This window comes from Ammospiza nelsoni, chromosome 1 (assembly GCF_027579445.1).
Source record: "Ammospiza nelsoni isolate bAmmNel1 chromosome 1, bAmmNel1.pri, whole genome shotgun sequence".
NCBI lineage: Eukaryota > Metazoa > Chordata > Aves > Passeriformes > Passerellidae > Ammospiza > Ammospiza nelsoni.
Genome location: NC_080633.1, coordinates 134830400 through 134902098, shown reverse-complemented (window position 1 = coordinate 134902098; position 71699 = coordinate 134830400). Strand labels below are relative to the sequence as shown.

The 71699-nt window shown below is 40.0% G+C and overlaps 2 protein-coding genes across 10 annotated transcripts; both read left to right on the top strand.

Moving 5' to 3' along the window:
• The first annotated feature begins 19664 nt into the window (after positions 1–19664).
• On the top strand, positions 19665–40763 carry RIPK2 (receptor interacting serine/threonine kinase 2). Of its 5 annotated transcripts, none has more exons than XM_059475819.1 (11): positions 19665–19889; positions 23511–23664; positions 24837–24992; positions 27265–27422; positions 30420–30469; positions 30784–30945; positions 32337–32422; positions 32623–32712; positions 33541–33646; positions 37531–37710; positions 38835–40763. In XM_059475819.1, exons 1-11 carry the CDS (start codon positions 19696–19698, stop codon positions 39158–39160), a joined length of 1662 nt encoding a protein of 553 aa, XP_059331802.1. In that variant the 5' UTR covers positions 19665–19695; the 3' UTR covers positions 39161–40763. The 5 variants fall into 5 exon arrangements, with proteins under 5 accessions (XP_059331802.1, XP_059331811.1, XP_059331836.1 ...); XM_059475828.1 differs by having other exon boundaries at positions 38498–39077; XM_059475853.1 differs by lacking the exon at positions 19665–19889 and adding an exon at positions 20006–20021.
• A 2699-nt stretch (positions 40764–43462) lies between these two features.
• LOC132072561 (Y+L amino acid transporter 2-like) lies at positions 43463–62391 on the top strand. Of its 5 annotated transcripts, none has more exons than XM_059470981.1 (12): positions 43463–43935; positions 44075–44123; positions 44634–44779; positions 50304–50821; positions 52079–52204; positions 54828–54972; positions 55840–55963; positions 56680–56783; positions 57057–57153; positions 58147–58296; positions 60529–60712; positions 61396–62391. In XM_059470981.1, exons 4-12 carry the CDS (start codon positions 50320–50322, stop codon positions 61485–61487), a joined length of 1524 nt encoding a protein of 507 aa, XP_059326964.1. In that variant the 5' UTR covers positions 43463–43935; positions 44075–44123; positions 44634–44779; positions 50304–50319; the 3' UTR covers positions 61488–62391. The 5 variants fall into 5 exon arrangements, with proteins under 5 accessions (XP_059326964.1, XP_059326973.1, XP_059326948.1 ...); XM_059470990.1 differs by having other exon boundaries at positions 44018–44123; XM_059470965.1 differs by lacking the exons at positions 44075–44123; positions 44634–44779.
• Positions 62392–71699: the final 9308 nt, after the last annotated feature.

Sequence of the window (71699 nt, the reverse complement as noted above, 5' to 3'; positions counted from 1 at the left end):
CTCCTAAAAATACTTCTGAATTTATCATACAATTAGCATAGACATGATTCCCAAAAGAACCATTTTATAGGGTACTTTTGAGGGCCTAGTGCCAGGGCATTAATGTTTTTGGTGCTATAAAATCACTGGAAGACAGTCTCTGTTACAGATAGAGACATTTCCTTTGCAGTGAAGAAAAGTCTAACTGATTTTCATGATCAAACCTTTCATGGTTTCTTGTAAAATCTGCGACATAATAAAATTATATATTAAGGGACGTTCCCCCACGTTGTAATTTTTTATCAAAAATAGTAAACTTTCATCTATTTCTACTAACAATGTCTTTAAAAACAGATCAGACATGGTTTTCAAAACAATTTATTCATAATTTAAACTCACAATAGCGCTAACCTGTAATATTCAAGGAATTCTGCTGCTTTATTGACATACAGGATAAAGAAAAAAATTGAGATCTCATTTAAAAATTGGCTCCAAAGGGGTATTCTGATGTTCGCCTGGAGGAGTATGGCATAATTTAAATGTGATTTTTATGTGCAGAGCTAGAGTTTCAAAGCAAGGAATATAACTCCTCACTAAATCATCATGAGTGCTTCACTTGTAAAAAGCTGCTTGCCTGAGCATTCTGTCAGTAGCTTAGTTATGTCCTTCTGCCTGACAGATGTGGAATGGTGTGTAACAATACTGGTGCAGCACAAGCTTACTCAGCACTTTGCTGATGGCAAAGTGCATTAATGGTAGAGTTGTCACAAAGTATCCTGAGACAGACTGGAAACCATAGCTCAGATTAGTGCCAGATCCATCCATCCTACATCCTTACATTGTTAAATGGAAGCAGCATTTCAGGCAACCATTGAAATGTCTCACAAGATTTAACTGGAGAAATGAGTTATTTTTTCATACTTCAGAGAAAAGGAAAGTTTAAATCTCAAACAATATTTTTTTTATTCATCAATCAAGGACATTTGCAATCATAATTGCTAATCATCTGCTTCCAGAACAGCAGGGAACAACACAATCCCCTTTTTTATAGAGTTGCTGCCACATCAAAGCCACTGCTGTGTTTCATTGGAAATACAATACAGGGCCCTGGAAAATGTGTCTTTGGAAGCCAGGCTACAGATCTTCCAGATACTGCTAAGACATTAAGAATCAACAGTACTAGCAGGTTGTCAGTGGGCTATTTTAAAATTTAGCAAGCCCTTCTACATTAATAATTAGGAAGAGAATCCAGTCTCCAAAAATTCACTTTACCAAAAGCAAGAGCAGCAGTTTACATTGGCTGTGAAAACAACAGTTATAGTTCAATGCAGGTTGAATTATTTCACAAACTAAATATCCCTCACATTAATTGTTTGAATTGACATTGCTTAACAACAGATTGAATTTACCTCTGTACAGGTATCAGGAAAATGCAGAAATTACACTTTGAAAGCACGTGTCCTAGGCATCTATTTTAGATTGAGATAACTGGATTCAGAGGTGGTGATTTCTCTAATGAGACCATAAAAGGAATCTAACTTGTTTAGATGAAGACATATCTATATTTGTTTAGGTTAATCACAAATCAGACTCTACAAGAAAAGAAAAAGAAAGTCAGTGGATACTTACAAGAATGGGACTTTGCTGAAAAGCAAAATTCTTAAAACTTCTTTATGTGCCCCTTGCTTAGACTTATTCAGTACATTGAATGAGAAGCATATAGGAGTCAAAACCACAAACAAAAACAAACACAAAAATCAAAAACAAACAAACAAAAAATCCAAAACAAACCCAAAAGCCCACCACACACACAGCCTTTATGGTTGATCTTATACTGGGAAAAGCCTCAGATAAAAATTAAAATCGAATCTGATAATTTATTTTACAAACTGCTGCTTCTGCTCCTGTTCTCACAGAAAGTATTGACAGACAAATAAAGAGCTTTAGGGTTTATTAAAACAGGATATAAGTACAGGTTATAACTATAAAGAAAGAGATCTCCCTGCTTTTCAGTGCTGTGACATGCCTACATATCCAAGCCTTTCTATGGGCAAACTGTGCTGGCATTTGCTGTCACAGGCACTTGAACTAGATGATCAACTGAAATATTCTAAAGCTTTAAAGACTTTTTAGAAGGAACACAAGGCTTTCAATGAGTAGTCAAATAACAGACATTTGAGACCCTCAAGGAGTCAACAGAAAGAAAAGCAAAACTCACTTCCTGCTCCTTGGAAAATCAGAACAATGCAGTCCTAAAAACAAATGCATACCTTCTGGGAAGAGCACACAAACACTGAGAAACACAAACACACAGAGACATTGTGAGTGCACCCAGCTAGAATGGCATTACAGAGCAACATTAAGACCTCCTCTGGGCCAAGGGGCTTCATAAATGCTCTGAAACACCTGTCTGGGACAAATCTACAACTCATGTCTCTTGAGTAATGCCCAAGTTCATGCAACATATCCTCTTCCTGCTCCTCCAGCTGTTTTATTGCTTCTGTCAGCTGTCAAGGCTCAGGTGGTGGTGCTGCAGGCAGCACTTCCAATGGATGCCAAGCTTAAATAAATCAGAATATTTTACCCAATTGATGCAATGCAAGCACATGAAAAGTCTAATGCAAGCACATGAAAAATGACTGACAGAAAATTGCCACCAAGCCAAATATTGTATTAGCTGTCAACTTATGGTGGTGAAGTTTTATTTGTAGAATACCCTCACCTGCACTGTTTTATGATGCAGGAGATTCAGCAGCTTCCTTCATTAATTAAGTCCCCCCCAAAAATCTTCTTTCAGCACAGAAAGGCCACAGGATTTTGGAAACTTCTTTGTGATCTTTATTCAACGGTGCTTTTATCAAAATCGTGAAGAGAAACATTTCAGATATAATATAACATTTCAGATATATTCAGATATATTTCAGATATAAGGCTATGCAATTTTTAAAATTTTTAATATTTTTTTCCAAAAGAACAAGTCCCTCAATTAAATTGAATGCTCATGTGGAAAAGACAAGCTATGAAAAGTTATCTTCTTGGCCTTAAAATGCTAGATTTTCATAGTATGGCAAAACAAAATATCTTCTTTAAGAAACACTTCCTAGAGTTTAAACTCTGTGAGAATATAAGATAAACCAATGACAAAGATGAAAAATTCACTACCCCCAAGGCTGTTTATTTCTGTTTTGCTGTCCTTTAACTTGAATCTTTATGTCTGCTACAGAGGCAACAGGAACATCTCAGCAGGGAAGTATTGGCTTTTTTGTAAGGTGTTTGGGGTATTTTTAATTTTATTTTCAATAATTTAAATGAGATGTCTCAAGTTGTGTACTTCCAAATTGCACTTTGTTTTTCCATCTTTACTAACAAAAGGTATGGAGGGAATTTCAAACCTTATTTTTGAAAGCATTTATTAACAGTATTAAAACTTCTGTTACTGATAAAAAATAGAGCAGTGCATTCATATTTTGAACACCTGCTTTAAATGCACACTCTCAGATGTCTAGAAAGTTCAGCATGTTTTCTTAATGAAAATTTTTTAAGGAATGCAATTAAAGATTTATTTCCAAGATATCCTTCAAGATGTGTTTCATCAAACTGCCACAGAACTTTGCACCTTTCCCTTGGTGGTTATCCTTGTTTTGCAAGACTATGTGGCTTCCAAGCTGTTCTGTCACTGATCAAGACAGAAACATAACTAAAAATATCCCCCTCTTCAGGATAGAGCTTCTTTGGCAAAGGCAGCACAAACTCTCTCATACAAGCTTTGGCACCAAGGGGAAGGGAAGGACAGAGCCCTTTAAATATGGATAAATAAGGTCCCCAGGGGCTCAAGCGATGCTAAGAGTGAATAATATGCGTCAACAAGTGTCTAGTCTTCAAGACTTCATGCATTCTCTGTAGAAGCCATAAAAGAAATATCTGACTCAGAGAAATGTATGAAGGTCTGAAATTTCTTCACTCTTTGTAAAGTTCTTCAGGGATTTACAGTCATACCTAAATGGCTCAGTCTTTCTGGCACTTCCTTCCCAGGCTGAAATTCATGAGTACACTGAAAGAGACTTCTCTTTAATCTCTTTCTCGCCCTCTTAAACCCTCTGTACTGACCTGAAGTTAAGAAACCCAGAATTTGACCAAGTTATGCAAAAGCTGATCAGCATTTACTTTGATTTTCCTTTCAAATGCAAATTATATAATATACCAGGAGAGAAATAATATCTGAGTGATTATATGAAAATATTTTTCATATCTTTTAACTCTAATACAATCATTAATAGAAATTTATGGCAAATAGTTACCAAAGATAATAATTTTATCCAGTTGTTCTACCAAAAAGTCATGTGTTCCTCTCTAGCACTACAAAATGTACATGAATACTTAAAACTGCATCAAAGAAACATCTCTATAAAAAATTAAAAGACCGAAAGACTTCTTGGAATGTGCTTGTGTATGAAGGATAGTCGCTAAAAATATACTGACATGTAAAAACTTCTACCCATAGATTTGTAATACAGATGGCACCTTAAATTACCCTGTGTATATTTTAAAGGGATCCTATGAAAAATAAGAAATGTAGATCACAACATTTTTATACTTATGTTCTACAAGTACTTGAGGAACACACAGAAGAAAAATCTGTCCTCGAGTGTGTTTAATAAAGCTGATTATTTAAACATCAGTTTGACAAGATGTGTCACGCTGCTCATCTGAAACGCCACATCACATCCTCGCAAATATCAAAACACAGCTGAAGTCTTTTCAAGTACGGATTTGAATGGCAACAGTGACATCGAGTGGCCATTGTTAAACGCTGCTGTGTATTGGCATGAAACCCCTGCTGCGGTGGCAATGCCAATGTGTGGACAATGTGGGTGGCACACGGTGCTGGACAGCTGGCACTGCTTGCACAGTAGCTACAGATTCATTACAGATTGTCAGTTCCAGTTCACAGTTTGCTCTCTTGGGCAGCAGGCGAGGGAGACCACTCAGTAGTCAGTGACTCAATGAACCACTCATGGTTTTGGTGCTCACTAGATCTTGTTCCTAATATGCTGATTCTTTCTTCACTCCCTTCCCAGTGCCCATTGCCACAGTGAAACGGGATTTATGCTAAAAATTCTCAATCCTTTTTACTTCTCTATTTTTTCATTAGTGTGTTTCATTTCTACGCTTAAAAATGCTGCTCACACATGAAGGCTTAGCTGTGTAGCCTAAGGCTAAGGTGTGTAGCCTTAGGTGTGAGGGCAGACACCTTCCATCAGGGACAAACTTCAGAAATCACTGGAACTCTTCACAGGTTTAAGTGCAAACATGGCCCTCATTCAGAGCACATCTCAATAACATACACTCTGCTCAAACACACTTCCATATCATGCCCTGCATCTGCAGGCTGTGCCTTCTACGGGAAGCTTTCATCATTATCTAGAGCTATAGTGGGGGAACATGCTAAGAGTCCAATGCAAAGACTTTGATCTTCAGATTTCAAGGAGGGAGTGGTCTGCATGACACGTAACAACTTCTGCATATGGTGTGAGATTTTGGAGGAACTGAAGAATAATTCAGAAAAGGAAAACCTTTTTACCATTGTAATAATAGCCCATATGGATAAGCAACCCCCTTCTCAAATTCATATGGTATGCACAAAACACCCTGTTGCATTTGTTTGTTGTTTTCTTGTTCTGATGTTCCCAAGTCATCATTGCCTGATATGCTACATTGGAAATAAATTATTTCTACTGCATTTCTGTAAGAAAACTAATTGAGAGTACTAAAGTAATGGATTTTTACAATGGGGTTTAATCAGATGAAAAACACAGCAGACTTTGGTAAGTAACAGGAGGCTGAAGTATCAAAAGACTTTCTGCAGCTGACAGGATTCCAGCACAGACCCGCAGCAGTGCCCTTCCTGGAGCACCTCAGTGCACTGACACAGATAAACAGCACAGCAGGCAAGGAAGATGTCTCTCAAGCTCCCAAAGAATGTACAAAGATGTAAAATGATGGCTGCTTGGCCCAAAACATAGTCTGTATTTATAAACATTTGGAGGAGCAGAGGAGGCCCATGGAATGGGAGAATAAGTGTCTGTTAAAGGACCCAGGATAATACTTAATGAGAATGTATAAATCTGTACATTGAGTATAAAGATCATTTAAATAATGTAGCATAAGCTATGTTGCTAAGAAGAGATTTCAGTAATGAGATTTAAATACAAAAGGACAAAGTATGTATAATTGTATTAAATTATGTGGGACATAAGCATGATGCAAATGGTATGGAATAAGGCATGGAGACTGTGTTGAGTGTGGCTGGGATGGAGTCAACCTTCCCACAGCAGCTCTCAGTGCTGAGCTTTGTACCTGTAGCTAGGCAGGTGCCAGTGTCATACAGGAGTGTTTTGGCTACTCCTGAGCACTGCTCCACAGCATCAAGGTGTCTCTCCAACACCCCTAAAGGCCAGTAGGCTGGGGGTGGACAAGAGGCTGGGATAGGACAAAGACAGGACAGCTGACTCAAGCTGACCAAGGAGATCTTCCATACCAAATAACATGGTACTCAGCAATAAAACTAAGAGAGAGAAGAAGAAAGAGGGGCATTTGGCATTTAATTATTTATTTTCCAGAGAATAAAATACACATACCAAAGCCCTATTTCCCAGACATTGGCTGGATATCACCTGCTCATGAGATGTAGACAATAGATCTTTTTGTTTCCTTTTGCTTCCTTGTGCATCCTTTCCTTTTTCTTTATTAAACTGCCTTCATCTCAGCGCATGAGTTCTTCATTCTACATTCCTCCCCTGGGCCCTGCTGAGGAGTGACAGAGCAGCTGGATGGGCACCTGGAGAGAATAAAGGTCATCCCATCACTACTTTATACAGCACAAAATCAGCTCCTCCCAGCCAGCCCTTCCCTGTGAGAACATTACACAAAAGAACTTCTGAAAGGTCACAGACCAATTACAGCCCAATTTATTCTTCTAGATGTGTCTCTCTAGGTCTCCTGGCCATTTCCATCAATAAAGCAATTAATCATCTGTATTATTTGTCTAACACCAAATCAGACTGCTGCAAAGTATCCAAAAACTTAGAAGCGGGCATCTGCTCTACAACAGGATAAAAAGAAAATCTCAGTTTGTACTCCAAAATGTACAATGATCATGGTTTTCAAAAGAGTATGAGACACTTAGATATTAGAAAAGGCTGATAATTCTTTTTTAAATGTCAGGCAGACATAGCACATAAAAAGCAGACTTTTAGAAGTGCAATGTATGATATTATACATTCATAAGCACAGAAATTTTTAGTGAGTTTAACATCTTACATAAGCCAACCTAAGGCTATTATCTCCCTCCTGTCAGTCCAAGTTGATGGTCTTACTAAAAAGAATTGGACAGTTGCAAAATAAGTGAATAATCAGGACACTGGCAGATTTTTTAAAAATATCAGATGCATAAAACTCATCTTACCTGTCCTTCAATTATCTTTGATCAATTTAGACACTATTTAAGGAAACAGAATATATCTTTTGGGTTGTTTGTGTTATTTGAAGTAAAAATATTTCTAATACAAGCTTATTATCTTTGAATCCTAAAGAAATAATGAATAAAAACAAATTATCGAGTATTTTCCTACAAGAACTTTAAACCCTTCTAGCCTTACAGAAATAGGTTAGACTAAATTTTCCAATCTCAACTTGTCTCAGAATTTCTCATTTACCTGAAACATAGATGAGATTAACTTCCCATTTTGACACTCACTCAAGGTACAACAGGAAAACAAACCTCTTAATTGTCTTAAAACTACAGTGTTTTGCAATTTGAAAATCTAACTCTTTTTTAGGTAATGAAAATCTTCTATAATCATAACAACTTGATAGATTTTCTAGAATCAATTTCTCATGACAACAGCTCCTGGAAAGTCAGTGCTCCTGGAAAGTCAGTACTCCTGACTAAATCACAGCTGTTTCCTTGCCCATGCTTCTATGCTAGAGATGAAAAGGATTCACATCCTGCATACTTCCTCTTTTATTTTGCATATATGTACAGCACAACTACTACAACAGAAATGCCTTCAGCTTGAAGGTCATGTTCTAAACTAATTTGTGTTTGATACTCTTAAAAGGTACTCTATAAAACTCTTGAAAACTTGGCTTCAATAAATTTACTGAGATATGAATCTATACTAGAATTTTTCATGTACTGAAAATATCTACACAGAAATGCATTTTCAGTGTGCCAAATCATACCCAATTTCTCTTTTTCCTTGAAGACCACAAGGTGGCATGTGAAACATACAGTAGTAGACAACATACTTGAAAAAATACAGTAGAAAAGTGCTATGCAGTTCTACCAGATGACCACAACATGAATACTCAGTTTTAAGAACCAGTCTAAGTCTTTTGTAGGAGTTTGCTTTTTTCAGTCCAAGCTCTTTGCATTGGAAAAGGAACCAGATGTTCAAGCCTCTTATTAACAAGAAGAGATTATTCTTTTTAATGTAAAACTATATCAAGGCATTCTAAGAGACAGTGGGCCTTGTTACCCACAGAATGATCAGAGTGAACTCCAGCAAATTTCTTCCAGGATTTCCATTTAGCCATAAGAACTAGATGACCATCATGCATGCAGCTGTGGTGTGCTAAAGCTTCATTATAGTGAAAAATTAATTAGGAGGTTTTCTTAAGCATAAAACTGTATTTTATAATGGAAAAATATGGAATCTGGTACTGTTTTGCTACACCATGGAAGTTCTGAGCCTGTTCACACTGATGTCTGAGTACAATTAAAAGTTTTTCACTTATCTCACATACTTCTAAATTCAACAGATTCAGGAGATGCCATTGGGATGCCTAAAGGACACCAAAAATCTAACAGTGTTAGGAGTGATTGTTGGGATATCTTCTTCTCATGTGCTTTACCCAAGCTGATAATATTACATTTTTGCCATTGCCAGCAAAAACTGAATCATGTTGATGTGTCCAGTTTTCTGAATTGCACCCCAGAGAAACACCTTCATTCTTCAGATCACTTCAAATTCCTAACCAAATCTTTCTGCTCCAGCCCAAATACAATCTCAGCCCTTCTGGGTTATTTTACCCTGTACAAAGGTGAGCTGTGGTGACCCCAGGCCAGTTCACTCTTTACAGGCATTTCCTATATTGACCAAGTGTCAGTGCATTCATGGAAGACAGCCACAGAAAAGTTCCTTCTGCTCCACTCTTGTAAACACTTGTGAAAGGGTCATGTTAATGACCTATGGGCATTCAGACAAATTGAAACTGTAAGAGTGTTGCACCCTGTGTAAACAGAGCCCTCACTTAATACAGGTTTTGCATATATATTGCTCAAGAAAATATTCCACCTTCATTTCTGTTTTGGTTTTTTGGTCTGGTTTGGTTTGGCTTTTTTTGGCTTTTTTTTTTCTTAGACTATTTTCTAGAATTTACCCCACTGCAAACTGTTACATCTGTGACGAAAATATGCCTTACGTTATTCTCAGATGACACATGCTACTTGTTTATACAAACAGGAAGAAAAGGCCATGTGTTTATGCCTGAAAAAATGATTAACACGTTGATTCATTCTGGCTTACTATAAATTCTTCAAAGCGTCAGCACTGTTGCTAAAAGTCAGAGACTTTCAACATAATACTTATCAGGAAATACCTGCTCCTAAATGAATGATAAATAATTGCACTTACTAAAAAAGTTACTGAGGCTTTGACTATCAGAATTAGAGAATCTAGGCAAAATTTTTCCTTGGAAGGTTTTCAAACCTGGAGCTGGAAATCTGGGCTATTTTTCCTGTTATGAATGCAATGCTCTACGTTACTAAGTATGCTGAGTTCTTACAAGTCTTAACTCCTCATTTCATTTAGAGATAGACTGCACCTTAATTTGATTTCAAAACACATAGATGTTGTCAAATAAACATGCCAATTTTCCCCTTATTTAAGTGCCAACACAAACCACAAAAAAAGTAAATGTAAATGCATAACATTTCTAACTCCCACATTTCCCACCTGGTTCTGTGCATCCACTTGATTATCTAGACCTTGCCTTGCATTCTTGTAGTTAAGTAATGAATGTTGTTCTCCTTTATGACTCTGTCATGAATGACAGCTTGACAGCTATTTGGAAAGAATTGTAGCTAATCCAGCTAGAGGACAGAGCTTCAACACATTATGTATTTCTGGGAACTGAAATTACAGACCTAGCAGATTTGTTACACTCCAGGAGCTGCCTTGAATCATGGAATCATAGAATGGTTTGAGTTGGAAGAGACCCTTAAAGATCATCTAGTTCCAACTCCTATGCCACAGGCAGGGACACCTCCACTAGATCAGCTCACTCAGACTCCATCCAACCTGGACTTGAACACTTTCAAGGACAAAGCATCCACAACTTCTCTGGGCAACCTGTTCCAGTGCCTCACCATCCTCACAGTAAAGAATTTTTTCTGATATCTAATCTAAGCCTACTCTCTTTCCATTTGATTCTATTTCTCCTATAACTACATGCTCTTGTAAAAAGTCCTTCTCCATTTTTCTTGTACAGTCCTTTCAGGTACTGGAAGGCTGCAAACAGCAAAAAGCCTTCTCTTTTCCAGGCTAAACAAACCAAATTCCGTCACCTTTCCTTGTGTGAGAGGTGTTCCATCCCTCTGATCATCTTGCTGGCCTCCCCTGGGCTCACTCCAACAGGTTCATGTCTTTCCTGTGCTGGGGATCCCAGAGCTGGATGCAGCACTCCAGGTGGGTCTCAGCAGAGCAGAGCTAAGGGGCAGAATCCCCTCTCCTGACCTGTTGGCTTTGCATCAATCTGCTGCACTTGCATAATAGTTTAAATTTTGAAAGAGAAAATAAAAGGGAAGAAAAACTTGCTCTAATTCACTGCTGAAAGAAATTTTTTCAGCTTTCTCTCAGCTGAACTAATTTTATGGGAAACACAGCATCATTTTAGGCTGAAAACCAAAATAAAGGTTAAAACCTAGGAGTATGGGGAAGGGGGAAGCTGTAAAATTAGAAGCTGAAATATTAGAGGAAATACCCAACATAAAAAATGCACATAGACTAATCCTGAATGCAGCAGACCACTGAATACCTAATACTACCTGTGCTTGTAAAGTTGGAGGTGTCAGGGAATACTCCTAGGCCTGGCACTCATCTTCCAACAGGAGATAATTCTGTAAGAATTCTATTAGAATAATCTTTTTTGGCTCGTGAGAAATACTGCTCTCCCAGTAATCTCTGTGGTTCAAGAATTAGAGCTAGGAGCTACTTTTAACAGGCATTTCTGATGCAGGTTCTGTTTCAGATGGATGACAGTCATCCCATGATAGTCATCCTTGTTGCTAAAAATGGATTCAGCACCTAGGATGGACCTGGGCTTCACCTGGCCCCAGAGAATCCACATGCTAAGAAAGGTACAGAAGAGTAGCACAGTGCTATTGTGTCTAAGGAGAATAGTTCAAAATCACCCCCTCTTTTCCTTCCTCCTCTGCCAAATGTAGTAGATAGGGTCAGGCATTCGGAAAATCTCACGATGTCATGGAAAGCAGCAGGATTCCTCTCCCCCTAACGCCTAGTGATAAGGGATCACCCAAGAATGTAGACCCCCCTAACATTAGTAACTTTCTACTCCTTATTAACCAATTACAGTAAGGTAAGACCCCCTGACGTAGAGAAAAAACCTCCCCGATTATAAAACCCGACGAGACGGGACAATAAAGGCCTTTGAACCGTCCACCACGTTGGTGTCTGCGTGTCTTCTTGGCCCGAGCGACCCTGGAGAGTTTGGGTCGCCGTGCCGTTTCCTCAGAACCAGGTCGCCTTGCCTTGCATCAGAAGGCAACAACTGGCGCCGAAAACCCCGGGATCGAACCAGCGCCCGGGGAATGGGGATTCGCCTGGAGAGAGGACGGCAGCTGCACAGCTGGTCTAGTGCAGTGGAGGGGACGCCCTCGAATCATGGAAGCAATCGCAAAGGTCGTAAGTGAGGTGCATGCACAATGGGGAATTGAATGTAAGCTTAAAGATATGACTCTCACATTGCCGAGATTGATTAAGCTGGGGGCTATAGAAAGCCCTGTGGATATTTTACACCCTGAGGTGTGGGATAATTGCACGAAAACCCTGGCCGAGGATATCATGTGTTCAGGCTCGGGGAAAGCCCTAAAATCGTGGGGCAGAGTCATCCGGGCTCTGCAAAAAGCTCGACAAGAGCAAGAAACCTGGAAAGCTGTGAGAAGCTGTTTAATAGCTACTCCACAGTTGGGGATGGGAGCTACGACACAGACCACCCTGGAAAGTGATCAGATTGAAGACGGGGATATGCAGGGGCTAGGTGCGTCCCACCTCCCCCGGAGCCCCAGCCCAAAACCCCCGGGAGACCCCCCAACCCCCAGCAGAGCCCGCCAGATCTGAGCCCCCCCTCGGAGCCTCTCGCAAAACCGCGGCTCCTCTACCCGTCCCCCCCCGCCGATTGCCGACCCGACGCAGGAGGCAGAGCAACGGGCGCAGTGTTTTTGGGGGGGGCTGGTGGAGGAGGCGCGGGAAGTGGCGGGACGGTCAGAAATTGCCCAGATCAATAAAATCTCTCCGCCACCGTAGGGGTTTGAAAATGGCGACCAACCGGGTGGTCAGGGCGGAAGAGAAGAGGGGACAAAGGGCAGAAACGCAGTCAGCCTGCCTAACATCGCTTGCACCGGCGAGCGGGGAGGGGGGCGGCCCCCGCGGTGGGGTGCAAGACCAATCAGAGCGCTCTATTCAAATTAAGCCCGTATAAGGCAAGGACCTCCCCCAGCAGGGGGCGGGGAGACCCCAGGGGGAGGGAACGGTCCGCCCCCCGCAGGAGGGGGTGGGGTCGGAGCCCGAGAAAAAGGCAGAGCAGCCCGGAAGGGCTCGGTCATTCGACTTCCGACTCCGACTCAGACTCGAGCCGGGACGAGTCCGAGAGGGAATCGGAGGACCTCAATTCGGATTCTAGCCTTAACAGAGGGAGAGCAGAGGCACATAAGGTCTCTAGTCGCAGCGCTCCCGCATGGGTGAAGGGGTCATCAGAGAAAGACCGAACCCCGCTTACAGACTGGTGAAAAATAAAGATAGCCTGTGCCGAGTACACCCCTTCAGCCAAGCTAGTGTTCCCAGTCCGCGTGGGGGGGGGCAGGCGAAAACCAAAGAAGGACCTATTCTCCAGTGAATCCAAAAGAGGTACAGGCAATTATTAAAGCAATTGCAGACAAAGGAATTAATTCTGCCATGGTTACCACACTTATTGATGGCATTTTTGGGGGGGATGACATGCTTCCCTTTGACATCAAGCAGACGTGCAGAATGATTTTTGATGGGGCAGGAATGATTGTTTTCAAACAAGAGTGGGAGGATCAATGCACAAAGGAGCTAGCCCAGATAACGGGGGCTGACCATCCACTGCATGGGTCCAGCATACAAAGGCTGATGGGCAGAGACCCCACTATGATCACCCCCCAGGCCCAGGCTGAGGGATTAAGGGCCCATGAGGTTATGACAACTACCCGTGCTGCCCGGGAAGCCATCCATGCTACTGCCAAAATAGTAGCCAAACCCTCACCATGGTCAACTATAAAACAGAGTGAAAGTGAGAGCTTCACTCAGTTTGTGGACAGGCTTCAGGCGGCATTAGACTCCTCCTCATTACCCTCAGAGGCGAAGGGTCCCGTGCTGGCAGACTGCCTACGCCAGCAATGCAACTCAGCCACCAAGGACATTTTAAGATCACTGCCACCTGGGTCTAATACAGCAGACATGATCAGACACGTTGCAAAGGAGGAACACCTTGCTCCCATCCAAGCAGCAGTCCACACTGCAGTAACCAGTGTGATGGCATGCCTTAAGTGTGGCCAGGCAGGCCACTAGGCAGTAAACTGCCCCCAAGGCGCCTATCAGCAGCTGCTCCACCACGCCAAGGGGGATTTAGGGGACCGTGCTGGGCATGTGGGAAAAACGGACAGTTTTGCAGCCAGATCACCCTAGCTGGGCCATAGGCAGAACGTGGACAGTAGTCCTTCAAGGGTCAAAAGAGAGGGTGAATGTGCGAATTATTAGGCTCCAACCGTCAGCACCCCGAGCGGTCGGACCCAACAAAGTGATTAAAAGTGTGCCGAAAGGGAGAAACGCGACCCACCCCAAAGCCTTGCCCTCAAGGGTCGCTGATATCCCAACCGGCCATGCGGAAGCCTTTCAGATAGGCCGTCCAGCCGAGTCAGACTCAGACCCAATCCTTCATATGTTAGAAGCTACCTTCCTATCCCTGAACGAATCCAACCCTAACCTAACCGAATCCTGCTGGCTTTGTTACGATGTCGAACCTCCCTTTTACGCAGGAGTCGCTTTAAACACTCCCTTCAGTTACTCCACAGCAGATGCACCCAACCAATGTAGATGGGACACCCCTCGCAAAGGAATCACCTGAGTCAAGTCACAGGCCAGGGCAGATGCTTTGGCAATGCAACCCTAGCTAGGCAGAGAGGCAACGTCTGCACCGAAGTTGTCAAACCCAACAGGAAAAACAATAAGTGGGTAGTCCCATCCACACCTGGGATGTGGGTTTGCCAGCGATCTGGAGTGAGTCCCTGTGTGTTCCTTGCCAAATTCGATGACTCTAACAACTTTTGTGTCCAAGTTCTGATTGTTCCTAGGGTCCTGTACCACGCAGATGAAGAAGTGTACCACCTTTTTGAGGAACCCAGCCGGCTCCACAAAAGAGAAATAGTAACAGGTATAACTATTGCAATGCTGCTGGGCCTAGGAGCAGCCGGAACGGCCACAGGAGTCTCAGCCTTAGCGACACAGCACCAAGGACTGTCACAGGTGCAGGCAACAATTGACGAGGACCTGCAAAGGATCGAGAAATCCATCTCCTTTCTAGAGAAGTCAGTCTCCTCACTCTCAGAAGTAGTCTTGCAGAACAGGCGAGGACTGGACCTCCTGTTCATGCAGCAAGGAGGCCTGTGTGCTGCCTTGAAGGAGGAGTGCTGCTTCTATGCAGACCACATGGGAGTCGTGAGAGACTCCATGGCAGAACTCCGAAGCAGACTGACTCAGAGACAGAAAGACAGGGAAGCCCAACAGGGTTGGTTCGAGTCCTGGTTCAATCGATCACCATGGCTGACCACCCTAATTTCTACCCTAATAGGTCCATTGGCAATGCTACTTTTAGCTATCACCTTCGGACCATGCCTGCTGAACAAGCTGGTCTCATTCGTTCAGACCCGCCTAGAACGGGCCAACATCCTGTTCATAGGCTGGCAACAAATGCTGTGAATTCGACCAGGGAACACTGCCAGTAACAAGATTTTCTACCCAGGTTTACCAAACCCCTTTCTTTGTCAACAACCTCATGCCTCATCTCAGTACCTATGTATATGACTACTTCGTTCATTTGTGAAAAAGGGAGGGGAGATGTAGTAGATAGGGTCAGGCGTTCGGAAAATCTCGCGATGTCACGGAAAGCAGCAGGATTCTTCTCCCCCTAACGCCTAGTGATAAGGGATCACCCAAGAATGTAGACCCCCCTAACATTAGTAACTTTCTACTCCTTATTAACCAATTACAGTAAGGTAAGACCCCCTGATGTAGAGAAAAAACCTCCCCGATTATAAAACCCGACGAGACGGGACAATAAAGGCCTTTGAACCATCCACCACGTTGGTGCCTGCATGTCTTCTTGGCCCAAGAGACCCTGGAGAGTTTGGGTCGCCGTGCCGTTTCCTCAGAACCAGGTCGCCTTGTCTTGCATCAGAAGGCAACAGCCAAACTTTTGCCTCTGCATTTCTTCCACACAGAAAGCTCCACTGGGTCCAGGCAAAGCGAGGGGCTAGGAAGAGGACCACCTTCATAAAGTTGCTCAGGTCCCACAAGCAAGTGGAGAAAATAGGAAGCTCAGTGAAAATAGCAAATAAGCATTGAAATGTTTCAGGTGTGGGGTGGCTTTGTTAAACTGCTAGGGCTGAAAAGAAATGTCATTTACGTTCAAAAGAGCACTAGAGTTTATCCTGGTGTTACACTCATGATGTGTCATCACCACATGGGCACCAACAGTAGCACAACACTGAAATAAAAATCCAGGTGACTCAGAAGCATCAAACTCCAGGCACTCCCTCCCTCCCTCCTTCCCTCAAACTGCCAGAAAAGCTCTCAGCAGCTCTGCTCCTCCATTCAGTCAGCTGGCTAGTGTCAACATGTTGTAATACCTGGATACAAGTACTTTCATGCAGCTCTCTTAATATAAAATTGTGTCAACAGACATCTAAAACCATAAGTAACAACTTCCAAAAGAGCTCAGATGCTCAGGAACAGCCCACCTAGAGTGTGGCACATGCTAACAAAGAAGGGTTGGTTGAGGCTGGCAGGAGAATACACAGAGGATTTCAAGGGCTGTTGGTTTCCATGGCTGTAGCACTCATTACCAATAGATCTGAGTGAGTGTATCATTACATTGCCAGTGTGACAGCAGGCAAAACAGGATCTCAGCCAGAATCTAAGCACCTGATGCATTTCAGAAAAAAATACTTGCTAATTGAAGAGGTTACTGCCCAAGTCTTCATTCCTGCAATGTAGATAGTACAAAATATTCAGGCAAAATATTCCTTTAAAAAGGCTATTATAACCAAATATCCCTTATTTTTTAATGTAAAAGCTTGAAAAAATCCACAAAATAAGAAGCAGGGACAAATGCATTGTGATTACTGAATGAAAACTCATTTTCTAAAACAAGGTCTTTTATGCAGCTCCAAAGACACAACTAAGAATCAGAGACTATCAAGTGCTAAGGGAAAAAATGTGTCATTTCCACAAATTTTTCAGAATATTTAGTAAGTAACAGGGTCTGTCATGTTTAAGTCCAACAACAAAAATATGGGAAAGTTGTCTGAGATATAAAATCATCATCATGCAACCATAGCTTCTTTCAATCTGAACATCTTGTCTTGACAACAAAGAGATTCCTGCCATTGTGGAAATATAGTCAATCTGGTGAACTGCAAAAAAAACACAACTAGATTTGGTGCTTAATATCCATAAAAATGAAGGCACTAAAATTTTTTCGTGGAGGGATAAGACTGAAACAAACTGAAAAAAGAAAGACTTTATACTAGTAAAGACATGCAGGTAGTGTAAATGTTTGAAAACATACACATGACTGTAAAAGGGTGCACGTATATCTGTGTATAAGAGGTCTGGTTTTCAGGTGGAGATGCACAGGGAGAGATATGTATTTTGTACCCTTTTCTCAACATCAATGTGAATACCTGTTTACAGTAGAAATGTAAAAGCTCTCTCCAGACTATGCTGCCTACAGGGAAGAATGTCAAAAAGCAAATACCACCTCAGTCTGGAAAGTGTGTTTAATTTCAGTTGTTATTTTACTTGATCTTTACAGAGATACAAGGAATGGAAAGTGTTTTACAAGCCAGCATGGTGATGTACTGATCACATAGTAGCTAGCTGCCCTCCTAGATTTCACAGGCTGAAGGAAGACTAAGCCCACCATCATAGTTTTCACACTTTCAGAACCATTTCTTTCCAGTTTAAATTCAAGTAAATTACAGTCACAACAACACTAATCAAACCACCAAATAAATACCACACACAGAAAAAGTATCCTCTTTGCTGTGGACTTTGCTTACTCATTATCAGTGGGGACATTCAGAAAATTTCCATGTGAAAGGACGAGTCAGATCCAACTCTTAAAAATTAAAAGGATTATGTGGGGAAACTCAGCAGTTAAAATTTTCAAAGAAGTAAACCACAGGCAGCTATTTATCTGCATTATGCTATAAATACTATTTCTATCATTTAGAAACTATTTAACCAAAACTTTAGTTTTATCAAAAGTTTAGTCTACCTTAGGACCTCAGCCTCACCCCCAAGCTGCCATTAGGGTTGGAGTTAGGGTTTGGGGTGTTAAAAGGACTGCAGCTCCAGGAACACTGTACCTGGGATAGGCATGACAAGAGAAGCATGGCCCTGCTCCAACAGTCCTGCCTCCACATCCATTTTTAGAACTACAGTAATTTTCCTGGGGTTTAAGTCAGTGTACTTAACATATAAGTATACATTAAATCAACACAGCACACACTAACAAGCTGCACAAATAAGTCTTCAGTATAGTGACATTTTAATGGCAAAGACTGTAAGTATGTATTTACACAGTGGTTTTATAATGCAAGCTCATGGTAATTGTCCTTTGCATATTACTTTCTTTTGGAAACAAAATCTTCCTTATACACCAAATTTAAAATTGTATGACTAATGGTACTACCCACATGATTAATACAGAGAGGAATATGCATAATATGCAGATACCCAAAACATGCATATTGTAAACATTGCCTCAAGATTAGTTTTGGGAAACCACCTACTGTGTCTAAAGGACACAGACTAACTGAAAACTGAAAGTAGAGTAGAGTAAGTAACTAAAAACTGAAAGTAGAGTAAGTCACTGGTTGCTTTACATGGTTGCTCACACGTTCATAATGCTGACGCATTTGGAGGATATAAATAATCCAAAATACAAGACAATTGGAAAAGTCATAAAGCTAAAGTGCTAGGATCTAGATAGAGCTGAAGAGTTGTTGCCATGTCTTAAAATAAATTCTGTGAAATATTGAACATATTGTAACTTGAAAACTTGGGTCTTTTCCCTCATTCTCTGGTCCATATCCATGAGTGGGAGAAAAGAGAGGTGGAAAGCCACAGGCGCTCAGCCCCCAATCCGCACACATGGAAAGGCAAGTGAGTTGCTCTATTTACCTGTATTTCATCCTGTGGAACTGTCACTCCTTGTGGAAAGCTACAAATCTCTACCTTTAAGTTAAATTACTCTGTTAGTCTGTGAGAACTTGGTTTGGTGAACAGGCTTTATTTAGAAAAGCTTCCTGCGCAACCTTCACATAAAGATCTCATAAATACATCCGAGCATCAGCATTGGCAGCTCGCTATGAGCATGGGCAAGGATGAACTTGCACTTACTGGAAATTTCGAAATTATCTTTTTGAAATGCCGCTATCCTGAAAAATCTTCCTAGGACAAAAGCAGAGGAGATAAGCAACTGCATGAGACAAAGCTTTTCTCACTTCTCTTGAGCAATGAGTATACACCGCATGGGGCTCTGAGCAGCCTGGTCTAGTGGAAGGTGCGTCCTGTCCTGGCAGAGGGGCTGGGACTAGATGATCTTTAAGGCCCCTTCCAACCCTCATCATTCTATGATTCTACGCAGTGAGCTATTCGCCGCGGCGATCTGCGCTCGGCTTTGGCATCCTGCATCATTTTTCGAGCGCAGAACTCGCCCGCGCCCCGAACGGAGCGGGATGCCTCCTCCTGTCCAGCGCAGGGGCCGCTCCTTCTGACGGGATGGGGAACGCTCCATGCCCGGCCCGAGGGCCGCGGCCGGCCCGCCACAGCGCTCCCGCGGTGCCCGAGGGCGAGGCCCCGGCGCGGCTCTCCGGGACTCGCCGGCACCGCGCTCCCCCGGCTCGCTCCTCCCATCCCGGCTGCTCCGCCTTCCCCGACCCGCGAGCCGTGGGACGCTTTTCCGTGAGGAAGTGGCTCGTCGGTGGGGTAGAAGGAGGAGAGAAGCGCTGGCCAGGAGAGCAGGCGGGGCAGGGAGTGCGGGGGGAGCGAGGGAGTGGGGCCAGAGGAGCGGCGCTCCGGGCGCCGCCGAGCCCGGCGCAGTGCGAGCATGAGCGGCGGGGATGGCGGCGGCGGGGGCCGGGCGGGCGCTCTCAGCTACGGCCTCCCCTCCATCCCCTCCAGCAAACTCCCGGACTTGCGTTTTATCAGCCGGGGCGCTTACGGGACCGTGTCCGCCGCCCGCCACGCCGACTGGAGGGTCCCTGTGGCCCTCAAATGCCTGCAGGGGCCGCTGCTAGACAGGTAACGGGGTGGGCAGGGGGCCGCCGGCCTGGGGCATCGCCGGGGCCAGGGCCGAGCCGAGCCGCCTTTCCCTGAGGCAGCCCCCAGAAAGGGGCGAGGTGGCGGTCCAGGATGCCGGAGTGAGTTTCTGAGGTCTGTGGGTTAGATGCTGGTGTTTCGGTAGGCAGCCTTGCTTTAATTCCACGGGGAGAAGGGATTTCACGAGGATGATTCAGCTTGGGCCAAGAAAAAACACGGACCGGCCCCGGAGCTTCCTCACTCTCGATTATTGTAAAGGGCTGGTTTTGGTCTCGGTCTCTGCGACAATAAGTTGTTTCTTTTGGAGTTTTTTCCCTTCTGCACTGTGCGCCTTGAGCCCTCCTCAAGGTGAGATTGACAGAGTTTGGCTTCTTGCTGGGTCTGTTGGTTGCTAACCATTTTGCTGAGGTATCCACAGGATATTAAAGTGCAGCGATTACTGTAGATTTGGTGTTTACATAGAGAGAGGCAAATCGGGAGTATACTGTTCTATCCACTGGAGATTGCTTCTAGAAGAAACTTCTCTGAGACCACGCAAAATTATTATTTTTCTCCAGATCTCATAGTACTGAGAGAAGCTGTTTTAAAATAATAGGCTTGTAGACCCCCCTGCAAAGCTGCTGTTTTCTATGCAGCACTTGGGTTCCCCATTTTCCAGGTACCCAAGTGGCAGTGTATTACAGGAGCTGTCACTCCATGCAAGAACACAGCAAGTTGTACTTTTTCATTCGTCATTGTCTTAGTCAGTCCCCATAGTTAAAATTGTTAATGAATCAATGCAAATTTGCCTCTTCTTAGGCTGTCTGAAGCCTACCTGACTGTAAACCTGCCTCTGAGTCATATCTTGCTGTCTTCAAGCTTTTGCCTCAAGTTTCTTTGATGTAGTATTAGGCCTTTAGGTAGGACAGCTTCACCCAGAAAGGCTTCTAGTCTTGTGACTCAATATACTTGAATACAAGGCAAGTTGTTTTAAGGTCTTTCACCTCTTATTGCTCAGGTTTGTGTATACACAGGTTTTATCTCTGAAATCTTGCCAGAAGTGGAATCTCAGTTATGTTGTGTTTTCTGATAAGCTGTGGGAGGGAGGGAACTGACTGATTGGTGTTGTGGGGGATTTTTTGTTCTGGGATTTTTTTTTAATGTCTGCTTAAATCCCAGCTGGAAATACAGCATTTATCCTCAGAACACAGCTAGGAGAAAACGCCAAGGCTAATTTTAGCTTTTCAAGAATTTGGATTAGTGGGACATCTAACCTGTGAAATTATGATTAGAAGGCCAAGTGAGGTAATCAGAATAATTCAGTCACTTACCATGATGCCTTAGGTTTTAGCTTTTATATTTCTCAGATTCTGTACTGCTTTAGGATGTAATTCTGAACTTCATATTAAGGAATAGTAAGCTCTCGCTTCACAGAGAAGCTAGACAAAACAGTTCTTTTCCTAGCTTGGAACCAAGAACAACCACCCAAATTTCAGGCCCAACGGGGACTGAAGAGAGAAAAACAAAAAGGATCAGACTTCATAACCTAAAGCTATAAGTGGACAATTAACTCCAGTATGCTAATGGACCAGAACTTATAAAAGTGAGAGACCTCATGACTTGTTGTCCATTTTGTGACCATTTTCATCTTGGATGTAGCCCTGGCTGGGCTCTTGTACTGCCCAAGGTGTGTCCATTGAGGTCTTCCAATAAGTACCTGCCTTAACTCTGTCTAGCCTCTAGGTCTAGGTCAGCCTTGATAAAGCATCACCCTATGTCACACAAAGCCCAGAAATGCTGTCAGAAGACTGAAAGTTATAAAAAAACCATTATACCCGAGTCTGAGCAGCAAGTGCTTTGTTGGCTGTGCAGTAGGCAATATGAAATGCCAGTCTGTAAGTGTTGTCAGGAAAAGGGATGAGTTCATGATGCCATTAATTCCCCGAGTGGGAAGCATGTGCTGTGCATCCCAGAATATGGTATGTGACCAGCCAAAGAGCAAAGCCAGGTGGGAAGCTGTTGTGGGAATGTGCTCATTTAGGCATTACTCAGTGCCCTTTGGCACGGAGCAGACAAAGGTGAAGTGACTGACAGGCACAGGAATAGACTGCAGGATGGCGCAATTCATTTCCCAGCCACAGCTGAATCCCATGCTAATGTGCCTTCCTGTCTTGGAAAACCCCAAACTTTCTCAGGCCTAGTCATTTCTGGAGAGAGGGAGGAAGGTGTAGGGTTGTCTCTTTGATCCCATGCTTGTCTCAAAGGCTGCTTTTTTACTTCTGTCATTTCCTGGGGTTTCCTATAAGTCTTTTTCCATCACACAGATAAAAGGACCTTAATTTCATATCTGTCTAAATCAGAATTTCCTACTGCTAAGAGCTGCATGCTTTACTTCACAAGGGTTCCTCTTTTCCCCATATATCCTGACAGCCTTTTCTTTGTGAGTGCTAAACCCACCTTGATGGCTCCAGCCTGCCCTGGATGCTTTGGGGTGTGCCCTGAGCCAGCTCTCACCCTGGAGCTGTGCTGTGCACATAGCACAGTGCTCTGCTGAACACATCGTGGTGGGCATAGCCCTGGCCCCAGCACAGCCCTATTGCTTCTGAGTCAGACGGGCTCACATCCAAAGGATCAGTGTGCTATAAATGTCCTGTATTTGAATATCCTAGTCATATACTTGTACCTGTACCAGTCTCCACTAAGATATAAATGGTTTTTTCACTGAATTATGCTTTATGGTCTAACTATCCTCATTGACAACAAACCCATTTTTTTCAAGACTGTTTGAGATATAAGGCATACCATATGGTTTCTGTTTTCAGGGATGGAATCATACTCAATCTTAAATAAAACTTGACCCTCTCAAACCCACATGCTGCAAGGCCTAAATTTGTAATGATGCATCAAATCCACATTTATGAGGAGGTTTGAGGTAACAGAGTGCATCCACACAGTGAAAGTCATGCATACAAAGGCACCCATCATGAGGCTGGTCTATTCCTGCTTCCTGTGCATCTAGGGGATGTTTTTTCCATAGAGCAATTCAAAGCAGGACCTGTTTGAGGGGATAATTTATGTGAAAACAAAAGCATAGTTAATTGTTCTTTTTCCTTCATAACGGAACTTACTTTCCTTCAGAAGTCAAAAGCCTTTAGCCCCTGTATATTAGTGTACATTAGAGTCGACTAGATTTAAATGGTTGGAGAATCGTGTATTAAAATCTCCACTCTCTAGGAGATAAATATTGGGCTTGAGTGAAAAGTTGGGTTTGAAGGTGTTCAGTAAAGTGGGAGAAATGCAGCTGGTTGTTACCATTATGGTTCCAAGGAATGGTGGAAGCTGGAAGTTCTAACTTTATCCTTATTTATCGGAAACATGGATGAAATGTGTGATGGAAATAAATTTGTGTGGTACAACAAAACCAGGGAAGCTGTGTTGTCTGCATTTGCAGGTTCTGATTTGTCTTACACTGTGTTGTTCTCAAAGCAGCATGGTAGAAATCCAGTGGTGAAGATGTGGTGCATACAAGGAATTGACAGAGAATATAGTGACCCCAGCATTTGCTTGGAGTTTCATAGTACTGGTATGGTAATGCATTTTATTTGTTTGCTTGTTTTCTTTAAGCGATAGAAACCACCTTCTAAAAGAAGCAGAGATATTACACAAAGCCAGGTTTAGTTACATTCTGCCAATTTTGGGAATCTGCAACGAGCCTGAATTTCTGGGGATAGTAACAGAATACATGACCAATGGGTCATTAAACCAGCTATTGCATGGGGTAAGTAAATATGATATGATATGATATGATATTTAAATATGATACCTGGCTACTCCAAGTAGATTGCAATCTTCATACTTAATTAATATAGTAAAATATTTTATTTATAATATTTCATGCTAGAAGACAGTCAGTATCCCTAGTAGTTTTGGTGCTCAGATAGACCTTCTGTATCTCAAAACCACAACTAAACTCAGCTGACTTAATGTTGTGATATTTTTTCTTTAATGTTGTGACCTATAACAAGTTTTTATGTTGAATTATTACATACAGTTTAAAAATCTCAGTTGTTCTCTAATTAAATTCTGAAATACTTATGCTTGTTTCAGTCTGGGTTTCTGAATTACTGCCAATACAAATATTGATTTTTTTTCCATGAGTTTGGATATTTAAAAAAAAGAAAATTTTTACTTTCAATTATAGAAGCTAAATATTGCTAATATAAACAAGTATGATTATTTCTACCAGACCTTATTCTTTGAGTAACTTCTCCTGTGCTGAACTCTCAGTTGCTCCCATTAGTTTGGCCTGAGCAGTGTTGCTAAGGCAAAGCTACTGCAGTTGTGTCTCAATAGCACTAAACTCTCTTCTCTACCTTTAATCAATACACATCTCATGCCTAGAGAGCTCAATTGTGGTTTTAGTAAAGGCATTAGTGTCAATATAACTTCTGAGACCTCAGTTGAGTTTTACAACATTTTTCTTGTTGTATTATTATTTATAAAGGTAGTATTTTGTGCATAGTTTCAATACAGTTTTTTTTTTGTTCCCCGGTGTCAGCTGCAGATATGATTTTTGTCATTCTTTGTGTAGGAGTCATAAATTGTGGGTTACAAGTTTGATGCAGAAGTTCATCTGTAATTCATATTTCCATAGGAATGAGTGGTGTAGTAAATGTTCAACATCATGAACTACTATGTGAATGCTAGGGAATGGAAACATAGCACTGCATAATTATTATTTTTTTGAATAGGCTGATAATGTTTCTTTAACAGCTAATGAGTCTTAATGGACCATTACAATTTGAGCATTACAATTTTTTCAGGAGTTTGTATGTTTTAAAAGATTATTGTTTGCCCAAGTAATTTTCTTCTTCTTTTTATAAAAGAAGTCTTTGTGTGTGCTGTTAGAAGAGAGGATTATATTCTGGTTTTGTGGTTTTATCTTGGCAGAAAGATATATATCCTGACATTCCCTGGTGCCTGAGATTCCGCATTCTTTATGAAATTGCTTTGGGAGTAAACTATTTGCACAACATGAATCCTCCATTGCTGCACCATGACTTAAAAACACAGAACATTTTGTTGGATGATGAGTTTCATGTCAAGGTAGGATTATTTAATTCTTATGTTCTTCGGCATGCAGAATGAGTGAAAGTGTTTTTATTATTGTAGAGGAGGAAGGGTGAGGTTGTGGCCTTACAGAGAGGATGTAATTGTATGGTGGATTTTTATTTCTATCCTTGCAGACAGAACTTTGGAGTATTTCTTTTGGAAACTCTGTATTACTCAGTTGTGGATTTTATCTGTCTGAAAAGACCAGGAAGACAGAAGTTAGGCTGTTTCTGCTGTAGCAGTAGCTGATACTCAATAGTGGTGACACTCTTGTTTGTCGGCCTTCCAAGGCTAGCTGTATCTGGCCCTTCCTGAGAAGAAAACAGAAAGTGTTCTTGCCTGAGATGCTCTGACAAGTTACTTCTGATAGGCAGTAGGTCAAGTTCAAATGTTAATGCTCCATTTGATACTTACCATGCAATATGGACATTTCTGTTCTGTAGGGGTAGTAACAGAACATGCAGAGCAAAACTTTGAAATCTTACTATGTTTCAAGGTGGCTTTTGTGAAGCTCCTTAGAACAAGCAAACATACATGCAGAAGTATCAGTAATTACAAACTTTAATTCTGCATGTAAAAATATCACTGTCGTGGTGTGAAAAAGAGACTGAAAGTACTTCTGACAAAATGTTTAGGTGCTTCCATAATTGCAAGAGTTTTTGTTGTTTCTTGTTATTTTAAAAAGATCTGGTTTTATAACTGATAGAATATGTTACTCAAGTAAATAGAAATAAGATATTTTGCACTAAATTTATACTTGAAAAGTGAATGTTTTAGTTGCTACTGTAAATTGACTCTCTTTATGACTCCTTTGAGCAAAGATCCACTGCTGGTTTCTTCTTTCTCCACTGCACAGAAATTTTTCTTGGCAGCAAAGTGCCTCACATGACTTTGTCTCTGCTCACACCCTCAGCTGGTCATGCTTCCTCCCACTCAGTTGTGCTGGTATTGCCATCTCCCGAGCTTCCTGATAAACCTGATCAGGGAGCTAGTACAAGTCATTTTTTTATCCACTCTGTTTTTAATCCCTAACAGCTTTGGTGTGGCCTGGTGCTCTGCCTGATCATATCTGAACAGTTTCTTTGCTGAGGCACTGGAAGGGAAGAGGTGAACTCTTGCATACCTGCCCTGCCTCCTGTAAGGAGTGTCCTTGGGGTTTTAAGTGAAGCAAGATTCTCTAAGCCAGTACAGTGACAGGAAATGCAAACAAGGTTTATCATGCATGCCACACAGAAGAGATACTGCATATGTATAAAAGTCACAGCGTTTACAGGGTGCTTCTGACTGTCTCTGATCTACTGAATGAGCAAGACTTAAGACCAATTACAATGAGGAAGGCTTGATGAGAATGAGTTGTAGAGAAGAAAGGTTACTTTTCATTGTGGATTTTGACGTATGCTCTTCAGAAAGCTTGTTTCTGTTGTCTTAACTGCCTTAGTGCTTGACAGGCGTCTTTGTTGAAAATGTTTTTGCTGTTGTGCAGATGCTGGACAAGTGCAGAGCTGGTAGCTGGGTGCTTATCTCCCATGTATGCCAGACACTGCAGCTCAGTCAGCAGGGGCATTCTGCTAAGTGTCTCTCTCCTTATCCATAACCTAATCAGACATCTGGTGCCCTGGCTTATGGATGTCTGAGGATGTAAAGGGAAGTCAGTTACTTCTTCATGTAGATGCACTGTATTGTGTAGAAAGGAGCAAGGCTCCAGAGTGCACAGTAAAGAAAATATTCAGCAACTTTTTGCAGCACAGAATTTCAGAATATCAAATTTATTAATTCAGGATTAATACATAGTTTTGGGAGTGAGGTGAAGTGCCCTAAAATTGTTCTGTGAGAAGAACTGCCTTTGGATATTAGCAAGCTGACTTATGTACAACTACTGCGATTTATACTAAACTTGTGCTTTCTTCACAACCAGGGAGCTACAAGTAATCAATGATTTTTTTGTTTGCTTTTTTTATCATAAGAAAGGGATTTTCTTCATATGGCACAGCTATCTACAGCAGATTCCTCATCCATAGTGTACACGAGTCCTTCCTTAAAAGAGCAGGTTAGGGCTGTGCTATAGGTATAGCATGAGTCAGGACCTGGGAATGCTTTATGGACTGGAGTTGATGTTCCCTGTTGCTAGGAGAACCACATACTTTTTGTGTGTCAGGTTAAGAGCTTTGGGTGACCCCTTTTTTTGGGTGTATTTCAGGAATTTCTAGCAACTGTCATCAGATAAAACCGGTTTTTCTTCTCAGAACAATTGATTTGACCTTTGCAGATTGCAGATTTTGGCATGTCCAAATGGCGTGTCATATCCACATCCCAGTCCCGAAGCGAGTCCTCCTTGCCGGAAGGAGGGACAATTGTCTACATGCCACCTGAGGATTACAACCCCAGTCTGAAAACCCGGGCAAGTGTGAAACATGACATCTACAGGTAACTCCTGTTGATCTCTAGTGGGGCTTGAAATCTGAGCTCAGATATGATTCACTGAACTTAGATTTTAGCATATTCTCAGCAATTCTATTATTTTCAATGATAATATCACAGCTATATAGGCTGAATGAATTGGGAAATGAAGAATTGAGTGATAGCTGGATTTAAAGACTTTTGTGCTGTGACAAGTGTAATGCTCCAAAACTAAGCTGAGACTACAGAAATGGGTGGGGGACTAGTTTCTGTAAATGAACATACACATACAAATCAGAAAAGAAGAAAGCCATTCACACCATCAAGTTAATGTTACGCTTAAAATTTGTGTAATCAAATAACATAATTTCAGAATGTACTTGGGGGAAAGAAGAAAATGTATTTTTGGAAAGGAGGTAGATAAAAACAGGATAGTGGGGTTGGAGAAACCAGTTACAGTAATCTTGTTAAGGAATAATTTACTTTGTGAAAGTTGTGGTAGTTTTGTGTTGGCTGAGTACAAGTAGTAGAATAGTAAATAGAGTAGGGGTGACCCATGTAACAGAAGGAAATCTCTCTGAGGATATTGGAGTTAAAATAGGCTGGTCTAAAATGGTTTGGGGAGCTCAGAGATTATGTTAAGAATTGTGGGAGGAATTATCATGTGTAAAGGAAGATTGAGAAGGCATGAACTTGCCAATCACTGTGACAAAGTCATATTGTCACATCATTCTGGTGCAGTCTGCCACCTTTACCTTCACTGATCTCTGACATGGTTATATCTTGGTGAGAGATGACTCAGGCTCAGAGGGTCCTACTGACTTCCAGGGAAACCACTGTTTCCCTTAATTATCCCTTAACCCTAAGAAGTACATGAAGTTCCTTGACATCCCATCCAGATGACAACACACCTGCTTTCTTTACCCTTTGATGAGAAGATATGGATAAGGAAAACATTGAAAAGAAAACAAGGTGTATTGAGAGGAAAGAAAGGGTGACTGACAGCTTTAATGAATGGGTGGAGAGGAAGAAGACAAATATTTCTTAGAAAGAAAATAATATTTTCAGAGGAATAACAACCAAATTGGAGAAAATATAAGAACACATCAGAAGGGCATAAAAACCAGATAAATTAGGAAGGAAAGAGATTATGTGAGAGGAAAGAAGAGAGACTGAGACAACATTAGAAAGAGAGGTGTTCAAGGCAGGAAGACATGAAGGTGTAGAGACAGTGAAGAACCACCAGAAACACCACACAGGAGGTTCCATGCTCACTATGAGCAGGAGATGCTACAAAGCAGAAATAAGAAAGGAAAACAGGAATAGTGTAAAAGGGAATGCTGCAGTGTTGTAGAACTGAGAAAATAATCTTTAACTGTAGAGAGATTCCAAACTGAATGAAAGATATTGTTAAATAGCTGGATATTTTCTGGATGTCAAATTAGTTGATCATAGCTGAGTGTTGCTGAGATACTGAAGCTAACTTGTGAGAAAGGAACTTTCTTAAAGAAACAAATTATTTAAACAACAATCAATCACCTTAACTTCTACAAAAAGGATGATTTGCTATATCAATTGCATGGATTTGCCAGGAATACATCAAAAGCAGACTTTTCTAACAAGGAGGACTGCTTTTATTAAAAGCTACATAAGTAAATTTTATCACTGAAGAATGTTAAAATGTAAACAGGGTAAATAGAAAAAATTCGTTTATATGATTTGATTTTAGACATCAGTTATTTGTTTTTGCTTTATTTTTTTGAATTCTTATTTGGTAGCTGTCAAATGGTACAGTGCTTTAAGGCAGTTCATGTAACTAATGTAATTGTATGCAAAATTTGGTATTCTTAGTGATGTAGGAAGGAAGCTCAGTACATTCATACCAAGGATGGGGAGCAAGCCTTAGCAGCAGTTGATCATGGTGGTTATTTTCTGGAATGACACTGCCACAGTGCTTATAAAGACTTGGACTGAAAACATGGAAATACACCCTTGTCAGCACCTTGAGTGCATTCTGAAGTTATGGAAGCACTGAAGCTTTAGCCTGGATTGTCCTTTCTAAATCCAGAACCGGATACTTGAATGCAGTGCTGTGATTAATACTGGGATCTTTTCATGGAATAGAGCTTCATTCAGATATGGTAGAGTCTGTAAGGAAAAGTTGCAGAGAAGGACTGAGAATTCAATGCTGCTTTTATATGAAATCTGCTAACCTTATTTAAATTACAAAGTTGTTTAAAGTTACCACTTTCTAATATATCCTGATGACTGAAGTGACTAGTTTACTAAAGATGGGGCAAGTTTGTGTTCACTGAACCCCTTGCCATTCCTGTTGGTGTGAATGGAAAAGAAGGTCACTGAGTAAGCCACATGTGTGTTACACCTTGTGGCATTAGTTCAGAGTAGTCTTCCCAAGTGTCTTTTTTGGAAAGTGAATGCTGTGTGTAAGTGACATCTCTCCCTATGGAGAAGATTGCAGGTGTTGAAAGCATATATGGGGAGGGAAGAAGCTGGAGTGGGTGTCCCAAGTGCAAGTTTGTATCTTGCCTGCCTCTGTGAGGATGTGTTGGGATAGAGCTGTGGCTCAAAGCCATCCTCCCTGCTAATATCCAGCTTCCCTTGGGAATGTCAGGGAATGTCAGTCCATACTGGGAAGATGCCAGAATATTGCAGTTAGGACAGAGCAGTTGGCTCTCTGGGGCTCACTTTAATTTGTGTGCAGAGATTTAAACTCCATGTACGTAATTCACAACATATTAGCAGAGCCAAGTTGATACAGATTTGGAATAGGACTTTATATGCCATGGATTTTGTCTGTACCTAATAGTATTATTTAGTTCAAGATGAGTTCACCTGCTAGTTTTCATATATTCATGTCAACATTTTAGTTAGCTATAGTCAGTCCCAAGCTTACAGGATCATTTTACCAAAATGTTTTAAATACAATGTAAAGCTGAGTATATTGTGTTGTTAACTGTCTGTAGTCTAAAATAACATCTTCTGTACTTTTTATACTGTAAACAGCTATGCAGTTATCATATGGGAAGTGATGTCAAGGAAACAGCCATTTGAAGGTAAGACCATGTCTTCCTTTATTTTTCATGCCTTACCTAGAGGTTAAACATGAAACCTGGGGACTTAATTATAGGGGTTACTTTCTAATAACTCAACTTTTAAACTTATTGAAGAACACTTTCAAATTAGACTATATTTTTAGTATCTTTTTCAATTACAGTGTTGTTTCATAAATTAAGAATACCTTTTCCTAATCAAGAAATGTAACCTTATTATTTACATTCTGTGTGTGCAAATGGAATTACTTCTCCTATACAGTAAGGTCTTTATATTGCATATATTTCTAATGACTTCACAATGTCTGTTTTGACAGAAGTTATAAACCCCTTGCAGATAATGTACAGCGTGTCACAAGGACAGCGACTAGACTTGAGTGAGGGAAGTCTATCAATGGACATTCCTCATCGAGGGCTGATCATAAGGCTGATGGAAAGTGGATGGGCACAAAACCCTGATGAAAGACCATCCTTCTCAAGTGAGTTTACCTTGCCAGGTTTATGTTGAACATAGTACTTATAGTGCAAGACTATAGTCTTGAAAGGGAAGTGTTGAAGATGCCAGGAGATCTATGTGCTTGGTCCTGCTGCACATCATAAAGTGCTTGGCTGCTTCCTTCATGTCTGTAAATAAACTTTTACGAATGGAATTATGTGTGTGCCATAAAACCAGATTGGCTGTTGGAGTCTTTTGTATTTACCATCTCTTAATTTACTTGTAAAAAAGGAGCATGTTTTGTTTAACTACTTGTGTTTGGAGGTTTTTGTTTATTGTTGAAGATAATTTGGGGTTTTTTTAAGAGGGGATGGGAGAAGTGAAGTATAAAATGAGTACTGTGGGATTTATGAGCATCCAACCAAGACCAATGAACCACTGCACATCAGATTAGTTGTAGTGACTTCAGCTTGTATTTGCATCTCAGTGTAAATCTTTCACTGACACTTTAATTGTTGCATCTCCTTTATCAAGCAAGAACTGGATTTTTTTTCTAAGCAAAGAAATGTATCTTAATACAATATTTTCTAAAATAAAAAATAGACACATTTTGACATTTCCATATGCATTCTTGTTTTCCTATGCCAATTAACAAAAAAAAATAGTAATTTAAGTATGTGGTCATACTGAAGGGAAAATTATCTGGCCTATGTACTATAGTGTGGGCTAACTTGGATTCTCTTTTTAGTGCCATGTGTGTAGTAAGATGGTCTTTGAAAAAAAAAACCATGTTGCTTTTGCCACTACTTTACTATCATAAAAGGAAAGAAGAAGTTGCAAAACTATTGCAAAATTAGGGGAAGTGCAGCTCACTGATGGGGAACTTAAGCAATTACTGTAGCATAGGAACACAGACACACTGAGGCCAGTGTCATTTGGTTTCACTGGGTGTGATAAGTCAGTGCTTTGACTATCCCATCTTCTCTGGCCCTGCCTCATGCCTTAGGCATGTGTTCTGGATATTGCTGTGTTGGAGGTGTGTTTGTTTATTTTTCTGGTATAAATCTTTAACACCTCCTCTGGAGTGAGAAGACAGCAGCCCACTCTGAGGTCTTATGGTGTTTGGGTCCTATTCAGCTAATCAGGCGTGATGGGGCTACTTTAAAGCACAGCAAACCACCAATCTCTCCATTCCATGAGTGTGAGACTTGCATTATCCCAGGCCAGCATTATTCTGGATCTCTTGTGGTACACATTTCTTTTGGCGGTGTGAACTGTTCTAAGAGAAGCAAGCAGCTTCTGTTTTAGCAGCATAAGTGGTTTGATATGTGCCAATAGAAAAATTATTTTTGTGAATGTAAGAAAGACACTTCAGTACAGTGACAACTTGATTTCTACTTCAAACCATTCACCAAGTACTCTTGCTTTGTTCAGAATGTTTAATAGACCTGGAGCCAGTTCTGCGAACATTTGATGAAATAGCTATGCTGGAAGCAGTACTTCTCTTAAAGAGATCAAAGGTAAGTGGCTTTTGTCACAGTCAACTAACTTGAGTTGGTCAAGTTAGTTGGTGACTTTCACTTTCTAAAAGGAGTCTTATCTCCTTTGTCATTTCTTGTGAGTTTCCTTTTTCTAATCTTGTATCTCGTTGGAACATGCATTTGTGTGGGGTTGTCGTCTTACAGCAGAAATTTAATACAGGAAAATATTTCTCTTCCAGTCACTATATGAATCACAAAGTATTTACAAGAGTGGAAAGAAAGCAAATGTGGAGCAGATACCTCTAAATATACCTCTGAATCCTGAAAAGGTAAATACTTTGCGTGTTGCATTTGGAATGTCAGCATCCTGAGAGGTTAAAGGAAGTTTAAGGTGGTAAGGGGAGCTGTTCTGCACTTAGCTTCCTGTACAGTCAGGAAAGGCATAAAATGCATTACTTGAGCCAGCGTGTAACAAATGCAAAGCCATATATTTGAAGATAGAAAAGGGTGAGTATGCAGAAATTAGAAGGGCATCTAAATATGGGAAAGCTCTAAATATGGCATGGAGCTGTCCAGGGGAGGTTTAGGTTGGATATCTGGAAAAGGTTCTTCACCCAGAGGGCAAACAGGTACTGGAACTGGCTCCCTAGGGAATTCATCACAGCACCAAGCCCAGCAGAGTTTAAGTGTTTACACAGTGCCATTGGGCAAATGATTCTTGGGGTGCTCCACCAGTTGGACTTGATGATCCTTGTGGGTGTCTTCCCACTCCACATATTCTGTGAGTCTGTGATCCCCTCAAAGAGGAATGCACACAATGCCTGCCAATAGTAAGAGATTGTCTGCTACTCCTTTACACCTCTATGGAGCTTGCTTGTAAAGGGTAATATAGATTTGTATTTATATTTTGATTCCTAATGCTGTTGCTTTTGGTTCTTACTAGTAGTTAACCTTGTATAAAAAATTGCTGTCATATTTGAAAATATATAAGTATTGGGATTACATTCTTTCTTCCGATTTAGCATATCTTAATTGTGCTGTCTATTGAGCATTTAGATAGCAGGGAAAACATGGTGATGGAAAAGATCTCTGTAAAAACATTGCAACTTCATATTTGTTTAATGTGCCTGTTCAATATACACCTGGATTTCTTTCAGCCAACATATTCTAGCTCCATAGAGTGTGATGCACTTCCCCTTCGGAGCATCCCTCCAGATACATCAAAATTCAAGTCTATTCCCCAGTGTAATATCCTCTCATCAGGTGAGATACTCTTGACTTTGTGTAAATTTAAGTTGCCATTGCAGCTTTACATTCACTCTGTGACATTGCATTTGTGTAGTAGAAAATTTGGTCTCTGTATGTCAGGAAAAAAATGTCTTTTGTAAACTTTGTTCTCTGGTTAAAAAACTAGCCCTTTTAAGCTCTGATTTTCTGTTTCTGTCACCTGAGAAGTCTTTAGAGCTCACAGGTTCAGTTTTCCTATTCAGAGTTGTGAGTGCAGAGCTAACATTTTCTTGTCTCTTCAGGCTCTTGGCAGTTTAGTTAACTGGGTTTGTTTGTTTTTGTTCTTATTTGGTGTTTCTGTTTTGTTTTAACTAGTTCTGAATATAAAAAAGGCTACACATTTTAAGGCATTCTAGAAGCTGAGTAAACTCAAAGTTTCTAGTGCAAGTTTCTAGATAATTTTTAATTCAGTAAGTAAAACTGTCTTTAATAGACTGCTTTGCAAAAGTATCTGCACAGACCTTTTGTAGATGTCCCCTTTAATGAATAAAAGTTGGCAAAATTCCCTGAGAAAACTCAGTTTTGAGGTTTTGCTGATATCAGAAGCATACAATAGAACCCAGGTGGAATAGCAACACATTGTGAAACTAAAACTGCATTTAAGTTTCTTCCCTTGACAGAATGTAAACATATTTCAAAAGAATAGAGTGTTCTCTGGCATTACAGGGACCAAGGGTATGAAAGCAGACAAGACTTTTCACTTCACTGCTAAAAAAAAGGTCATCAAAAAGTATTCTGAAGTGCTGCAAAACCAGAGATCCAGAGATACTCTGGTAGAGGTAGGAGAGCACAGGCAGTTCCTGTTTCAGCTCCTGTTTGAACACATACACATTTTTCAACTTCTGCTCAGAGTACTAGAAAGGTATAAATACAGGAGGAACTTGGGTGAAAAAATTACAGGAGCCTTGAAGACTTCCAGTTACTGCAGAAAGCAAGAGCAGGGTCCTTTGGCTGTACCTCAACTTAAGCATTTATCTATACAGCATAAAAACCTCAAAGATGAAGAATAACTCATATTTACCTAGCTTAATAAGTGTGTTGTGATGAATTTTAGAACATGGAATATTACTTTGAGCATGAGCATGGACTGTAAGGGTAATTACATAAGATAATGATAAATATCAGCCTTTCTTGCTGCTGGTTCCTTTTATGAATTGTTGTGTCTGCCTGTGGAGGGAATCAATGAAAATTTATTGATTTATTGGTACAATTAATCTGATTGGTCAGCTGGTGGTTGTTTTATAGAATCATTGCTCACACTTTATTGTGTTTATGTATAGATACTATAAAGCTTGTAAAAATGGTGCCTACAAAACTCTACTGCAGAAGAGTTTGTTATTACTTTGCCAATAGCTGCAGCAGGTAGTGTTGTAGTGGGAAGCAAGACTGACATTCATCTTGCTTTTCAAACTCACCTGCAATTGTTTTAGGTGAAAATTCTATTCCAGGTAGCTGTTAGCAAGAGAGGAGTTTGGCATGGCATGAAGGCAGAAGTTAATGACTATGGAGTCTAGCTGAGTTAATGACTATAGATTCTTGTTTTTTCCATCAATACATTTAGAATACTTTTTCAGAATATTGCTTCTTCAGAGTTAAGACTTGTCTTCTAGCCTTCAGCCTTTCTTTTCAATTTTACTTTTTTTTCCCCCTTCCCTAGTGAGCTTTTCTTGGGTATTTCCTTAAACAGCTCTTTTCCCTCTTCCCATTTCATTTCTGATACAGAGTAATCCTTTAATATAGTTTGTTTTGCTAGATGAACAGGATGCACTCTTTTGAAATCCTTTTGTAAAATAAACTTCTTTATTCGTGCAATATCCTAACTAGTCCTGGTAAATGTTCTGACTTAAGTGAATTAAGGCTACGTAGTATTATGAGAGACATGACAAACTTTTTTTGTCTTCAAAATCCCCCTTACTTACTGTACCTAAGAATTTTATTTTTCCTTTCTCACAAGACCCTTCATTACAGAATAATCTACTTAGGGGTTGTTTTTATTCCTCATCTCACTTCTAATCATTTGCCCCAGCTTGAAACAGAAAGTCTTTATCTCATATTTTTCCTTCTTTTTCTATTTCTGTTACTCCATTCTTCTAGGTCATGTAGGTTCTTTTTGAGTAACTTGAGTCAATCTGGATTTTTCTGAATAACATTTGACTAACTCTCAATAGCATTTTTTTTGAGGGAGTTGTTTAGAATGGAGAAAAGGAGGCTCAGAGAGGAAATTTTGCTCCTTTGCTCTCTGCAACTACCTGAGAGAAGATTATGGCCTGGTGGGGGCCTCTTAACTGACAAGCAACAGCAGCAAGCAGTAGGCTAAGAGGAAATGCCCTGAGTTGTGCCAGGGAGGTTTAGATTGGATATTAGAAAAAATTTCTTCATGGAAAGAGTTGTCAAGCATTGGAACAGGCTGCCCAGGGAAGTGGTTGAGTCACCAGCCCTGGAGGTATTAAAGGATGTATAGACATCCTTTTGGATGGCATTCAGGACATGGGGCAGTGGTGGACTTGGCAGTGCTGGACTCAATGATCTCAGGGTCTTTCCAATGGAAACGATGGTGTGATTTTATGATTGCATTTTCTTATGCTGTGTTCACTGGTCTCATTCTCTCATACCAGTACAAACCCTGTAGTTTTGTCTTTATGTTATGAAATTAAATTTGTGCATCTAAAAATGTATACCATGCCAGCACAGCTGCTTGGGATTCTTTCCTGAAATGATCTTTCACTCACAGTGTTGTCTCCTAATCCCTTTTTCATGCTGTAGATAATATCTGCTGCTTCACAGTACATAGCTCTGCCCAACTTTCTGCCTTGTTCATGAAATAAAATACTAGTTACTATGAGTTCTAGTCCATCATTTTAAAATACTGGGAATGGAGTTTCTTCCACATTTTCCTATTCCTGCTCTGTGTACTTACAGACATATTCTTCTACAGGTCAAGAAAGAGCTGGGAATACAACTTCAGATATCCCCATTGGACAGGTAATCTCGAGTTGTCCATGGGGCTACCTCACTGTGTTTAGATGCTCATGTGAATTTTTGCATCTCTGGTTCTTGGTTAACGTCTTAGTTACTGTATCTTTATCAAGTGACACTGTGAAAGTGTAATCAGAGCTATTTGCAGAGCTAGGCACATGTCCTGTAGTTCGTTTCTCACCAGCTCTTTGTTACCTGCTCCTTGTGTTATTGCAACTGCTGCTTTCATATCCATCACCATTTCCACTATAAAAAATTGTAAAGCTAGAAACTGTTCAACTTCCCCCCAATAGAAATCCTTTTTACTTTTCTTTGCAAAAGTTTACATGAAGCTTTCATGAAGTCATATCCTGTTTTGATGGACTACAAAAAGCTTCCATTGGCCTCCCACTGAATGTTACCTTCTCCCACTGCTCTTCATGTCCTTTTCCCCCATCTGAATCTTTATTTTAATATTTTCATCTTTGTTACATTGCCAAACTTCATCAAAATAAATTAGTCTGCTTTCCTGCTGACTTTTAGTGACCTTTCCAAATACTCAAAGGATTTATTTTATTCTTCTAGTCCCTATGAAGAGCTTTTTTGTTGAAGTTCACATCTACCAGATTTATACTCCCATATACTCCTATTTCTTTAAAATAAAGCAGGACCCCATAACATAGTCAAGCCTTGGTAAAATACGAGGGACATAATGTATCCAGAATTTGAGTATAAGGACTAATCTGTTGCATATGATATAAAAGTAGTTGGTTTATGACTTCTGTGAAACTGCTCTAAGTAGTCTCCGATGGGAGTATTTTATTTGTACACAGAAGTAATACAGCTTGTTCTTTTTCTCTTTGTCTTTTTTTGTCTTTTTTTTTTTTTTTTTTTTTTTGTCTAAGATGGAAATTCTGGATGTCTACACTCTCTTAGCAGCCAGAGCACAGATGAAAATCTCTCTGTAACTCAGAGTGCCAAATTGCTTGTGCATCCATACAGTGCTGGTCTCTCACCTGCCAGGGGTATTTCAGATGCCCCAAGTTCTGCATCCCATGTGCTGCGGTCATCGCCGATTCCTCCAGGTACAGCAAACACTGTTTGACTCAACACCCACAATAAATGTTCTGACATTGAATGTCTGTCTGTATGAAATGGAAACTGGAACTGTTACCCACCAGCACATGAAAACAAAACATTGCAAATTAAGAGTGCAAAATTAAGTAATTCTGTCCTTGTAGACTTACATTACAAAGTAAGCAAAAACAGTGTAAAATGTGGCCAAGTACAGGTACCTATACCTTCTAGCTTTTTTTCTCTCCTCCTAATCAGATTCCTGCTGCCATCAGTCTTCTTTATCCCATTCCCTCTGCTCATAGTATTTCTATTTCCTACTGCAGTTGCAGTGCTACAGTCCAGCAGAACAGGAGGAAAACTTAGCTCAAACTTAGTCACTTTGTTGCCTGTCACTTCTCACTTTTTAGGCTTTCCAGTCTTCCATTTAGCAATGGTGGGGCTGAGAGAAGCAGCAACTGTGTCAGCATCTTACCTGTAATGATACTCCGTGTTAGTTGGGAGCCCACTACATTGTATTTTTATGTATCAAATACCTGTTAAAAGTTAACACAAAATTTAACAAGAGGAAACTTCAATGAGTAATTTTTCAGGTATATTTTTTGAGGGGCCACACAATAACATGCAACTTTTTAAAGATCTATTGCATCATCCCTCTCCTGAAAATATGAGAATCAACACCCTTTCACTGTGTGAAACCTCACCTTAAGAAAAATTCCAGGAAACCACAGGGATGTTTTCAGTAATCTTCAATAAAAATCCCCCTGGAAAGTGAATTTACCACCTGTCTCTTTTTAGTACCAGGTCAGGTTGAACACTGGAACAGGGTGCCCATGGAGGCTGCAGAAGTACCAACACTTGGAGATGCTCAAAATTCAGCTGGACAAGGCCCTGAGCAACCTGAGTTATCCTTGAAGTTGGCTCAGCTTTGAGCAGGCCATTACATCAGATCACTTCCTTGAGGGTCCCTTCTAACCTAAATTATTCTGTAATTCAGATAGAATAAATACTCTAACCATTAAATTTGTCAAATTGGATCATTTTAACAGGTTTTTTTCAGCTTGTTCTTTGTTCTGTGGCAATATCTGTTGACAGTTACCATCCCTTCCTTTTTTCTAATCCTTTCCAATCTCAGATTTTGTATTGGAAACCATACAAAAGAATGTAGCTCATCAGTGGATCCAAAGTAAAAGAGAAGAAATTATTGATCAGATGACTGAAGCATGTTTGAATCAATCACTGGATGCTCTTCTATCAAGATTTTTACTCATGAAAGAAGATTATGAACTTATAAGCACCAAACCTACAAGGACATCAAAAGTACGACAACTGCTTGATACTTCAGACAGCCAAGGAGAGGAATTTGCCAGAATTATAGTACAGAAGTTGAAAGATAACAAACAGCTAGGACTTCAGCCTTATCCAGATGTTGTATCTAATTCTCAAAGACTGCATCTTTAAATTTTTCTTTCTTTATGAAACCATGTGAATATTTCTTACAACATGATTCCTGTTTCTAATACAGTATTTTATTTATGTTTAGCTTTGTCTTTGCTGTGCCTTTGTAAGACTATCAGAAATGACCCTGAGTTCTTCTAGCCTGCATTTGGTCAGTAATCAATTAATAATTTGGAGTGCAATCATAAAACCAAACACTTGACAGTTGCTGACTCATTTTGTAAAAGTATTTTGTTTATACATGACAAAGAAAAACATTAAAGGTTCACCATTTTACATATTTGCTGTTTATACACATCCTTTCCTTTCATCTCACAGGATTGAGACATGTAATCTTAACATTTTTTTCTCATTCCATCTGCTCTTTCTCACAGAGGAGGGAAAAAAACACCTAGGTGCTCTTTTCCAGGGCTGTTCTGCTGTGTGTGTAATAAACTTCCTTCCTTAAGCCATGCTGATGTGCATACAGGAGAGGAGTGGTAGGTGGGAGGAAGTTTATATTGCATTTCTGCAGGATTTTTTATTGTTTTGTTTTGTTTTTCCCATTTTGTTGCCAGAGCAAGTGCCTCAGACCACAGCATAAGAAGAATTTTAGTCCAAAGAGGAGCCCAAGGGGAAGGGGGACGTTGTGCTTGTCATCTTTGTTCTGCTCAGAAGTGATATAGGAGAAAGGCTGCAGCTATAGCATTTTGCATTGTTTGGTTATAAACACTTCAGCTATTCTTGAAATCATTGTAGGATGAGATCCAGGAAGAACTTACATAAGGGCATCCTCACTTAATACCTTTTAACATTTCCTTGGTCATCTGCCTTGCCTTTGTCACCTGCCATCTTACCACCCCTTACCTTTGTCATCTGCCATAAATACTTCTCATGTCATGTTGCTAGATCAAACTTCTAACTCAATTTTATGTTTGGTATTTACATGATGAGCTGCATAAGTAGTTGGGTCTGTACAAAGATCAATCATGTCCTGCTCTGCCATGCTGGAAGTAATGTGCAGGGGTATCTTCTGCTATCACCTGCCTTAACCTCCTTTGGATCACATCTCTGCTGTTCTGTTTGTCTGAAGGATGGTAACATGTTGAGGCACAGGTGGGGCCACCTGAGAGGAAAAGGTATGTGGTATTTTTTCAGTTACTTTCACAAGACCTTAGTGACTTTATCTAGATTACTTCAAAACTAGTAAAAAATGACTAGTTTTAATTTGTCAGAACACAGCACAGGCAGATTATTTTTGCAAGCACTAATAAATAATTACAATTTCTGCTCAGGCTATTTAAAATTTGGGAAAATCCAATCTCCACAAGATTGGATGGTATTTCACCATTCATACAAGAATGGTGAAATATACCTAAATTACCACATAAAAAGGAGCAGATAAATGAAAAATCCTAAGGAATGGTTGTTTCAAAACCTATGGAGATGTGAGACCTGCCCCATTTCAATGATTCAAGCTTCAGTGTCATTAGTGGTTGCCAACAGCTTACTTTTTTCAATATCTTTATGATTTTGTGAACTGAATCACAAGAATACAATGTATAGTTTATTGAATAGGAGAGGTTTAATTTTTTTTTTTTTCAATAAAGAAAGTTTTTGACATAAACTGGGTATTTGCCTTTTATCCTGCTTCCCTCTGGAAGCTGAAAAATTCCCGTTAAATAGCTGAAATCAGGGCTATGGTGCAATGAGTGGCTGTGCTTTTCCCAGAGTAGACCTAATGATGTCTAGCAGGGAGAGGTCTGAGGAAAGCTGGTGCCAAAACTGTGTGTTTCACTGCACATCACATTTTAAGCCACATTGTTCATTATTATTGGTCCTTAAAATAATATTTGTGTCTTGCAAGCTGGGAAGTAAGATTTCTTCAATGTGTGTCCAAAATTGTTCATGTATTAGGAACTTTCCTGAGAACCCACTGTAAGACAGCTATGTCAAGGAAAGGAGCATCCTGCAGCTTTCAAAGTCTCCCTGTTGACTCCTGCCTGTCAGTACAGAACTAGTTTGGTTTCCCTTAATTACAATTAAATGTGGCCCTATGGAGTCACATTCAGGAATGGTGCTGTCACACTGCTGCAATCACTATGGGCTGCTCCTCTTTGTGTGCCTTCCCTGTGAGGTGGCACAGCTGCAGAAAGAGTAATTTTCTACCCCCAGCTCTGAATATATTATACCCCCATGTCTGTAAGGCCATGAACATTCCAGCCAAAACCCAGCCCTCCAAGGAAACCCTGAGGCTACCCAGTATGAAAACTCAGGCCAATCTCCCTCCTCTTTCCTTGGACCCTGATTCCCATGATGGAATACAATCATGGAATAGTTCTGGTTAGAAGGAGACAGCCCTTCTGCCATGGTCAGGGACACCTTCAGCTGGATCAGGTTGCTCAGAGCCAGTGTGACCTTGAATGTTTCCAGGGTGTCAGACACTACCACTCTGGGCAACATCAACCAGCCCTCTCCAACAACACCTCTAACACACAAATCTCCTTGAGTGAAAGGGAGGAGGAGGAGGCAGCCACAGTTGGAGCTCAAGAGATACAGACAAGGGCATAATGAGAATGATTTGGGGTCAGCATGGGGGAAGAGAGGTGGAGGTTTTGTGCTTGGCCTTCACACAGAGTAAAGGGTTTATGGAGGTGACACATGTGAGAGTCAGTATGAGCCGCAGTCTGACACTTCTGTTGTTTTACTGTTGTTTTAACAGTAGTTTGTACATTCCTCATTTCTTCATTGCAATTCCTAACAGATTTTCCTGCTTTTTCACTCCAAGGGGAAATGATGCTGATGTTTCAGACTGACAGTAAAAGCTTTTCTCTGAGTTGTAACAGCTCACTGAAAGCCTTTTAAAATGTGCACGTAGAAATGTCTTTTTATATGTAGACAGGGAAAAATAGAAACACATGAGTACACATATTATTTAGTGTTTGTTGGCATTAGATTTTGTATGGTATTTTAGCACCTTGTCACTGAGTAGTGGCTGCTCCTTGTGTTCTGCTGCCATACCTGAAGTTAACATGGTTGGAAGAAGTTTGTTGGTCTGTGAGCTACATTCTCTCCTGCATCAACTTCATGGCAAAGTAAGTAAAACTCTGGTTTTACCAAGATGACACCAATGGTGGCCTTTGTTTGCCATTCAGAGTCTTGCAGCTGATGGCAGAGGGTGTTTGGCAGTGTGTTTTCAGTCAGGGGTCAGTGTAAGTGCATCTGTTGTGGATGAGCACTGTAGGGGCCTGGGCTGGCTGAGGCACAGAGGGCAGAGTTATGGAACAGGAGGAAGCAGAGCACTTGGCAGGGCACCACTGAGCTGTTTGCTGCAGCTGAGCAATGGCATGAATGAAGAGGGCTCTGGAAATAATTGAACTGGCCTTGTTTCCAGTGCAAGTATGAAAAGCTTTCCTGAACAGTAATGGAAGCGTGGGCAGAAAATGCCACAGGTTTAGTCAGGCAAGCATGCCTTACTTTGCTGTTCAATCAGGAAATGTGTGTTTATATGTAACTGAGACACACAGAAGAATTACTGTGAACAGTAAGTTGGTACAGGAGAAGCTTCAGTGCAAACATTCTTATCAAGTCCTGAAATACTGTAAAAATGAGTAAGAAAAACTTGTTACAAAGGCATTCACATTCACTTCTTTACATTAAAATGCAAGATTTACATTTAATCTTCCTTGGCAAAGGAACTAGATTTTGTGTTTACAGAATAAATGTTCAGGAAAAATCCTTTTTGTGCACAGTGCATGCTTTATGATTGCTCAATGTTGATTTATGTGCTGTTCCTGTAAATCTATGGCAAGTGTCCAGTAGTGTGTAACCAAGAGGGTCAGACCAATAGAAATATGGGAGACATTAATGAAGAAAAGAGTCTGTTTCGTGTTTGAACATGCAGCTTCTACAGACTTGAAACAAAGGGCTGAGGCTGGCTCAGGAGCGGGATAAATGGACGGTGTAAAGGTGGTCTGATAGCAAAGTCCCTCAACATAACACACAATCAGAAAAACAGTTTGGTGCCCCACATCAGAAACAGGACAAACTCAAGTTCAAATTTCAGAGTGAAAATAATTATACATTCTTGAAAATATACATTCTGGGCTTCAGGTTTTAGTTTGTGAACAATTGCCCTGACAGAAGAAAAAGAATTTAAGATGACAGAGGCCCTGATTAAGGAACGTGGGGCTCAGCCTCTGTCTGTCCAACAAGGAAAAACATCCCTGCAAAACATACCCATTGCCAAAATTGCTACATTATAATGTACGTAACCACAGACTTGCAGGCAGCTGGAATTGTGCAATCTTTTCAGGCAGGCAGACTTAGAGAGCTCTCATCCTTCGTAGATAAAACAACTTGAAAACTGTTTATTCAAAGAATTTGTCCTACACCTGCTTTGAATAGGGTTTAAAAGAAACACAGCCATTTCTGTGTAAACATTAACTGTATAGCTGTCTCAATCTACCATAAAAAGCATGTTTATACAAGATGTTACTTTAAAATGAAGAAGCAGGAGGAGCGCTGGCTTTAAAAAGAAAGATTTGTATTGTGTTTATTATTCCTTTTGGTCACCATGGGTTACAGGGTGGAATGTACAACAAGATTTTATGCTCCTGCTTGTTTTCTAGTTGGGCTGCTCAGGTGTGTTGGAGGAATATCTGTGCTTGGATTCAAATGTTTTAGTTTTCTGTGTGATTAGTGGTCCAGTCTGAGGAAGTGCTGTTATCTGGTGCTTCAGCTCTAGTGACAAGACTCTTGACCTGCTGGATCAGCTCCTTCCTGATGCCCTTTGGCACGTGAGTACATCATTCTTCACGGAAAACAAAAATCCCGGTTAAATCTTGCATTTATTAACTTTTCACTCTGCCAAAAAAGCAGAGTTTTATTTTCTGGATGTTTACTTGTATGCTGTATACCATACTGGCTTTGCTACAGGACATCACAGGACAACCTATTACTTCAGAAGACTAACTGAATACACTGGGTAAATAATTTCTTTCTTTCTTTGCTTATTCTTATCCTAGGGTTTTTTTTTAAAGCTTATTTAATTAAAGTAAGATCTTAACGCCAGATCAGCCTGTTTTGTGTCTCATGCATCATGTCATAAATTACTATAAAAGACACAGATCTATAATTCTGAAAATAAGAAAAATAATCGAGTTGATTAATATCTAACAAAGCATAGATTAAACTTAGAAGAAAATTTGGAAAAAAAACCCCAGAAAAACATTTAGTAGTTTGAAATTGAATAATGTCTATTAATTTCAGTTTACAACTCTTTCTAGTCTATCCCTCTGAAAGACTTTCTGATTTAGCAAGTTATGTCACCAGAATAAACATCTTTGTGTAGTGTTAGTAAAAATTCCACTGAGGCTTTCTAAATCGGCAAGAAGGAATTAGTCTGCAGTAGTTATTCATGCTTTCAGTGACATATGGATGAAGGATTTTTCCACCCCAACTTTCTTTTTTTTTACTTCTATCACAACTTTCTTAGGAATAGAGAGCAGCAGTTGCCTGCTTCTGCCTGCTAATGACCTCAGCTGAAGCTGTTTGGGGAAACCACATTCCAGGAGAGTCTGAGATCTTTCTTGAAAGCTCTCATTGATTTTAATATTCATGCTACTGTAATAAAAATAGCAGGTAATGCAGTGAGTGAGAGAAGTGGCTATTCATATGGGTATTAACTTAGCTATCCTGGTTAAACAGAGGTGTTTATTTAGAGCAGCAGCCCTAGAGAGGCACTGTTCTATTCCAGCAGCCCTTCTGCTAAAGGAAGCAAGCATGTCACCTACCCTCTGGTAAGCTGCTAGCTTCTCTTTTTAATACTTTCCTTAGATTTGGGCTACAGTAGCTTTTCTCTCAAATCTCCTCTGTGATTTGTTTTGGGGTAGGAATGTAGTGCTGGGGGTGGAGCAAGTCCCTTCTGTGGGAAAGGCAGTCCGTGTCCCTGGTAATGCATGTGAAGCAGTAATTCATTAAATGTTTTATAAACATAGAATTTGAAATCCAAAAAGAAATATGCTTGTTTCCTATTGAGTGAGAAATGTTTGCTTCAGATGAGATCAAAGTGGATTTTTTGTTGCTGTTGTTTGAGTTTTTAGTATTATAATTTCTGAGAGTATTTTATTTTATGCTGTTTCCTCATACTGCATAATCTTGTTTTGTTTGCTTTCCTCATTGGGAAATGTCCAACAGTACAAGCTGTTATGAATACTCCCTTTGAGACCTGTTGATGCTCATACTCAGTAGTAGAGTTTTGAAGTTTGAGCTACACATTTTTGGTCATGTTGAAAACTGCTTGCTCCTCTGATTTCATGTTCCAATAGCTATTAATATAAATGTGTATGTTTGGATTTTTTTAACTTTTACAGGCAGGAGAAAATTGCCCAGAATGTACTTAGAGAAAATAAGAGATTGCTCATGACTTTTACATGTGCTTTCTACATGCACATTGATTTCTAATACACACATAATTAAAATGTGCTAGATTTTAATTTTAAATGTTATTCTTAATGTCACTAATTTTCTGAATGAAACTAGAAAATATTGGGAGTTTATCCGTTTTCTTAGCTGGTTTGACTTTGCCTGGTACATTGGTGGCGCTTTCATTATTGAGAAATTTTGTGGAGGTAGACAAAATTCACCAAAACAAAAGACCATGAAATGAGGTGTAAATCTGATGGCCAGCATGTTCCAACATCTTTCATAGCAGTTGACTTTTTAAATTACTTTCCTCAGCTTCCAATGGAAGCTGCTGAAGGCAGCAATAATTCATCTCTGAGATCTTATTGATTTACTAATATTTCTTAAATTAAAAGATGAGAATTGCTAAATACTCTTAAACAGAGGCATCTCAGTCCCTCTGGAAGCAGTTTGTAAGACTGCACAAGTCCGTAAGTTCCTATGGAGGTACATAAGCACTTCCCTGGCCAAGCCTTCTTGAATCATTTGGCAAAGTTGAATTACCTCCTTAAGAAGGAAGCAATCTTTCATGAAATGTAGACCCCTGAAGAATGGGAAGAGAAAATCCTGCCCTACCACACCAGCCCTACAGTAATTTATGGAGGAACTGTGTTTGATTTCAGCTTTAGTTTTCAACTACTATCTACTTGCCACTTCCTTCACTTTTGTGTATGACTTTTGGCAGTGGCTTAAGTAAGAAACGACCTTTTAAGAATTACCTGTATGTAATTAACTTAACTTCTCAGGCATTGGTCTCCAAGGTCCTTTCTCTTGCTCTTCACATATCCAGCTGTGAGATAAACATGAAGCTCCAAAGGATTTAGGGCCATTATGGCTGTCTGGACTCTCAAGGCATTGTATTTCCCTGAGAGGAAAATTTGCCTCCATTTATTGAGAGAGTGCCTAAGAGAAAGGAAGATCTGAATGAAAATAGGTTCTGAAGCTGTGTAGCAGAGCTCACTTGCTGACACGAGGCAGAGGCAAGTGCTGGCAGCTGTGTCATTCAGCCTGCACATTGATTCCAGAAAGCAATACCTCCTTCTGCTTGTCCCACTCTGTGGAACCAAGACACCAAGGACCTTCTTTAGCATCAGAAAGCTTTTATGCTTTGCTCTTCAGACTTCATACTCAAGAGTTACTAAAATGCCTGTACTGGTAATTTCGCTGCCATAAAGTTTTATCATCACAACACCCAACCATGTTAAAACTGAATGCGAAGAACCTCAGCTTTTTAATTACTACATAAATTAAAACTTTCTGGTCTCAGAAAGCCACTTTGAATGCTAGATGATTCACCATAAATATTTTTCATCTATTATAGTGCAGGATTTTATGACTGAAAATGGCCACCTCTGTAAGAAATCACCTTATTACAGGTCTGATGGTTGTCCCCAATAAGCTCTCTCAGTTAGTAGCTTTTGCTGTCTCTCACTTGGATTGGTGCACCTTCAAAATGGTGGAGAAGAGCTATTGAAGCATTCTTGAACGTGCAAGCTTCTCAGCTGAAGCTTCTTGGCACACCAGTTCAAGGCGGAAGCAACGGTGATGGTCCCAGAAAGGGAACATGGTGGCATGAGGATGAGGTGATAGTGACAAGAGTAGGACAGGACTATTGACCAGATTCAGTAGGAAAAAAATAGCAGAAGCTATAATGAGGTAAAGAATTAGACAACAGACACTGGGCAAATCTTTGAATAGTTTTCATCATTGCCTGGAATGTAAAAGCATTCTTTAAACATTTGACAAAAAAATTATTCTTAAGCTATTATACAGGGAGATCTGTACAGGAGATTATGTCCTATATCCCACTAATTTTCTTAATAGCATGAAAACTTTGCTGAGAACTAGCATCAGTCACGACTCAGTGAATCTTGTTTATTTAAGGACATAGTCCTGAATAAAGAAATCAGTAACTGCTCCAACAATGTGATGGCACTGAATGAAATCAGTGCACTGTCAAAGCTGCTAGAAATATTACTATTGTCTTGGTGGAGAAGGACAGGCAGAAGCTGTTGAAAAAATTTTGTCCAAAAATTTGTACTTTCATATTATATAAATTAATTACAGTGAACTTGCACATCTTGGTTATGGAAACTGAATCTCTTTCCCTTTGATTCTCGGGCCACACCTATTTGAGGACTTATTTGAGGGTCTGGGTAAAAGTTCTGCTAATGTGACATGTCTCAAAGTACTGAATTTTGAACTGTTTCTTCTAATTGTTTTTCTTTCATAATGGTTTAATCAGCAGTCACTTATTTATGGAAGAAATACTTCCCTACACAGCTCCGGTTACAAATTTTTAGAAATTGGATATAAACTTTTGGTAGCACAAGAGATAAGAGGAAAATATGCAAAACATTGTGTTACTTAAGAATATAATTTAAACTTTACCTTAGTGCTCTCATGAAAGCTGCAGATTGTAAAAGTACTACTAGGCTTCAGTAGCACTGCCAGTTTAAATGATCAAATTTCCTTTAGCTAGCAGGCCCTCTGTACTAGACATCCGAGTTCAGGTTTGATACCATGTACACAGGTTACCCATAGCTACCAATTACTTGATGTATTCTTTTTTACAGGAAAATAACTGTATCCTCCTTACCAGGGAGACTTCATTTCAGGAAAAGCGATAGCCCCTGGGTTTGATCACTGCTTGCATAGCTCCACATTAACATCACCTGGGTAACAAAGGTTAATTTTGAATTCCCACACCCTTTGAGCTGTGCTGATTGAAACAGTTGGGCATTTCAGCTTCCAGCCAGAGCTCACATTTAAAAATCTGAAAAAAAAATTAAAAATCATACATCAAGTACAAGAAGCATACAATCATTTTAAATCAGCTATGCTAGAAAAGGACTATTAATACAGAAATATGTCCAGATTTTAGCATGTTACTATCATGATGAACACTCCAAACAGCTGCCATCATGGGAAGGGTTTCTGCTGATATTTTATGTAGCCATCAAGAACAGAAATGGAGACAGGAGGTTCTGGAAGTATTGGCCTATTGGCCTGTATTTTGGGGTGGGGAGGGTGACTTTTTCCTCCTTTCTGTCACACAGAAGGTAACAGGTGAAGCTCATCAGGAATCTGAAGGAAGATATATGAATGGTGTATTGGATGCATGAAATTTCTCCCTGCAAAACAGGATGATGTTTTTTATTCCTAGAGGGATGATGTGACAAGTAACAGGAGTCACTTGTGTGTGTGAGGAGGAGGAGGCCAAAAAGTCAAAAGGGAGACTGCAGTCATGCTTGGACACTTTTGACAAGAGTTAATGTTTAAGTTTATACCTGTGTTCCCACAGTGTTCCTGTGGTTAGGGAAAGTGCCATTGGGATGAGAAAAGCATTTAATCTTTAAAGAGAGTTTGGCATCTTTTAATTTTTATTACTCATCAGGCCTTGTTCACTATTTGATCAATTAGGAAAGTAAGTTGCATCAAAAAAGCTGGGAAGGAAGACATAGAATTATAATATATTCAAGGTTGCTAAACCAGCCATACTTTAACAGGAAAGCAAACCTTTCAGGAAGTTTGGGGAGGGTCGATTGTTTTAAATTGGCCATTGACCCACGTTTAACAACACAAATTTATGAATCACATGTAATGTGTAAATGTAATGTGTAAACATTTGTAATCAAATGGGTTTTGTTTTGCCAGTGTTGCATGGATGAGCTTTGTTCTACTCAGGGAACTTGGATCTAGATCATAGGATTTTAAGGAAATGACCTTCAGAAGTGCTTTTGAGTGTGTGTGGAGGAGAGAAGGGAAGGAGAAACAGATGTCTTTTGAGATAGATACCAAAAATTAGCCATTGGTCTAAGCCACCTTATACATCAGCAGGACTCAAGAGCTGAGGCAGTCCCTGCAGCCCTGGGTTCCTCAGCCCCAGAGCTGTGCAGGTGTGCACAAGGCAGGCTGATCCTGTGCAGTCAGGTCCTGCTTCCCAGCTCCCAGCACACTTGGATCTTGTCCTGTGAGCAGCAGAGGGAAATGCTTTTACAGACATGTTTTGTTGGACTCTCTTACGCAGAAGCATTCCAGGGACAGAGTGTCCCAGACTCAATCCCTCTGAATGTTAGTGGCTTCTCCTGAGTTAAGTGAGGTTAATAGCTAACCAAGCTGCATTATTCACTGCCGCAGTAAAAGATTTTTTTACCCTCATATGAACATTTATTTTGTGAGATTAGAGGTTTTGAGGCTCTTTTTCTGTCTTTGGTGTTCTCCAGCAGAACAGTTTTCAAGTGAATGTAATTTGATAAAACAAATAATAATGAAATTGAAATTCTTTGTGAGATAAGAACAAATTTTAGGAAGAGGTATTCTTGTAGAAGATACTCCAGCTGTATTAGAACATGTTTCCCGGGATACAGTGTCTCTTCCTTCCTTAAAATATTTTCAATAACATAACATAGAATTGCAATTCAAGACAAATAATAATAGTGAACTGAGAGTTAACAAAAACTTCAGAATCTATAACCAAAGACAGTGGCCTCATATTTATGCATTAAAAAGGTATGTAACCATGAAAGTTAAAAAACTTCACTAGTGTGCTGTTCCTGAACTGCAAGATAAAATCAGGCAAAATAGTTGTTCTTTGTATCATTTATGCCTTGTATGTTAATTTTATTATCCATGTCTCTGATGCCACATGCATCAATAATAATAATAATAATACAAAAATGTTCTCTCCTCTTGTTTTCAGATAACGTGACTTGAAGATGCCAGCCCCTTGGCAAAAATGCTGCAATAAAAAGTCCAGAACTGAGAATGCAAAAGCTGAAATGGACAATATGGCAGAGACAAGTGAAAAAATGCAGATGAAAAAAGAAATCACATTACTAAATGGAGTTTCTTTAATTGTCGGGAACATGATTGGCTCTGGTATATTTGTATCACCCCGAGGGGTTTTAATGTATAGTGCTTCCTATGGACTCTCACTGATCATCTGGGCACTTGGTGGGATTTTTTCCCTGTTTGGAGCTTTGTGTTACGTGGAACTGGGAACATCCATCATAAAATCTGGAGGCAGTTATGCCTATATTCTGGAGGCATTTGGGGCCTTTGTGGCCTTCATCAGACTCTGGTCTTCCTTGCTAATTATCGAACCAACAACTCAGGCAGTGATAGCAATCACATTTGCTAACTACATTGTTCAGCCAATTTTTCCCCACTGTGAGCCGCCGTATGACGCAGTCAGGCTGATTGCAGCTGCCTGTATATGTAAGTAGTGATTGCCAGAAGTTAGGAACTGTAATTATGCATGGTCAGAGAAGGTTTTTCTAAATTTCTATTTCTTTGTATTCTGTGAAAATAATTATTACCTATCAAAAACACGTTCTTAAGAACTAATAATCTTTTATTCAGATGTATTGTGTTTGGAGCTGGTATTACTAGAGGGGAGAGGAGAATTACAACAATTTGGCAGAGAGAAATTGTGACTGCTGATTAAAGGTACACAAATGTCTATGGGTTCACTGGCCTAACTGGCTGACAGGACACTGTCACATGCACAGATTCATTTATGAAAAAGAAGGCAAGAATTTCTTTGAGCATGTGTGGTTGCATGCTAGTGCCCTAACTATATAGAATGATTTCTAAATTATTTTCATTTTGAGAATTACAAAACCCTTTTTCTTCCTTTCAAAACTGAAGTATAGATTATAGGCAAGTCAAGGAAACAGAAGCAAAGACCAAAAAGATTTCTAGATAAGAAAAAGCCCACTTTGATCCATGCTTGAGAGCACTCTATGTGACCATGCCATGTTTGTTCTGCTCTCTTTTCCAGCAGCTGGGCTTCATACCTGGTGCCAATGCACACCATCACCTTTCCTCATCTATCTCTGTTTTGAATCAGGGGGTGGCAAGAGGGAGAAGTTTGCTGTGTTGCCCTGTGTGTGCTGGAGTGAGAGGAGATGGGCACATGGCTCAGGCCCTGGCTGGACCTGCTGCCAGCTGAGGGACAAGCCTGACTGCAGAGAATTTGGGAAAAGGAGGAAACTTCAAAACCACGAGCACAGAGTAATAGCATGCTGGCCTGGCTCAATTCAGTATCTTCTCACAGCATGCAAACTATGTTTGTGCAGAAGTTGTCCTTATTCTATACCAAAACTGGAGCTTAACTCAGCAGGAAGAAATTTTTGATATACAGGATATAAAGAAATACTATCATTTGTATGTAAATAGCTCTTGTTGAGTTCAGTAAAATTTAAATATTATTTAAAAGGAGAAGGAGCTAGTCCTAAAGTTCAAAGATTGATGTGTTTTGTCCTACTCACTGTCATGAAAACAGAAAATCATTGTGTAAATTTTAAACCAGGTATTTCATTTTAGTAAATCTGGGTGGTCCTGAAGTGGTGAAATTTAATTCAGTTTTACTCCTTGAAAGAGTAGTAGTATCTGGAGAGATGGGTTTGAAATATGACTTAAATTATGTTAAACATCCAGGGCTCCTTTCATGAATATTCTATTTCTCTGCAGGTTCCTTAACGTTTATTAACTGTGTTAATGTAAAGTGGGGTACCCGTGTACAAGATATTTTCACATATGCCAAAGTCATGGCTCTTATCTTGGTGATATCTGTTGGCCTTTACAAAATTGGCAAAGGTAAGAATAATTTTCATTTACCTAAATTCTATGAAATTAATCATATATGATGATTTCCAAATCCATGTAGGGAGATCTTTAACACTTATATATGAAGTGTTGTTTATTCTGCAAAGAAAAGTCTGCCATAGGAAGATCAGATGTATTTTATGGCTTGTTAAGCAATAGAGGGTTAATTATTCAGGCCAAGTCCTGTGCTGCTTGGTCTGAATAGCAAATAGCAGCTAAATTAACATCACTTTACTGCTGACTAGTTAAAGTCAGCCTCGGTGTCTGACTCATGCATTACTACCTGTCCTGTAACAGGACAGGGGAACAGAATTTGCATTGCTCCTCACACTTCCCCCCACCACCATTCTCACCCTACTGGCACCACCCCCAGGCACAGCACCCTGCCGGAAGAGAACCAGAGAGGGTAAATCATAGGTGGGATTTGTGGGAGGGCATCTTTGTTCCTAGAAACAGAGGAGAAGACTGCAACAGTGCAGTTGTGTGAATCACTGTGGCATGGTGTTACTGTAAGGCATCACAGGGCAGATGAGCCACCTCCTATCAGCAGTAACTGGACTGAAGTGAACACACTGCAAAGCTGGAGAGCAGTTTATGCTGGTGCTACCTCAGAGCTCTGTATATAGCAATAGATTTGATTTTATTAATTGGGCCTCTGGTACAGTGAATTCTCCTCTAGTTCTAGCTCTGCTGCTTAGATTACTAAGGGTTTTCATTTTCATTTTCTCTGAAATTCTTAAATTGCATAGCCTTTATCTTTATTCCATTGAAATAAAGGTGGTTTTCCCTCTCCAGTTTAGGAATTATCTTTTTCTCCTGCTAAATTAACTTATAAAACCTAACAAGCATGCTTTCTATTCCATTTCTGTTTGCTGGCCTCCTCCTTTCCTTTGCTGCAGTTGCATCAGGTGTTACACCATAAAGCTGCATTAGACTTTAGGAAAGCTTTCTGGTTTAGCCCTTACCTCTGCATGTCAGTTGTCACCAGCTGGTTGAAGTCTAAAGGGACCTGGACAACCAAACCCAGCCCTAAGGGCAGAGAGGTGAACATTCCGAGAAGAAGCATTGCTTAAGGGTCACAGTTGCATGAAGGAGTAGTTCCCCTCATGAAACTGCTGCAGCTTTGCAAAAGTGTGATTCTGCGGTGTCACCTCTGTAGCAGCACCGCCCCTGCTTTCAAATTGCCTCCTTCAAAACTGCCTCCCCTCCTGCTCACTGCTGTGCTGCTGGGGGCAGGGGCTGCTCCCTCTGGCCCCACATACTGCCCATTTTGTTTCCTCTGCATTGCTCTGTGGGCTCAGGGAGGGTTGAAGCATAAAGGGAACATTATGGTGAGGCACACGAAGTGCTGAGGGCTTTTACTGGTAGTAAAGGTCTCATCTCTGCTTTGCTTAAGCAGAACTGAGCACTTAAATATGGGAAAGTCTGGGAGGAGGAATGATGCCAATTTCTGGAGGAAGCTGTGATCAGGTCAATGACCCTTTTAAACTCAGCAGCTGTTTTAATGAAAAGAACAGTTATGATGTTTTAGCCCTGCCTTATTCTTTCTGATGTGCTTGGATACACTTCTTGTGTTAAAGGTCTGTAAATATAACTGATTCTGAATATGAACTGTCTTTACCAAAAAAACAACTCAAAAAACTCTTCTTGAACATTTTGGATTTTTCTTTCTTTTACCTTCCAACCGTTTTCTTCTCCAAAGTATGTGTACATCCCATATCTTCTCTTCTTTGGTTCAAACAGTCTCCTGCTCTTCGGTGACTGAATTGCATTTGTAGTATCTAAAAACTCCTTAGTTGAATCAGTGCTTTCATTTTACAAAAAAAGACTACCAAAAGACATTACTTTCTTTTCTAATTGAAGTTTCAGCATGTTTCTGTCCTCTCTTAATACTTAACCCGCTTCCATTTTCATTAGATGGCAGGCTTTCCTTCTGCAATCTCAGTAAGGCCTTTCTTCCACTTTCCAGCTCGGCAGTGAAGGCTTGTGCAGTTTCACTAACATCTGGCCTATTTTGCAGCACTCTGCAGGTTCTCATCTCAACTAATGGAGCTTAACGAAAGCAGAATTTTTAAAGGAAAAAATTTTAATTTCATCCCTTAGTTTTGGGGAAGCCCCTTGTGGGTCAGAGCATCCCACTGAAAAGTAAAGGAGGTCCCCCTCTAGTGGCCACTAATTCATCTGGGGAAAATAAAAGCACAGCTGTTAGGAAGGAATATGAGACAGATTCAGGAACTGAAACTGGGTTTGCCAAGCGCCTCATCCTGGCTGACAGGGCACTGCATGCCCTCGCTATGGCTCCCTCCTTCGGAAGGGTCAGCAGTAATGTCAGGAGGGGACTCTGTGAATTCTGGTAGAATTACAAAAGTCACATCAACAAACATGTGAAAATGTTCTATTTTCTCCCTGTGCAAGTATAGCTGTCTGAACATCTGGTTGAAACCCTCTTGTTTGTTAATTAAAAATGTAAGTTGTGCAGTTTTAGAAACAGTAATGAAACCCAGATGCAGTGGGGTGTTATTTCCTTTTGGTTAGCTGGCACTTGAGGTGTAGTGCCCGTCTAAGTTGCAATCCTTGAAATGTAACAGTCAATTGGCACCTGCCATTTGTACAGGGGAAACTGAAAACCTGAGAGCTCCGTTTGAGGGCTCAGCAACAAACCCAGGGATGATTGCCCTGGCTCTCTACTCTGCCCTCTTCTCCTACTCAGGATGGGACACGCTCAACTATGTCACCGAGGAAATGCAGAATCCTGAGAGGTAAACACAGGCTTTCCCTTTGAACCTCTGACAGGTGATGGCAGGACAAGCCACTCTGTATTTGTTTCTGATTACTCAAATTATTTTCTCTTCTCTTCAAATGAAGGAGTAAGTAGGAGAACTCTTTCTGATTATTGTGCTCATTTATCAGTTATATCACACTAATGAATCAGTTACCTGTATATGTGTATTTTACATCTTCCACTTCAGACTACAATTTTTAAAGAAGAAGAACAAATCCCTGCTGAAAGCAAGGAAAAGCAAAGGTGCATCTGGCCCTCTAAAATTCCCTGCATCTCTTCAGTTAGGCAGAATTATTTTCCCAAGACATTTTTTGCCACCAGTAGAGTAAGACTGTGTTCGATTTGTGGCTTTTATGATGTGATCTTCAGCATTATGGTTTATGGGCAAATATCATCTCCCTCCTTCTGTAGGGACGCCAGCCCTGTGGGAGTTGGCTTGAGTCAGCCACTCAAGCTGATATAGTCCATCTTGTCTTGGGACGTGCATAGGTTATCAGTCAGGGAAAAATGCCACAATCAAGAAAATACCTAAGCCTGTGCTTAAATCTTATTGTTTCAGAGCTCTCTTACATTGCTGCATATAACAGACAGTGTATTAAATTTACATGTATGAATGTTTTAAGGCTTTTTCTTTTAAACTTGTGACAGACACACAAGCAACAAACTAAGCTTTTTATGGCTTTATGGCATTGTTTCACACATAGCTGCTTGTTGTTTTGTAACACCATGATTCAAAATGATGGATTACAAGACGTGATGGAGGTATCCATTCTGGGAACAATCTTCTATTTAATTATTTCTTTTTTAAATAACATGGACTAATTTTTCCATTTTCCTTTTGCAGGAACTTACCTCTTTCTATTGCAATTTCAATGCCTATTGTAGCTATTATTTACTTGTTGACTAATATAGCATACTATGTAGTGTTGGACATGTCAGCTCTCCTCACAAGTGATGCAGTGGCTGTGGTAAGTTGTGGAACATAACTCAAACCAAAGACACTGCAGGAAAATTTCAGGTAGCATGCTTGGCAAACAGCTGAAATACTATCATGTTGAAGGCTGCTTAAAACATTTTTTTCATGTAACAGTACCAGAAGGTGCATATCAAGAATATATCAAATAAATATGCTCTTGAAAAATTGTCTTTTATACTCTCTAAATCCTGCTCTTAACACTACATCATAGGAAAGATGCTTTTGCCAGGACCAAAGAGCTATAGAAAGTCTGGGTTGTTGGAGAACCATTTTTTTTTGTTATCATTCTAATGTACAGTATGTAATGTTTAATGCTGCACAACCACAGCAATATTTTCAGTGCAGAAATGTGCACTGAAATGTTTTTTAAACCTTATCAATATTTTATACAAAAATAAAATAATAATTCATGGATTACTACAGTTGGGATTTGTCAGAATACTTTAAAGCAAATACATCATTCTCTTTTCCATCGCTGAATTAATCTAGGCTTAGATTTTTTAAAAAATATTTTTAATGTATCTGCCAATTTTATTTTGATGCTGATCAGCTTTTCTAAATTCTAATTTCCTAAGTCATTTTTGGGTGCCATCAAAAAGCATGGGCTATGACACTACATTTGGGATAATGTGTTTTCATGAGAGTTTCTCAGAATTATCCATATTCCTAACACAGTGGGCCTCACCATTATCTTTTTTTCTGTTACAGACATTTGCAGGTGAAACCCTTAGTCATGCCAAGTGGATAATTCCTATAGCAGTGGCCATGTCTTGCTATAGTGGCTTAAACTCATCAATTATTGCAGCATCTCGGTATGGAATAGAAGATTTATTTTAAATAATTGAAGAGGAATCTATAATCTGCCTTCTTTACTAGTTTGATAATTTTTGCCATGTCAAGTCATACATTTATGACGGAGGTGTTGTTACAGTCAGATGTCTTCTCATGATTAGCAACATTTGATAAACTAAAGCCACTTAAGAAGAGAACAGCACTTACAACAGAGTAATAAAAGAATTGTTTCTTTGCTTTGTCAGGAAGCAAAAAGCTCTTCCTATGGTTGAGTTTCCCTAGTCTTTTTTTAGGCTGTTCTATGTTGGAGCCAGGGAAGGACACCTCCCTGTCAGTCTGAGCTTGATTCACGTGAAGTGCTTCACACCGGTCCCCGCTCTCCTGTTCAACGTAAGTGACACCCCGCGTCGCGCCTGCCTGGCACTTGGGGTCTGCGCCTGGGTAAAACACCTCTGCTCCGCCCTGGACGTCTCACACTTCTCCTGCCCTGGAGACATCTTCTGCATACGCCCACAATTTAAACTCATTGAGGGGGTGGGAGGGGTGTTGTTTTGTTTGATTGAGGGTTTTTTTTTCAGTGGAAAGAGAATGGCTTGATTCGTTCATGGGCTCTCCAAACAATATTAGTGAGAAGTACAATAGTATTGCTGAGAAAACAGAGAATGGCTAAAGATGTAATGGTATAGACAAGAGCTGTTTATATCTCTTATGTGAGCTTTTAAAGTTTCACTGGAGGAGAACATGTCAGGAGCATCTCTTCGGCCCTGCTGTAGGCTGATGTTCTACAACTGTAGTTATAACAGGAATGACAAAGCTCTTAAAATTAAATTTCTACCATTGGATGCCTATAGTCCTATTGACTTTTTTTCTGTTGCCACTATACAGATGAGATCTTGTGTTATAGAATTACTGGAAGTTATTTTCATAAATAATCTATGTATTTAAGCATGCATTTTATTTGATGTCTGCCATTGCCATGTGTTACATTTCGTTTATGAATAGATTATCATACTCACCCTGCTTGACATCAAATAATTTACTAAAAATTATAATCTCATTATAAAGATTCTTCTCACAGGGACTCTGTTTGCACTAGCAAGTTGATTTATACTCTCTGGGTATACCACCATTCACATTTTTGATGTGGAAAGTGGAAGTTTTTCTGCCCATCTGTTAAAATAGACATGGAATTCCTGGTGGTTTAGGTCTTTCTGTGCAGGCAGTATAGCACACCTGCAGGGCACAGAATTTTCTCTAATGGTTTCAGTTTATGAGTGGACTTAAATCCTAAGCTCATACAAATAGGTTGGAAACCGGTCAGTTTATAATTTTACTCTGTCCTTGTTTTCACATTAAAAAGTCTTTGTCTTTTATTGTTTCTAGGGCTTAATGACTTTGCTTTATCTCCTTGTGGAAGATGTTTTCCTCCTTATTAATTACTACTGCTTCAACTACTGGCTCTTTGTGGGTCTATCTATTGCAGGACTAATCTATCTGAGATATACTCAGCCACATAGACCACGGCCTGTTAAAGTAAGTAAAAAAGTCAGGAACAAAGCTCTAAAAGCCAGCTAATGCATGTGTTTATATGACTTTTAATATCACAACCATAACAGTACCAGTTATATTATAGATTATTTATTAGCCATAGAAATTCTTTCAAAATACAAGATGAAGGAGCAAAACCCATTAAGAGCCCACAAGAACATCTGTTCTGGTAGTTTTGCTGAGAGATTGAAATGATATACACCATTTATTCTTCTTTCATTCAGACTTGTTATAATTTTTGTTTCAAAACAAATAAGGAATAAATAAATGTCTTGGGGTTTTAGCCCATCTTGGGAGAAGAGCAGACTCAGTAGAGCTGGTGATGGAAGCTCCAGAGAGGTTAACACTCTGATCAAACCTACATGATTTAACAAGCACAGTAAAATCCTTCCAAAGCCCATAAATGTCCAGAATTCTGCCCACACAGAAGTTAGCTTAAATTATCAAATATATTTTGAATGTTCCCTCCCACTGGGTAGTGGTCATAAACAGTAAAATGCAAGTTTGATGATTGACTTAGAAGAGCATTTGACTATCAGTTAGGCAAGGGTGAGTGCACAGAAACAAAGTGTGCCTAAAACCTGTTTCTAGTTTTAATCCAGTGATTGTCCCGGAAGCAAGGATGGAAACACACAGCAGGCACACAAAACCATGCACTGGTTCCTGTATGTTGGCTCCATGACCTGCATTTCGGCTCTGCAGTGATGCAGTAAAAATCAAGAGAATTACAAATTAACACCCCCCAAATATTTCTTCTTTGTCAATCTCTCTTCCTAAACTCCTCCATCATTTTTACAAACACATTTTCTTTCTACTAAAGTGTAACATCCTGATTAATTTTAAAAAAGTTCAAACAAAGGCATAAAATATTCTAAGCACTTCCTGATAGAAACCTTCCTAATTTTCCACAGCACACCAAATTTTCCTGAAGCATGTTCACACTCAATTTCCAAACTTTCCCACAAAATATGTAGAAGATAAATATTAAATCTTGCCTTATTGGCAATTTTGCCTCTGACTCTACTAAGGATTACAATCAGATTTTACACAAAGACTGTTTAATTCCTGTCAGCATTTGCCACCTTAGTCAACACCACAACTCCACATACACCATTTCCTTTTCTGAAATGCAGCAGTTGGTTTTCATCAACTTATATTTTTATCCTTTAAAAGGGAAAAAAAGTATTTATAACAGTAAACTCTCACCAATTTCAGCTGGAATTCAAATGTCAACTCCTGGACCCTTGAGAAGGCTCACTACTAGAGACAGGAAAAATAAAAAGTGAAAAATAAATTTATAAAGAGGTTTTTGAAACCTTCATAGAATCATAAAAGGTCAAGGTTTGGAAGGGACCTCAAAGATCACCTAGTCCTAACCATCCCTGTCACAGGCAGGGACAATTTCCACCAGACCAGGTTGCTCAAGGATTTATCCAACCTAGCCTTGAACTACTGCCAGAGTTGGGGTATCCACAACCTCCCTGGGCAACCAGTCCCAGTGTCTCGCCACTTTCACAGTGGAGAATTTCTTCCTAATACCTAACCTAAATTTCTCCTCTTTCAGTTTGTACCCATTGTTCCTTATCCTATCACTACATTTCCTGGTGAAGAATCCCTCTCCAGCTTCCCTGTAGGCCCCCTAAGACACTGGAAGGTTGCTGTGAGGTGTCCATGCAACCTTTTCTTCTCTTGGCTGAACAGCCCCAGCTTTCTCAGCCTGCTGTCATAGGGAAGGTGCTCCAGTCATATCAGCTTCATGGCCCAACTTTCCTTATTTGTGATATGATATTTGTTAAGTGCCCACAAAAAGGGTTGTAAATCAGTCCTTTAGTTCTACAACATCAAGAATGTAATTGAAGGTCTAGAGAGGTAGTTCCCAACCAAAAATACAAGTAACAATTCTGAACTGAAGTTGGAGAGAAAGCTACCCATTACTTAAAGTATTTCTTTCAAAGGTTGATCTTTTACTAATTGTAAAGGAACTGAGTTTATGCAGGCCTGAAAAAAATAAAAAAGATGCTCAGATGTATACCAAATAAGACTCTCAGCAGTGTACACAGAAGTTAATAAATTATGCTGACTGTAAGCAGTCAAAAAGATTCAGTACATACTTTTATTATTGACATGTCTAACTTTAATCTGCAAAGCCTGAATTTTTACAATAGAGTGTTTGTTGCATCTTTTAACAAATGCTGTATTTTTTTTTTGTCTTCACAGCTTAGCCTCTTCTTCCCTATAGTATATTGCTTGTGTTCCCTATTCCTGATTATAGTGCCTCTCTACAGTGACACAATCAATTCCCTTATTGGGGTTGGGATTGCCCTCTCAGGCATTCCTGCATATTATTTGGGAGTCTATCTGCCAGTTGAAAAACGACCTAAATGTCTACTTTGGCTCTCTGGTAAGCAACATCATGTCCCAGTCACCATGTCAAAACCTTGGTCAGAAGAAGGAAAGAACAATTTTTCCTGAAATCCTTATTTATATGAAGTTTGGCTATGCTTTGGTATGTGGCATGTCTGAGATCATCTGCTTTATCACATGGTCCTGAACACAAAACCATGCTTACCTGTACAAAACAAGCCAATATGTAGGTGTCATAACTGTGTTGGCTCAATAAAAGCCACGTAGGATTGTGAATACTAAACCTAATCTTTTTAATACCCTGGAAGGCAGAAATACCAGAACATCTTTGCTTCACTTTCCATCCAAGAATGCAAAAATCCAAATCAGAGGAGTCCACAGATTTTAAAAAACAATGAAATAATTAATTATTCACTTGAAGGGTAGTTGCTAGTCCTCAAATTCAGACAGTCTGGAAAAACAAATTTTTAATATTTTTGTTTATTATACTTTGAATTCAGGTATCAGCAATGAAAATGTTGATGAAAACATGATCAAACAAGAATTTCAGTTTAATAATTGGCTTCTTTTGCTTTTAGCTATTTATAACTTATGCCTAATTTTATTGATCAATGTGTTTCAAGATTTTTCTGCTATCTGTGTAATGTTTTCAAATCCTCAAAATCCAGATGTATGTCTAAGATACATTTAAATTTCTGTCACACATTTTTGCCACTACAGCTACAACAACGAAGTATGTTCAGATGCTCTTCTACTGTGCTCTGTCAGACCTGGACATAGATGTGGAACCCACCGCAGCCAAGAGTAAATAGAGTTGCCTCAACATTGAGAATTGTGCCTTGACATCTCCTATCTGGAACAATTTTTATCATCTGAAGTTCTCCCCACATGTTCAGTCATACTAGAGTGCCAACCACTGTACTGTGCATCAGTTTGATGTCAGTTAAGTTGTGATGGTTTTATAAAACACTCTGTTTTCCAGGGTTTCTTTTTAAAATTCTGTTTGTTAATATTGAGTTATCATGTAACATGTTGAAACTATAAAGCACTTTGTTGGAAAGGATGAAAGTTTGACAAGAAAGTTTCACAGATATGTGTGCTTGGCGGAAAGCTCTTTGAATGTAGAATCTGAGAATGAAATAGAGATGGAAAGCAAGTTTTGATACAGAAGAACAATAGATGTCTAAATTGACAACTGCTGAGCCAGTCATTACTGGACAACTAACAAAGTAAAGGTTAAGTCGTGTTGGAAGGGTGTTTTATGACTAGAGCAAAGGATATGTTGACCACAAACAAAAAGATATTTTTACCAAGCAGAAATAGGTCTTAGGAAAAGCAGAAAGACAGCACAGGCAAACAAGCATGCCAATGTGGCAAGTCGGAAAAATGTCTAAGAATTTTTCACTGCAAGAAAACTGAAAAACAACTTTAAGCTTAAACTGTAACATATTAACTCATGTGATTGGATAGTATTGACCATAATATGGTAATGATAGTAGTTATGATAGGCTATAGGTAATAGTAAAGGTATTAATTGGTTATGTATTAAGATGCTCAGCAAAGAAAAATATATAATGCCATATAACCAAAACTAAAGGGTCTTCAGTCTTGTCTATAGCTGAAACTGACAGCTGTAGGCATGGCTCTGTCACCCACAACCCAAGACTGCTTTAAAATCTTGTGTACAATAAACAGCATTTTGAAGAGCCACCTGAAGTCCTGCATCTCTCGTCTCAGGCTCTTACTAATGGCGCCCACATTTTAGTAGGCAAACTCGGACTTTTAGCAGTAAGAGACCTCCTGGTGAACTCAGAAGGAAGAGCCCACAAGGAGAAACAGGCACCTGAAAGGAAGGTGACCGGAGGCTGGACAGGTGTTGCTGCAGGACAGTACCTGGATTGGAGCTCAATGTACAGCAAGGAGGACAGCAGGTGAGCACTGGGGAATCAATGGGGCAGAATGTGTCTGCTGATCAGAGACATGTGTATCAGCATTTAAAATATCTAATTAAATCCAGTCCAAGTAAATTACCAAAACAAGAGCTTAAAAAGCTTCTACCATGGACTGAGACCAAGTTCCCAAATGTCGATTCTACGGCTGTGTTTACCGGAGACCTTTGGGACTCTGTGGGGGTCAAATGACACAATGCTATTTCTCACCACGACAAAACAGCAGCAGATTTACTCCCCACTTGCTGTGTGCTTGTAGAAATGTTTTCTGAGAAACTCCCGCTGCAGTGCCCTTTCCCCCCACCATTCCACCTGAACCCTCCACGCCGCCTCTCCAGCCGAGAGAGGGGAGGAGGAAGAGGGTGAGGAAAACACCAAATGCAGCTGCAGTAAGAGAGGCAGACCAAGCTAAAAGCTACTCTACCTCAAAGGATGAGGGGGATCCCTTAAATCCAACACCAAATCCTTAAATCCATCACCAACAAACCCTAAAAACCAACCAGATTTGTTTCCAAATAATCCCAGGACTTCCGCTGTGACTGGAGGAGATCTTTTAACCATGTCGCTGCCGCCAGCAGGAAGCACTGAGGGACCCACTAAATCATCCCCCAGATTCCTTACGCCTGCAACTTGCAAGGCTTTAGAGAAAATTACTGATGCTCTGCCAAATAGACCAGCACATCTCTATGTTCCAGATAAACATTTTTTTCCTTGCAGTTTTAGGAGAAACACTGAGACTGTATGGTCTCATCTTTCAATGGGGCTCCTCTCAAAATTGCCTTTGCTAATAACTGAATGGGTGTTTCTTTCTTACAGGTCACCAAAGACAATCTTTACATCTTTAGAGATGATTTCTCAAATCATCATCAAAGGCAGAGCAAGGCTTCTTTCTAGAGCAGGTTGCAAATTAACAATCATCTACTTACCTATAATTAAATCCTATTTTGATTGGGCCATGCAAAAGTCAGATTTGTTGTATGCCTTGTTAGATTTTCCAGGTGTTTGCTCCATTCATTATCCAGCACACAAATTGATCAAAGCTAAATTATGCTACAAAGAAAAACCCCTTATCAGTGAAGAAACTTAAGAATCTCTTCAGTTATGGGCCAGGACAAACACACAAGGCAGTAGTTACATGGCAAAATAAAAATACTAAATCCTGGGAACCAGATGTTCAGACAGTCAAAGGTTGTCCTCAGACTGTTGAATTGGCAGCCGTGGTAAGAGCATTTCAGCTCTTTCCAGAGCCTTTTAACTTAGTCACTGATTCAGCATACATTGCTAACATTGTTAGGAGAATTGAAGGCTCTGTTTTAAAAGATGTTAGGAACAACAAATTGTCTTTGGCTCACCTGTCTTTATCAAATTTTGTCACACAGAACTAATCCGTATTTTGTTGCCCACATTAGAGCTCACTCTGGTCTCCCAGGATTTATGGCAGAAGGGAATGCACGAGCTGATGCATTGGCATCAGCAGCATGTGGTGGGGGAACTGCAGGAGACACTGAAGATTCCACTTTGGTGCTTCCTGCAGCTACCTTGCCTAACATTGTTAATAAGCTCAATTGAGTCATGCCTTTTTTCACCAAAATGCAGAGGCGCTCAGATGAGATTTTCATATTTCCCTAGAGCAAGCACAAGCCACTATAAGGGCTTGCCCTGACTGCTAGCTTGTCCAACCTATCCTTTCTACATATGCCACCAACCCAAGAGGGTTGGAAAGCTTTCAAAAATGGCAAACAGATGTCACAAAGTACCCTTCTTTTGGGAAATTTAAAAATATCCATGTCTCTATTGATACATTTTCAAAAGCAGTTTTTGCGTCTGCACATTTAGGAGGAACAGCTGAACATGTTTGCCAGCATTTTTCACAAGCATTTTCCTCACTGGATGTCTCTCAAGAAATCAAAACTGAAAATGGTCTTTCTTATGCTTCACAAGAATTTGCCACATTTTTAAATGACTGGGGTGTTTGCCATACATTTGGTATTCCCTAGTCTCCCACAGGTCAGGGAATGGTAGAAAGAACACATCAAACTCTAAAACACATTTTAGATCATCAGAAAGGGTGGGGAGCCCAGGATACACCTCAAGGAAGTTTGAATAAAGCTTTGTATGTTTATAACTTTCTTTGAATAGCTCTGCAGAAGAGCTTGATCTCCCCCCCCATTTACAGATATTTCATGTACAACAAAAAAGCAAAACTGAAAGAGTAGACCCCAGTTTTAATTAAAAATCTAAAATCAGGACAAATAGAGGGACCATATGATCTTATAACATGGGGCAAGGGCTTTGCATGAATTTCTACAGATATAGGACTCAAGGGGCTGCCAGCAAAAAATGTGAAACTGCACCACCCATCAAAGCCCATGGATGCTTCCACACCAGGCAGTGACCCTGCGAGTGGAAGCTGAGAAACCAGCACCCAAATATGAATTATGCAGAATCACCCAGAGAAAATTGTCTGCCAGAAACAGTTCAAGAAAATAATGGAGTTTTATTATTATTTGCGTGGGTGAATGCAGCTTTTACCCTTTTGTTTTTATTTTGTGAAAGTGAAGCTTTACCTGTAACTCAACCAAAGACAAATGTTTGGGTTTCTTTAGCCAAGTCCACAGGCTCCGACACCATCTGCTTATCCAACACAATCCCCTGATAAAACTCTTTCAACTTGTTTGGTTGGAGTGCCTTTCCCAGAAACTTTTGATAATGTCACTTTTGATAAATATTGGCCATATGACAATCATGACATTTCCCCAACTCCCAGCCTGAGACACCAAACTTATATTGGTAATTATAAAGTTGATAAATCTGACATTCAAGAATTGGAATTTTTAGGCTCATTAACAATGGACACTTGTTACTTGTTTCATTTTGTGGGAAAAAACAGCCCTCATCTAAATGTTACTCCTTATCATCCAGTTTATAGGAATGACTTGGTGTCATCAAACTAAGCTTCTTACATACAATGAACCTCACACAAATCATTTTAACAAACTTCCTATTCAATTTCCTAAAGGAATTGTCTTATCTGTGGAGACAGGGCTTGGCAAGGTATTCCCTCAAAATCAGATGGTGCCTCTTGTGCCCTGGGACAACTTACAATAATTGCTCCCAGTGTCAAAAAAGCAATCAAAAAGAAAAATAGAAAAATAAGATCTTCCTTGGGGCATCATTATGACAGCAACTGTGATAGTGAGTTTCACCCTTGGAACTCTGGAAAATCAATTGTTACAAGCATTTTTTTTGCTTCAGCTGTCCTCAATTGCCCTGAAACAGTTAAACAAATTAGGGTGTTGGCTCAGTAAAGAAATAAACTCTGCTATGATTAATGATTTGCTGACAGATGAAGTCAGACATGCCACTTTACGAAATAGAGCTGCTATTGACTTTCTTTTACTAGCACATGGGCATGGCTGTGAAGATTTTGAAGGATTGTGTTGTATGAACTTGTCTGATCATTCTACTTCTATTCATAAACAGCTGCAAAACTTAAGAGATTTAGCTAACCAAATTTCAGCAGATGAAACAGTCTTGGCTAGACTGTTTGTTTGATGGTTGGAGATTTGCACCTTGGCTGAAGGAACCTTGTAAAGTAGGCTTGATTGTTTTAGTGGTGATAATTGTAATTATAGTAGTGGTGCCCTCTGCACTTCAATGTGTGCAGAGAATGATGAATAAGAAGACAGTTTCTAGCATCTTTGTTGTTCATCAGAATGGGGGAGATGTTGGAAAGGATGAACATTTGACAAGAAAGTTTCACAGGTATGTGTGCTTGGCAGAAAGGTCTCTGAATGTAGAATCTGAGAAAGAAATAGGGATGGAAGCAAGTTTCAATATAGAAGAATAATAGATGTGTAAATTGAGGTTTGCTGAGCTGATCTTACTGGACAACTAAGAAAGCAAAGGTTATGACAAGTTGGAAAGAGATTTTATGACTTAGAGCAAAGGATAAGCTGACGACAAACAAAAGGATGTTTTTACCAAGCAGAAAGATACCACAGGCAAACAAGACATGTCAATGTGGCTAGTATAAAAAAGGTCTAAGAATTTTCCACTGCAAGAAAAACTGAAAAACAACTTTAAGCTTAAACTGTTACATACTATGTTGTGATTGGATAGTATTGACCATCATATGGTAGTGATAGTAGTTATGATAGGCTACAGGTAATAGTAAAAGTATAGATTGGTTCTTATGTTTTAAGATGCTCAGCAAATAAAAGTATATAATGCATTGTAGCCAAAACAAAAGGGTCTTCAGGCTTGTCTATAGCTGGGGCTGACAGCTGTAGACACAGGCTCTGTCACCCAGGACCCTGGACTGTTGTAACATCTTGGATACAACAAACTGCATTTTGAAGAGCCACCTGAAGTCCCGCATCTCTTGTCTGAAGCTCTTACTAGCCACACCTGCTGGAGGGAGGGAAGGAGGGCAAAAAGAGTTTACACTGGAAGAAAACCTGCTTGATGATATTTGAAAACATTTTACCTACATGCAGAGACCAGAGCAGGGGGGGGAAAGAAAAAGGAAACGAGCATGTACTGGTTTAAAACTGTAATAAATCCTTACTCCCTGTACAAGTGCAAAGAGTCATTTAGAAACAGAAGAAAGGCAAATTTGACAGTAATGGTCATAAGTTAAGGACAAGCTGCTGAACCAGATGCCTGATGTGCAAAAGAATTTCAGAACTATTGCAATGCACAATGTATGTTCAGGTCAGAATACAGTGTTCATAGTGATATTACCTTATTTCTGATTAGACCTTCCTCTTGCCTGTATTGTGCCATCATATGAGGAATCCTGCAAATTGCATCCATCTTTCTCTTGCTGTCTTAGGACTTATGTCCTGTCTGTCTCTGAGACCGGGTGATCATGGAAGCAGAATTTAAATTGCCAACGGAGTCACATTTGACTCCACAAGAGGGAGAACTCCTCTGCCTGGTGCTCTCAGGAAAAAGAGCTTGCTCTTTTCACATCTTCTGCTCGGAGCAGCAGAACCAGAGCCATGTGCATATTCCTGCCCCCAGCAAAAGTCCCGAGATGTAAAGGCTTAACTCCAATGTAAAGTGTCACCTACATATTCTGACTAATATGTATCTATAACAACCTGCAGCAAGTCCAATGAAGATGAGGTTAAAGTTCAAACATTCCTCTTTCTTTACAGGATTGCCTTGGTGTCTGCAGCAGCAGACAGATTTTTTTCATTCTGGCTGTTTTCAATATGTCACAGCATAAATGAAAAGCATCAGAATTTCTACAATAACTTTTCAGAATTTCTACATTAACCATAAATAATAAACAAACTAATCATAGCTAAGAGATAATAAATTAGCTATTTTATGGAAATGAAAAAAATTGTTCTGCTTGAATGTCTGAGTAGTTTTCCATCCTTATACTCCCATTTTTTCTTCTCTATCTTTTTGTCAGATAAAACTTGTGAAATATTCAAGTCTCTCTGCTATTTGGTAGTGAAGAAATATTTATAAAGTCACTCTTTGGAAAATACAATGTTGGTATCAGATGCCTGCTGACCTGCTGCCAATATGATGTCAGCACATGGACAGCTATAGCCTTTGTTCTATATTTGTTGTTTTTCTGTATCACTCTGTTGAATTCACTTCCACTTTAACTGCCTTCTAGAGCAATCCCCTTGCTCTGCTCACTTAGTGGAATACCAAGCCATCCTTACCTTCCATCTCAGCTTATGATATTCATCTGCTGCCAGTAATTCTCTTGATACATGAAGGTACTCTCAATCAGCTCCTCCTAGTAATAGCTGCAAGTAAACAATAGGCACAAAGTGGGCAAGATATCTGTAAGAGGTAGGCAGCAAAAGGGAGCAAAAGGGGAAGGGTATGCAGATTTCATATTCTTTTCTTCATTTTGCTTACTTTACTCCCAGGCAGAGTATCTGCATTAGTTGTACTGCTTGCTACAAATCCAGATGGTAAAGAGATGGAAGGAGTAGGGGGATGCTTGTCAGTTCTGTATGGGCAAGGTCAGGAAGGTCAAGATGCAGCTGAAGCAGAATTTAGCAAGGGATGCAAAGGGAAATGAAAGGGTTGCTGCAGGTGTGTGTGCCAGAAAAAGAAGCTCAAAGAAAGCCCCATCCTGGAAACATTCAAGAGCAGCTTGCAGGGGCTCTTAGCAACCTGATCCAGTTGAAGATATCCCTGACCATGGCAGGGTGGTAGGATTCTTAAAAGGTCCTTTCCAACCCAAATTATTTTATGATTCTATGAGTCTGAGTCTATGATTCTTCATTATGGCTGAATTGCTGACTGGAGCAGAGGGAGCTCCTGTACTGTAATGTTTTTTGTCCTGTTGATATCCATGGCAATAAATTATTAAGTTCCTGGTTAGAGAAAGGATGGGGACTGTCAGCTCAGCCTCCTGAGTGGCTGGGAAGATGTATCAGCACAGGCCAGGGTGGCACAGTGCAGCTTCCTGAATACAGCACAGCCAATCAATTTCCACTAATGGTTCAAAGCAGGGTGCTTTTGCAATATCGGTTCCCTGGAAACAGGACATAGGGCAAAAGATTTCAACAGTAAATCATCTTCATGGCTTCAACACTCTGGGCTCAAGCCATGCTGCTTTTCAGCTGCTCTGTGGCTCTACCACATTGCTTTGGTAGAACAAAATAGGCTGTAACACAGACATGGGCACTAGGAAATAATCATCCAGGAATGATTTCTGTGTGAAGTAGAGCCACAATATATATTTCTCATCCCTAATTGGCACTGTCAGAGAAATGTTGTGCTCTGGCTGAGCACAGGCATCAGAACAGTCCTGTGGTGCCAGGGAGATCTGAGGATAAATGACAGTGGCTTGAGCAGAGCTGAAGATGACAGCCAGGTAGACAGAGCAATAGCATTGCTGAGGATGTGAGGAGGGGTACAAGTAGCTTTCTGCACAAAGGGAACAGACACTCAGCATCCTTCAGCCAGAGCAGGAATATCCACACCCTGACATCTACCAGGATATAAATAATCCTAATGAAGTGGCTGCTGCTTTGATAGACTGGAGGTTGTCAGCCTGTAAGTGGTGAGAGCCCTCTGTGAGAGCCAGCATGGCTGGGCAGTGCCTGTGGGGAGCAAGGGAGGACAGAGCTGGTATTCAGGCTCTCAAATTAATTAACCTAAAAAAAACCCTGTGATCTAATAGAGCAGTGCTGAATTCTTTTCTGTCAGGCCTTTTAGTTTCTCTGTTTATTCTTTAGCTGCATTTCAAACCTTGCACTGCAATAATGGGGCATGGAAAGGGCATTTGTTCAGGTAGGTTTGTTCTTTTATTAGTTACTTTTTGGTTTTAAAAGGAAAAAGTACTATAGAATCAAAAGATTCAAGTTCGGGTTTAACCACAAATACGGAGCAGTTAAAAGCAGAAATGCAATTAACAATTGCAGAATGCAGAGAGCTGATATGGAACAAGGGAAGAAAGCAGCTACTGGTGTGGAAGGACAACATCAACCTTCCTGCAACAGCTATGCCAGCAGAAAGCCCACAACAGTTTTAGAATGCCATATGCCCGGGTTTTTTTTTCCTTCCTCCTTTCATATACCAACAGTTTAATTCTTTTTTTCTTTCCCTTGCTTTTCCCTTACTTTTCCTTTCCTTACCGTTTCACTACCATAACTAGAATTCACATGAGAGTGATTTTACTTTGTACAGAAGTATTAAGGACAGCAATTTCTTCTCATTGCCTCCTTTTTCCCCTCCTCCCCCTCAAGATTTGCTTTAATGACTTGTCCTAATTAAGTTTGAAAAAATTCTTTATTATATTCCCAGATTTTCTGTGGTGTGATCACTTAACCTGTAAATTATAATTGCAGATTTGGTACCCATGCAGACTGATTATTATAATTAGCACCTGCAACCTCCCTTTTAGCTTTCATGATATCTTTGCACTCAGGGAAGCTAAAACAGCTACATTTTAAGAATAAACAGGATACAAAAAAGTTAATATGTTTGCCTTTCAAGTGCTTATTGCTTTCATATAATATCATTAACTATTAAAAAGAGATTCTGTTGAGTACTATCTGGGTATGGTAAGAATTAGACCACAGTTTGAAATTTAAAAAATACTTCTGAGCACATTACAAATGGACCAAAAACCAAACCAATGTTTGTGGGGTCAAAATGAGCTATGTTACCTGAAAACTTGACAAAATATATTTTCAAAAACAGCTCTGCCTTCCTGCATTGATAAATTCCTGCCTTCTGCATTGATAAATCCAGTGCTTTTCACTGAAAGATGAGTGATGGATGGTACAGGTCTTCTTTCAGTAATTTAGCTTCCTTGAAATCTTCCACATAATGAAGAGAACTGTACGAGATCTGAGCTAAAGAACCTGTAGGAATGCTCTGCAAAGCAGAAAAAAATCAATACAAATTGATCTGAGTTTGGTCTAGCAAGGAAAGGATGAAAAGAAAAGTGAAAGAAGGCTCTGAAACAGTCAAAATAGACTGGTTGACAAACACCATTAAAATTGCCACTCCTTTTCATAAAAATCATGCTCCTGTAAAAAGTGTAGGACATGAAAAATTAATCAAGTAATCTTCACAGAATTTGGCTAAAGTTTTAATTGGTGAGCATTTAAGATTTTTTTTTTCTTTCATTCACTCTGAATTTGGGTAAAAGGGTAGAAGAAAAGTTACTGAATTAGAAAATTATTTTAGGCTGTGATATTTTTAATTACCAGCACATCATGGATGATGGGTAAAAATAGGAGCCCATTTTCATCTGCTACAAATGGCAGAAATCAATACAAATTGACATTATTCTCTTGCTACCTAACAGTATGTAAAACCAAGACACAATGATTTAATTTATAACTTTTTTTGGCTTTGTCTTTGGTTACTTGTTGTACCCCTTGTGCATTACCATTTCATTCACAAGAGCACTTAGGTACCAGCTTAAAGGTTTTAAAATGTTATTGACTTTGTATCTATATCTTCATTGACCTATCTGATTTGACTCCAAACTTTTATCAAAGCTAGCCTGACAATTTTGCCCTGCATTCTCATTCCTGAGGGTGTTTCACATTTCTGTCTGTATTCAATCTTAGGAGA

Bases quoted from the DNA above. Each gene is read 5' to 3' on its own strand.
- RIPK2 (XM_059475819.1), top strand. From the start codon at position 19,696: ATGAGCGGCGGGGATGGCGGCGGCGGGGGCCGGGCGGGCGCTCTCAGC. The intron at 32,713-33,540 runs GTAAATACTTTG...GATTTCTTTCAG, and splicing joins TACCTCTGAATCCTGAAAAG to CCAACATATTCTAGCTCCAT. The intron at 33,647-37,530 runs GTGAGATACTCT...TTTTTGTCTAAG, and splicing joins GTGTAATATCCTCTCATCAG to ATGGAAATTCTGGATGTCTA.
- LOC132072561 (XM_059470965.1), top strand. From the start codon at position 50,320: ATGCCAGCCCCTTGGCAAAAATGCTGCAATAAAAAGTCCAGAACTGAG. The intron at 57,154-58,146 runs GTAAGTGACACC...TATTGTTTCTAG, and splicing joins TCCCCGCTCTCCTGTTCAAC to GGCTTAATGACTTTGCTTTA. The intron at 60,713-61,395 runs GTAAGCAACATC...TTGCCACTACAG, and splicing joins ATGTCTACTTTGGCTCTCTG to CTACAACAACGAAGTATGTT.